This window comes from Andrographis paniculata, unplaced genomic scaffold, assembly GCF_009805555.1.
Source record: "Andrographis paniculata isolate CXL003 unplaced genomic scaffold, ASM980555v1 Contig37END, whole genome shotgun sequence".
NCBI lineage: Eukaryota > Viridiplantae > Streptophyta > Magnoliopsida > Lamiales > Acanthaceae > Andrographis > Andrographis paniculata.
This window is the reverse complement of record NW_026137570.1, coordinates 4,429,462-4,484,711: the sequence shown is the minus strand read 5'-3', so window position 1 is coordinate 4,484,711 and position 55,250 is coordinate 4,429,462. Positions and strand designations below refer to the sequence as shown.

The window sequence follows — 55,250 nt, the reverse complement described above, 5'->3', positions numbered from 1 at the left end:
ATATATTAACACATTAAACTGTATGTATAAACATGTCATAAATCATTTGAAGTGTATATTTGCCAACTTATACACCACGAGTATGTACATTCGGACATGTACTACGATACATGATATTTGACCCATTAATTAGGCACCAAACTACGCTACTTTCTAATTTTCAATGTGTTTGCAACTCGAACTATAAACCAGCCATCCACCAATAAAACCTACGTAAAGCAGCAGATCATGTACAATATTAAAATAATAATCTCAATTATTAATAAATTCTTATGGTTACCCCCAAATAGGACTGCTCTATGTATGTGTTGTAGTATCATGCCATTGGAGATTAATTATAATTTATGCACTAAATATGAGCAGACCCCCGCAGATGAGTTCAAGTTCAGAGTACTACCACTGATAAATCAAAATATATGTTAGTGATCCTCATCACTTAAAAAACTATTGTGTGCAGGTTGGGACTACACAAATACTCAATAATAAAGCAACCATTAAGCGGTTTTGGAAGCCATATGTGAAAGTTGTGAAAGTAGATCCATACATCCTTATAGTTCCACTCAATAGGATCTTCACCGACCACCTCGTGAAAGGTAGTCGCCCCAGCACTTGTCGAAAAAATAAGGGATATTTCGGGAACTGAGACGGATGTAACGAAGACCGTGACAAGGGAAAGTGTGTCACCTACAACATTCACAAGTGCTGTTTTTTAGTATATAGTTCACTGTATTTATCAACACACGATCAAACTGTATGTATAACATGCCATAACACATTTGAAGTGTAAACTTCCCAACTCATACAACACGAGTACATACATTCGGACATGTACTACAATACATGGTATTTGACCCATGAATTAGGCACCAAAACACACTACTTTCTAATTTTCTATGTGATTGTAACTCGAACTATAAACCAGTCATCTACCAATAAAAACCTAAGTACAACCGTAGATTATGTACAACATTAAAATAATAATTTCAATAAGTAGAGCAGCAACCTAATATTAATGAATGCAACATCAATGAATACAGAGTTTTTTCATTTTGTATTGCAGAAGATCACAGTCTGCTCTATTGTAAGGGTACACAAAGAGTGTCGAACTTCCATTCCTCTCTTTCCACTGTAACAAAAAAGTGCTTGATGCTCTGTCACGGAAAAATAAGTGAGAATTCACAAAATGCAAGAACTATATGGTGTACCATCCGGTGAAATTAGATATCAATTTGCCAACCTTTCTACCAAAGAGGAAACTATTCACACTATGATTCATGAAATATAAGAACTATATGGTGTACACTATGACTCAATCACTCGCTTCTTCCTCCTTGGCGGATACTATATTATTATTTTATTATTTTGATAGCTATGGTAAGTAAGTTTTCTTTTGAACCAAAGATATTACAATAAAAATTACAAGGCAGCACATTAATATAATTTAAATTTACTGAATATCAATGTATTGAAACCATATAAAGCTATATCAAAAAAGCAGTACATGTTGCTTGCAATTAGATCCCAAATATTGATTAAAAATAATACAAACACAACTACAAAACATGCTTGTGTGAGCCATGGGGAACAACAAAGGTAAAAGATATATACTATCAAATTCACATTCCAGACCTTAAATCTTAGAATATTATAAATTAAGATATCCATTAGGGATAGTAAATAAGTAAGCATACCAAAAAAAGGAATAAATATAGGACATTGGATACGATGAGTTAATTTCTATTACGTGAAAAGCAAACAAATACAAGTAAATGCAGTACTGTAGTAGAGACTTGATAGAGTATTAAGGAAACAAGTAAATGCATCTTAATCCAATTTGGACAATTCTCACTTACGTAAACTAACCATCGTAATAAAAGAGCAACAAATAAAATAACTAATAAGTTTAGGAAAAAAAATCCTTAAAAAAAAAAAGAGCTTACTAAAACGAGTTGCAAATTTCCTTTTGACAAGACCACCCCTTGAATCAAGAATGTAAACATAACAAACATAGTTCCTACTTTTGAAGAAAATGATAAACATAACAAACATAGTGATGTGGCCGACGAAAAATGGAATGAGGAAGATAAAAACAACAATAAATTACAATTAGGCATAGAAAGTCAAATTAAATGAAATCATACACCTTCCGTGTTTATATTGAACCTGAAACAATTATGTGACTAATAACGAAAGATAAATATAACAAAAGGATATGCAAATATTCATTCTCCCGTATGAATTGAGTTTTGGTTTTGTAAAGACCTCATGCGGCATTCACAAAAGAAGAAGTCAATCAATTTAACATATATCATGTATTCATGTAACACAACAATCATTTCAATGTATAGTATGTCAACGTATACAAGAAAAAAAGCATCAAACTGCATGGCTAGATGTTGAAATGGAACATAACAAAAACGTTCACTGACTTTCTAGTTTCTCCCTACTTCCAGTCTATAGCAGGTCATAACTTTAGATTTGGTCACTTACATTTCATTTGGTACACCATTCTCCACTCCTAGATTTCCCCAACAATGCAAATGCAATCAAAACATTCATGCAATATCACATAAGCTAAGGAAAAAGATTAAAGACAGCCATCACGTGACACCCAAAGAATAAATCATTATTATGTTTGAAAACATTGGAGTAGCAGTTTGGTGCTCGCAATTACTTGAACGTTCTCCTTGACATGACTATAACACAATTCACGTAAATGGAAAGAACGCAATTGCCAAATATAATCTTTGAAACTTCTTTTTAACACTAAACTATGGACTAACCTTTTTCTGCAAATTCAAAGCCCCCTTCCCCAACTTTCAATTTTGTTTTCCTGTCACAACAAACAACTCCTAGTAAAAGCATTTGTGATTGATCCTAAAAGTGTGGTCAAATAATTCTAAACTACTAAAGTTAATCACATTAAAACTTACTCAAATTTGAAAGACTTGGTCACTAGTCAGAGTCTTCTTTGCAGCATCCTCACTTTTTCACCAACTGAACACTAAAAAAAAACATTAAAAAGAGAAAGAGAGAACGAGTGAAAAGAGAGAGAGCTAAGATCTCCACTTTAATCTTTGCCAAGAATTCAAGCAATTCCTCACAAAATTCATAATTCATAATTTCACAAATCAAAGCATCTAATCAATCTCAAACCAAGAAATTTAGTTATGTGAAACCTAGATGCTGAACTCTGATGTCTTTATACACGTTATAGATAGATCGAAAGCGATTGGGGTCACTCACAAAACAAATCAATCAAAATCGAGGGTTTTCAAAAAATGAAACCAAGAAAATACCATGTTGCCGAAACCAGTTCGTTTTGGCTGCAAAACTCACCGGCGCGGCTGAAGAATGGTTGCGAAAGACGTCATTCTTTGATTTCATCCATGGGTATATAGGGCTTCAAAATCGTATTTGAGAGGGAAAAGAGTGGAAATAAAAATTTTGAAGTGTGGAATCAAATATACAAGAATGGGTCTTGAAAGTGTTTTGATTTTTTTTAATGTATTTATTTTTCTTTTTTTAATTAAAAAATTATGTATATTTGATATTAATATTTTATTTTAAAAATATCATCATATTTTACTAGTTGTTACAGAACGTTTGGGTTATAAATATTTTTAGGATGATATTTCATTCAAATCGTAATAGTTACAAATATATTACCGTATCAAATAAAATATTAAGGTTGACTAAACTGAATATTATTTGTCACAATATTTATCGTAACTAAAAATACCATTTGTTACAAACATATTGTTACGATGGCTTAGTCCATGACAAAAGCCTATTTTTTTTTTTGTAGTGTACCCTACTTGATTTTGCATGCATGAGTGCCTAATAAATTCTCCAATATATTTATGTTGATTGGGATATTCTTGGTATTATTGGAGAATGAAAATAATTTGAAAAGATTTTTTTGAAAAATCCAAAAAGAAGAAGCGTTGCGAAGAGACTTTTATTGAGTAATGGCAAGAGTCAGATTTGATGCCATGGTTGATGTTTTGGTTATGGATTAATTCGACGTGGAGGACATTTGAGTTCTACACTGGATTTTGAAGAATTTCCAGGCCTTGTGATGTTGCACAAATCATTGTTGATGTTGCGAAGTTGTTACTGCAACAAATATGATGTCGAATCAACCGAAGTTGCTGTTGTTGTTCATGTTGGTGTTGCTGCCTATGTTGATATGGATATTGCTGTTGCGACCATTTCTCAGCAAAGTGAGGATGTTTTTTAAGGTCTATATTCTTTTTTTCACTGATCCCACGAAGGGGGAGTAATATAGGAAAAAGGGAGATCATATTTTCAGGGGGAGTTGCCCAAGTTATGTTGCTGTCTGTTTTGCTGATTGTTGATTTTATCTACTGTTACTATTTTTGTTGGAAGTCCGAAGTGATTACAACCATATCAATGTGAAGGCTGTCTGTAGCTTTTTTATGCTTGTTAGCATGTAATAGTTGGACTCACTCTTGGATGATTAAGTGCATGAGTAGGTTAATTCCTGCACTTTTATTCGTGGTTTCATATGCCAAAAATGGGGAGAATGTGAATGGAAATTCCCTAAGTTATTTTGGCATTTGAACTAATGGTTTCTTAATTTATGCAGCAAAGACTTTCCAAAAGACAAAAGACATATTTGAAGAAAGATCAAAACATGGAAACTCACTCCTTCCATTTCGGTGCAAAGGGAAATTAATGTGGAATCTTTTATTAAAGGAATGTGAGTGATTTGGAAATCATACTTTAGAGAGAAGAATATTGAGTGAAGCTCTCATTCATCTATCTATATCGATTCTTCTTAGTTTCGAATGAGTTTTTGACAAAAAAATTTGCCGGAGAGGTCGACGTGATCGGAGTTAAAGGAGTTCCAACCGGAGAGGAAGATCAAACTCTGAGCGGCTCTGCTATATGGTCGTGGTCAGTACACGTTTGTGACAATGTGAACCTGTGGAGGTATTTTCCAAGGTAGACCATGATAGGAGTTTGAGTTGAAGGAGTTGTGATTGTTTATGCTCTATAATCAGCACTGATTAGTAGAATGTCTCCTGGATTGGAATCCCCCGGATGTAGATTGGTTGATAATCGAACCGGGTCAACAAACACCTTGTCTTATTGTTGTTTTATGTTCTGCATTATTTTTCGTTGTTGAAATGTACTTATAACTGTGAACTGCCCACGCTTCGGGAGTTGGCCCTTTAAAGTGTTCGAATGTGTTTTGTTCGATAAATCACTTTCCCAACACCTATTCTCGTAAGTATTGCTTGCTCTCTTTTTTAGGATGTATTGGAATTCCGATTTCAGACGGCAATAATCCGTGGAATTTAAGCTCCATTTACATTATTGAGAGTCGTCGTCAGTTTCCGTGTGTGTGTTTTCTGATCTATGTTTTTGTCGGCAGCAAGAAAAGGCAAAGGAAAAGGAAAAAGAAAAATATAGGAAGAGCAGTTGGGGATCGATCGGGAAAATGCCTTAGCCCATGGGTAAAATTAATGAATTGTTTGGTTTGGTTCGGAAGGAAAATCAATTAAGGTCTGTTTGGTTTGAGGGTTTAAGAGGAATGGGGAAGGGAGATGAGACAATTGTAAAATTTTCTATGTTTAGTTCAATTTTTTTTTGAAGGGATAGGAGGGGAGGCAATCTGTTTAATTTTTTCCCTCCAATTTGAGGGAATTTGGAGAGAGATTTTATTAAAATTTTCTTTATCTAATTATCTATTATACATTTTAAATATTTTATTAAAAATTTGATAACATCTTCAAATTTTCAATATTTATTTATTTTATCTTTAATTATATTAAATAATATTAACATATACATTATACATAGATTTAAATTATAATATTATATATTTTGAAATATTTTTTATTAAATATTGTAATCATGTTTAATTATAATATTTTTTAACAAATCATATAAATTAGTATATAATTATATCTATAATAATAATAATATTTTAATAAATAATTTTAAAATAATTTAGTTTTGAATGAATATTATTTTTTTAAAAACAAATAATTTATTATCTTTCAAAAATAATTTCCATGCAAGTGCAATATTCGGTCTCAACTTAAATTTCAATACAATCTTGCACTAAAGAAATAAGCAAAATGCTTAAAATTTTGTTGTATCGTATTGGACAAATACATTTTGTATGACATTTTATGAATAAATTGATCAAATTTTATTAAATATTTTTATTTTTCTTTATTTATACAATACAGGGTTAAATAGTAAAAAATTTCTATTTTTCCTTTACTCTCTTACCTAACCAAATATAAAAATATTATTTTCCCTACCTTCTTCTCCCTTCCTTTGATAGGAACAAAAAACACTATTACAATTTTAATATTCTCTCCCCTCTCTTCGCCTTCCCTCCCTTTTATTAAAATCTCTCCCCTTCCCTCCCCTCTTTTGAACCAAACAGACCCAATACATTTTGATATGGGTAGAGCCATTGGCTGGGGTGGGGGAGCACAGATAAAGTTTAAATATAACGGAAATTCAAATATCGAATATTGAATATAATAAAAAATCAAAAAAGATTGTACAAGGATAAAATAAAAATATATAATATTAATTTTAAAATAATCAATTTAAGCTTAATTGAGTAGGAGGAAGTTTCAGCATCAACCCAAAACATTCTTGGGCCTGTCTGGGTTAAAAAATTTAAAGCTCGTAAACAGTCCCGGGTATAAAATATTTGATATGAACAAATTTGGCCATGACGGATCCCGGATGAAATTTTTTGGATGCGAACCTGTCCTATAACAGTTGGGCCAGGACGGGCCCGGAATAGAACTTGCCCCCGACTGCCATCCCTAGTGTGAATATGTTGGGTTTCAAACAAATTTTTATAAGGTTTCACTTTCTCTGTCTTTGGCTTGGAGGAAAATGAATAATTTGAAAGGGGTGGGCCGTGACGTGGGGGAGTGTGTCGGGCCTCCAACAATACTTTTTTTTGGGAGTGTGTCGGGCCTCCAACAATATTTTTTTTAAGGTTTCAATGGTTCATAATATAAATTGGACATTTTATCTATTTTTCCTATGGTAGCCATGCTTAACATTAACTTTATATGATTTTAGGTTGAAGATTTAAAAGATTTATATGATTTCTTTTCCATCGTATGATTAATGAGTTCCTATTTTATGGTTCAGGATTTGTGCTTTCTGCCTCCCCTTGTATAACAACTGATGATATTTCATTATTTTAAAAGTTTCTGATTTTAAGAATGAAAAACTAAGGTACTTTTTTTTGATATATTTCTTTTCTTCGTTTGGAGATAAAGTCACTAGTAAGTAGTTTAATAGATCATTTCTATCCATCTTTTTGTAGATATGCGGAAAGACTTTTTGTGAACCACTTTGCTAATCCAATGCATATATTGGTTAAATTAAATGAACTTGCCGGTTTTTATTTTCATCAAAGTATCAAACATTACGAAATATGTGATTCTAATTGGTAATATTTCTGTATGATGAATTTTTGTGTCACCTCATAGTTTCCATGAAAATTTAAATGGAACGAGTTAACAATTTGCTTTTTACTTGCTAGGCAAATCCTGATTCTACCAATGGGGCAAGGTGATAATTTTGTATCTTTGTACCTAAAAGTTGCCGGTGCTACTACCTTACCATTGAGTTGGCGCATTTATGCGCAGTTCAAATTGACCATTATTAATCAATTCGAAACAAGTTTGAACTTCCAAAAAGGTATAGAAACTCAATTTATCTTTTGATATTCAATCTTCTTACTGAAGAAAGTGTAGCATCATACTTCAAACCATGAGCAAACGTCTATTATCATTTTAAATTTGATTTTATTATTATTATTATTATTATTATTACTATTATTATTTCATGGATAAAACTTTTAACATTGCAGTATCATGCCATCACTTGAATGCCAAAGAAAGTGACCACAAGTTTCCATCTTTTATGCTGCTTGAAGTATTCCGCGGTCCATACTTTGGATATACAACTAGTGATGCATGCATTATAGAAGCGGAGATTATAAGCTACTAAGTGAAAAAACGTTGGCCAAACTCTCAAAAGAAGGAAATTGAATTTGTAGGATTAAAGAACCAAAGAGTGACATGCTACTTGAACACTCTCTTACAAGCATGGTATTATATATCATATTTTCAAAAGTTGAATGATAAATGCATGTGTATATATATCATATATGCATCTCACTTTATATATTTCAAATTTTGAGAAGTGAGACTGATAGTTTTGATTTTTGTTAGGTAGTATATCAAATGTTTTCAAATCATAATGAGGAGCAAACGGAAAATATTCCCCTACCTCTCTAGAGATTATTTTATAAGCTTCAATATAGCTGTTGAGTAAGGAAAACCAATTAGTAGGGTTTTTCGAGAATGGGGTTATTGATTAAATTATAGGTTTGGATATATGCCCAATGGTCAAGGCGTTGTTAAGAAAATGGGTTTTCTTGGGAGAACTTGTGGATAGGTGATCGGGGAGACAGAGGTCGGATAATGAGAGGTCGGACGAAGGAAATTAGGGGTAAGTAGACATTTAGGTCGGTTGGCATGGAGGTCGGACAAAGAGAAGTCGGGTAAGGAAAAGGGGGCCGACGCGTAGGTCGGGCAAATGGAAGACGGGCAAAGGGAGATGAAGCAGTGGACACGCAGGTCGGGCGAAAAGCAGTTCTGAGGCGGTTGGAAGAAGTTACAACTGGCGATCGGATATGAAGGCATGCCCTGATAACGACATCGGAGCGGTTGACGTAGGTTTTCCTTTTCCTTTTTAATAGGTCTTTTCGCGACCTTAAAGGCATCTTCAATCGACATCAAAATGAGTGTATTTCTTTTGGGGATCGTCCATTTACTTTTACAGCCTGTAGTATTTATTTTTTCTATTTTTGCTTATGTATCGTACGGTGCTTAGGAATTCTTAATCTCAAGCATTTATTTTATCAAATTCGAAGATAATTTCTATTTTCGGGTTTTACTTTTTATTGTTGAAAATCGGCATCAACAAATTGGCGACCACAATGGGAGATGGGCAAGATTGCTGATCCTACATCAAGAGAGAATTTCATACAACTGAGATCCGGCCGGATCATCAGAAGGATCCATATGGCAGGCTCACAGCCCCAAGTATCTTCAACACCGGTGGGAGAAACAATTTCACCACCTGCCATGCCAAATGCAGGGGAAGCACCACAAGCACCTACCGATTGGGTGTCTTATGTTCAACATTTGAACAATCAGCAAACTTTAGCTATCCAGAATATGTTGCGTGAGCAACAAAACCTTATGCAAAATATGTTAGATCAAGCTTTATCAAGGGTTACTCTTCAACCCACTCAGTCTCCCTTAGCGATGTCACCATCCAGGTTACAAGCAAATTTTGCGGGGCCTTCATATGTAGGCAGCACTCTTCCAAGTGCCACTACTAGGGCTGACAGGGGAAAGGCTCCTCTAACATACCCAAATAATGTTCCACTGGGTGTCAGAGTCGAACCAACCTTCCCCAGAGAAGAGATATTGGGAGGTTAGGCTCATAATCCCATTCCTGTGTTGGACCCTATTCCACCCAGAGTGGATCCGGAAGACATCGCTCAAGTTCTACGTGTGCATTTCGAAATAAACCCTCAAACGGTGAACAGGCTGGGATATCAGAGGCCATTCCCAGAGAGAATCATCAATGAGAATCCTCTCCCGAGAAATTATAGGCCACCAGATTTTCACTCTTTTTCGGGGGAAGATGGAGCCTCAACCACTGAGCACGTAGGACGTTTCATGGCTCAATTGGGGAAAGTGGACAATAATCCGTTTCACAAATTATAGCTGTTTGGATTATCTCTCACAAGAACAAATTTTTTCTTGGTTTGCAAATCTTCCGCCAGGGCAGTTGCAAACTTGGGAAGGTTTTGAAGCGGCTTTTCACGCAAGGTTTTTTAATCCTCTTCCAACGGTTTCACTCATAAATCTCTTGGAGATTAGACAAATGCCAGAGGAGACCGCCTACCAATTCATAGAGTCGATATGACTTATGAAAGGACGTTGCCCAACGATCATCGAAGAGAGCGTAATGACCAACTTGGTGGTTAGGAATATGCATACACTACTACGGGAAGCTTTAACAGCCCACGATGTTCAAGATCTGGCCAGTTTAGCATCCAAGGCAAGGAGGTTGGAATCCCTCTTTAGAGACAAGGATCACAACTTTCGGCATAATAAGGTCCAACAGATGGCCAGCATCGATACAGAGATGTACGCACCAGATGGTGAACAAGGGAAAGGTGCTGAAGAAATGGCTGCTGAAATTGTAAAAGGCAAGCCTAATGTATGTTCCAAAACTGAAGCCCCTTCCAGGGGTAGAAGAGCGAGAACAACCGACTTTTGACGCATCCAAAGCAGATAAAATCTTCGATATTCTGCTAACGGATGGTCAAATTCGCATCCTAAAGGGACAACGGTTAGCAATGGAGGAGGAAATAAAGGGAAGGCCATATTGCAAGTGGCACAACTCTTTTACGCATTACACTAACCAGTGTACGCACTTCCGAAAGAAAATATAGAGTGCTATCAAAGCAGGAAGATTCAAATACGTGACGATGGGAATAGAGCAGCAGCCCTTCCCAAAAGTGACTATTGTTGTAATCTCTGTGCGTTCTTCACAGAGCACACAAGAAACGATGAAAGAGAAGGAAAATCCAAATGGAGGGAGCGTAAGCCAAAAGAGCGAGAGCTTGATCAGGATGATAAGTTCAAGACCTGCGAGATCAGGGTGGCTGAGAGGTGGGATAAAAAAGATGGATCATTCGAAGTAGAGTTGCAAGACAAAGTGGTAGTGCGAGATCGACCAACGCGCAAGACACAACCAGTCCATGGCAAATGGAGTTGGAACAGAAAGCCTTTACCCATAAACATAGATCCCCAATTTCCAGGTATGAATCGACACGGGAGGCGAGTAGACAAATGGAAGGAGAAGAGGGAGATGTCACCCAAAAGGAAAAACTCGAGCGACTGATTACAGGAGCACGGGGAGATCGAAAGGCCTATCAAGAAGGCTAGGTGTTTCCGGTGTCAATTCTGTAGGCGAATCAACATTGATCCTGAGATAGAAGCGGCTGAAGGAGAGACGCCTGAGATAATCTTTGGGTCGTTTGCTCCAGAGAAGACGAGGGCTTTATGTAGCGAGATAGTGAAGACCGACAAAACCGGGTTCGAAATCAGGATGACTGGTATGTGGTGATTCGAGGAAGAAGATGAGCCTATATGGGCAAGGCTAAAGGAAGAGGAACCAGAATGGGTGGCAATGGCTAGTAGTCCCGGACATTCACGCAACAGTCCCCCATCTATGGTTTTTTCACCTATACCAGAAGGAGCAATTCCAAACCTGAAACCATTATATGTTAACGCTCACATATGTGCTAAGCCAGTTAACAAGGTTTTTATCGATAATGGGGTTGTCTTCAACGTTATGCCTCTCAAGACATTGAAGAAATTAGGAAAAGGAATTGGTGATCTGTCTCCAGTAGATATCGAGATGACAAGTTTCACGGGGCAACCAACAAAACCAGAAGGGATGATGGTAGCCCCTATTGAAGTCGGACCAAAGGTGATTTCAACGGTGTTCTTTGTGGTAGATGCTAACACTACTTACTCGGTCCTGGTAGGGCGAGACTAGATTCATGCTTCCAAATGCGTGCCCTCTTCTCTCCATCAGCAGATCATGTTTTGAGAAGGAGATCAAGTGTTCAGAATGGATGCCAGCACTAATCCGTTCGGTTCTACAGAAGTTATGGAAGAGTCTGTACTTTATTCCGAGTATGTGCCTCCAATCTCACAAACAGTTGTGGTAGATGAGTATCCCTGGAAGAGCTGTAGCCTCACTGCGCAGGGGTATGTGTTTCATTAGAAAAAATTTATTTCTTGTGGCTCCGTTGTTCGCCAATGTTAAAATTATTAAACTTTAATTATGGAAATGATAAGTGAATGCGTTTTGTGGATTAAGTAGTTTTATTTAGACCAATTAATGGTCAGACTTCATAGTAAGGGAGGTTCCAACAATAGTGTTTGTGAGGGAGAAGGCTTTTGCTGGCCTGACCTTCTGGAAAGAATAGAACCTTGTCAACGCAGGATCCGCTTATTGAATACAATGTGGCAACCAAACAGATACCCAAGATGGTCAGGGTTAGTGGTTTATTGTCTAAAAACCAGCAGAAGCAAATGGTAACGGTAATTCGGGACCATATGGAGTGTTTGGCATGGGATTATTCTGAAATGCCTGGATTGGCACGGGATTTAATAGAACATAGGTTGCCAATTAAGAAGGAGCTCAAGCCGTATAAGCAAACACCAAGAAGGATTAGTCCAGAACTGCTCCCGAAGATCAAACAAGAAATTGAGAAATTGTTGAAAGTAGGATTCATTCGACCTTGTCGATATGCAGAATGGTTAGCCAATGTTGTCCCAGTAACCAAGAAGAATGGGAAGATTCGGATATGCATTGATTTCAGAGATCTCAATCTAGAAACTCCTAAAGATGAGTATGTAATGCCCATACCTGATATGCTGATCGATTCAGCGGCAGGACATCGAATCTTAAGCTTGATGGACGGTTATGCGGGTTATAACCAGATTTCATTGGCGGAAGAAAATATACCAAAAACCGCATTCAGGTGCCCAGGAGCCTTGGGGATCTACGAATGGACGGTTATGCCGTTCGGGTTAAAGAATGCCGGAGCAACTTATCAACGGGCAATGAATACTATCTTTCATTATTTGATTGGGCAGTCCATGGAGGTGTATATTGATGATGTGATCATTAAGTCCACTGATTTTGATACACATCTGGTCGACTTGGAAAATGCTTTCCTACGGATGAAGCAGTACAACTTGAAAATGAACCCAACGAAATGCGCCTTTGGGGTTTCGGCAGGAAATTTCTTGGTTTTTTAGTGCATGAAAAGGGAATAGAGGTTGATGCAAACAAAATTAAAGCTGTTTTGGCAATGCGACCTCCTCGGTCGGTCAAAGAAGTACAAAGTTTTTTGGGTAAAGTGAATTACCTGAGGAGGTTCATATAAAATGCCGTAGGGAAATTAAAATCCATCACAAAGTTGCTCAAGAATAAAGCAACTGATTTTTCTTGGGGACCGGAGCAGCAGTAGGCACTAGAAGAAATTAAGCAAGCATTAACAAAACCACCTGTGTTGATGCCTCCAAGAAGAGACCGACCTCTTAGATTGTATGTGGCAAATAGTTTCGATGTGGTGAGTAGTCTGCTGGCGCAAGAATGGGAAGACGGTAATGAAAGGGCTATTTACTACTTAAGCAAAACTCTGGCCGGGCCGGAGTTGAATTATACTATGCCCAAAAAATGTTATTCTTTAGTCTTCGCACGTACTCGATTGGAGCACTATATTCTGCCGAGAGAAACCGAGGTGGTTTCTAAAGTGGATCTGATCAGATTAATTCTGCACAGACCAACTATGCAGGGAAGGTTAGTGAAATGGGCGATCAGATTGGCTCCTTTTGCGTTGCGACATCGGCCTATCAAGGCAGTAAAACGGCAGGTAGTGGCTGATTTCTTAGCTGAATTTTCAAATAGCGAACCAACAGAAAGCAGAATGGAACCCTATATAGGTACTAGTCCCTGGAAAATGTTTTTTGATGGTTCTCGTTCAAAAGGGAGATCAGGAGCATGAGTTATATTGGAAGGATCAGGAGCCAGGAAGATTAGTTTGCAACTTCAAATGGAAGAGATGACTCACAACTCTGCAAAATATGAAGCATTGATCTTAGGTCTGGAGGCACTCATAGCTAAAGGGGCACAGACGGTCATGATTTGAGGAGATTCTCAATTGGTCATCAATCAAGTGTTAAGACGGTACGCTTATAATTATCCTCATTTACGTCAATATAGAGATTTGGTATATCGCCTGTTAGATAGAATTGCAGAGGTGGTTATTGAGCATGTACCGAGAATAGAGAATTGACAAGCCGATAGTTTGGCTCAGAATGCGTGTCAACAAATAATTGTTGGTAACATTGATACGATTACCGATTGGAGGACATAAATTATGGTTTATCTGGAATCACCAAATTCTGCGACTCCTGTGGGTATTAGATTGAAAGCATTACGCTTTCAACTTATAGAAGGGGTTTTGTACAAGAGAACCTTCAAAGGAGTGTTATTAAGATGTTTGGGACCAGACGAATCCATCAAAGTGATGGAAGAAGTTCATGGTGGAATTTGTGGAGCACACCGAGCAGGTTTGAACATACGATGGGCTATTCACCGTTTGGGGTTTTACTGGCCAAAAATATTTGATGATTGTATCAAATTTGCTAAAGGGTGTCAGAAGTGCCAGAGACATGGCCCGTTAAACCATCTGCCAGCAATGGAACTCCAGGCGATGATTAAACCATGGTCATTTCAAACCTGGGCGTCGGATGTAATAGGGAAAATTCATCCGGCGTCATCAAAGCAACATTCGTTCAATGGGCGGACAAGTGTGATGAGGCGTTCCAATGCCTCTAGTAAAGATTATTATCCTCACCAATTGTCCAAGCACCAGATTGGAGTAAACCTTTTGAACTTATGTGTGATGCAAGTGATGGACCAGTAAGAGCTGTGTTGTTTCATAAGCTAGACCAAAAGCACCATGTCATTCATTATGCAAGTAAGACTCTTGGCGGTGCTCAGTCTAATTACATTACAATAGAGAAAGAAATTTTGGCAATTATTTTCACATTCGAAAAATCTAGACCTTAGTTGGTTTGATCTAAGACAATTGTTTACAATTAGCATACTGCATTGCGATATCTAATGGATAAGAAGGATTCTAAATTGTGCTTGATTCGATTGGTATTATTTTTACAAGAATATGATATTGTGATTAAAGATAGAAAGAGAAGTGAAAATTTAGTAGCCAACCATCTTAGTAGGCTACCATCAAAATTGCCACCCATCAGGTATAAATTAATTTTTTTTTTTGTTTTTCAGATGAGAAGTTGAATTTCTTGCAAGGTACTATACCCTGGTTCACAGAGTATGCTAATTTTCATGCCAGTGGTATTATCCTTTTTTATTTAAACTATAAAGGAATGAAGTGATTTCTGTGCCTTGTCAATCACTATTTGTGGGAGGAACCATATATGATTCATTTTGGCAAAGATGGAATCATTAGACGATGGGTATCCGAATATGAGATACCACATATTCTTCATAAGGGCCACGGTTCATATGTTGGTGAACATTTCGTGAACCAATGAAGTGCTGAAAAAGTAACTCAATCCAGATTCTATTGGCAAACAATACATTTGGATGCTCAGACGTTTGTCAAGCAATACGATACATGCCAGAGAATGGGTATTAACACAAAGCGTGATGAAATGCCACATAAAGGAGTTATAGAAGTAGATATGGTTGATGTATGGGAGATTGATTTTATGGGACCCTTTCCCCAACTCTCATAGAAATGTTTACATCCTAGTCTCAGTCAATTAAGTCAGCAAATGGGTCGAGGCCGTTGATCTCCCTACCAATGATAGGATTCAGGTAACCAAATTCATAAAAAAATATATTTTCTCATAATTTGGTGTTCTGAGGACTTTCATTAATGAAAAAGTACACATTTTGTCAACAAGAGATTCGCTACACTTCTTGTCAAGTACAATGTTCGCCACAGTCTCACTACCCCGTGCCACCCGCAATCCAATGGCTAGGTCAAAGATGTCTGCCTTTTGAAAATCAGTCTCAATGTGCTGCAATTTGCACACTTCAAGTTCCACAAGTTCTCGGATAAAATGATATCAAATTTCTTTGTGCTTCGTTCGACCATGTTGAACTCGTTTCATCATGTTGAACTGGATTTTTTGATATGTTGATTGCACTGGTGTTGTCACACCACAGTATAAACGACTCATTCTCAATACCATAATCCTCCAACATTTTCTTATTCCATAACAATTGTGCATTACAACTTCCAGCAGCTACATACTCCACTTCTGCAGTAGATAAAGCAATCAAACTTTGTTTCTTCGAGCTCCAGCTTCTCAAATTCTTATCAATGCAAAATCATTCTCCAGTCTTACTCTTCTGATCATCACGGCATCCGGCCCAATTGGAATCAGTGAATCCAATTACATCAAGTGATGATCTCTTAGAATACCACAATCCAAGTTCGGAAGTTCCATGAATATACCTCAAAATTCTCTTTGCGGCTTTCAAGTGATCTTATTTCGAGGGTGATTGGAATTGAGCACAAACACCAACACTAAATGTGATATCGGGTCTGTTAGCAGTAAGATACAAAAGACTTCCGATAATACTCATATACAATTTCTGATCGACATCCTTTCCTTCAGCATTCGTAGACAGCTTGTCTTGTTGTCCCAACGGTGTTCTAACAGTCTTAGAACTCTTCATACCAAACTTCTTAACCATATTCTTTGCATTATTCATTTGGTTCAGAAATATCCCATCAGTACATTGCTTGATTTTCAATCCAAGGAAGTATGTCAGCTCCCCTACCATACTCATCTCGAATTTTGAATGCATGAACTCCACAAATTCATTCTTTAACTTATTTGTCGTAGATCCAAAGACAATATCATCGGCATAAACTTGAGCAATCATAACATCAGTACCTTTATGTTTGATGAATAATGTCTTATCAATGGATCCTTTAGTATTCTTTTCCAATCAAGAACGTCGACAGTCGATCGTACCAAGCACGGGGTGTTTGCTTCAATCTATACAAAGCTTTCCTCAATCGGTAGACATGATTCGAAAAGAATGGATCTTCAAATCCTTTAGGCTACTCCATATATATTTCCTGTTTGATCCATCCATTAAAAAATGCAATTTTGACATCCATTTAAAATAGAAAAATCCAAGCGAACATGAGATTGAGAGTAATAACATCATGGCTTCAATTCTTGCAATAGGGACAAACGTTTCATCATAATCAACTACTTCAATTTGAGTGTATCCCTGAGAAACTAGTCGAGCTTTGTTCCTTGTGATATTCTATTTCTCATCATATTTTTTCTTGAATATCCATTTCCTTCCAATGACATTGATGTCATCTGGTCGTTCTACCAACGTCCAGACTCTGTTCCTTCCAAACTGATTTAGCTCATCTTGCATAGCACTGATCTAGTACTCATCTTTCAGCGCTTCTTCAATATTCTTTGGCTCAATGGTAGACACAAAGCAATTCATACTAGAAAATTCCCTAAAATCGGTTTGCTTTCCTATGGTTTGACGACCTTCTTGTGGATCTCCAATGAAAACATCAATACGATGGTTCTTAGGAATTATTGAACCAAATTTCCTAACTTCAGCATCAGACTGGTATTCTCCAAGTTGTTCTGCAGCAGTTGTAACTTCAATAGATTCATCTGCTTCACTCCAATCAAATTGCATCGAACTCTCATCGTGAGTTGGTTCTGGAATATGAGGTAGAGGGTTCTGAACCTCAGGTAAAGTATTCTACTTCTGAACAGTTGGAAGAAGTCTTCATCATCCTCTTGATTGATTAATCTTCTTTCCACATGTGAGTCATCGAAAGTCACATTAATCAATTCCATAACTTTCATCATCCTTTTCTTATAAACACGATAAGCTCTGTTGTTATGAGAATAACCAATGAATATTCCTTCATCTGATCTTGCATCAAATTTCTGAAAATAGCTCTTATCCTTCAAAATGTAGCATCGACATCCAAATGTGTGAAAGTATGGCATATTCGGCTTCCTTCATTTCCATAGCTCGTAAGGTGTGATCTCAGTGTGCGGTCTCAGATATACTCTGTTGATCATATAAAATGCGGTATTGATAGCCTTAGCCCATAAGTACTTTGCAACACCTTTGGCTTGCATCATTGATCGAGCCATTTCTTGAAGTGTTCGATTTTTCCTATCCACAACTCCATTTTGTTGTGGGGTCTTCAGGGCTGAATACTCACGAAGTATTCCAAGATCAATAAAAAAACAATCATACTTGTTGATCTAAAACTCCTTACCATGATCGGTACGAATTCGATTCACCTTTGATCTCTTCTCATTCATCAATGTTTTGCACAATTTCTCAAAGATGACAAATGTATCTCCTTTCTTCTTAATAAAATCAACCCGTTTGTATCTTGAGTAATCATCAATGCAGACAAGTATGTATCTTTTACCTCCAAGACTGGGTGTATCCACCGGACCCATCAAATCCATGTGCAGCAAATCAAGACAAGTGTTGCTGCTTTGATGTTCCGACTGCGGATGAGAGACACGTTTCTGTTTTTCTCGAGCATAATCACCACAAACAAAGTTAGGTAACTTCGAAAAATTTGGAAGTCCTCTAATAATTCCTTACTTGCTCAACTTCATCAAGTTTTGCTGGTTGACATGGCCAAGTCTTGTATGCCATAGAAGGGTTTCATCATCCTTTAAGATCAATGCAACATCCATGGGTTTGTCAAGTAAGTACCAGTTGTTCCTTGACCTTTTTCTAGTCATCACGCACTCCTTCTTATTTTTGTACAGCTCACAAACATCCTTAGTAAACTTCACTTGCAGTTTATCATTACATAACTGACTGATACTAATGAGATTAGTACTCAAGCCTTCAACAAAATATACCTTCGACAACTTCGGTATATCTTTGGCTTCAAGAGAACCATAGCCCACAATTTTTCCTTTGGCTCCATCTCGAAATATCACTTCTCCACAAGTGCTACCTACATAATTCTTCAATAGCATCCACTATCAAAATACCATCGGGATGAATTAGTTGCTTCTTGACTACATAGGATGACATTGCACATCATTTGAGATTGATTCTTCTTAGGTCTCCATTCCATTTTGAAATTCACCCTATGTTTCAGCTCATCTGAAGGCCAATTAACCTTCTTTCCAGACATCAAGTCTCTATCCATCTTGAAACAGCGAGATTCAGCATGAGCAAATAAAAAACAGTACTTACAGTTACTTTTCTTTTGTAACGACGAATTGATACATCTGTTCCTTCTGCGATTTTGATTTCGCCTCTTCTTTCTGTTTTCTTTAGAACCTTCAGTGTTCTTCCCCTTGGAGGTTTATCTGGAATCTTCACATCAGTAAGAAAACCACCTTTTACAAAGGTAGTTGGCTTCATGTTCATGGATTCTTGATAACCTATCCCACGATGATCTCCAAATGGCTTCCCAATCGATATAACTTCATTGAGTTTGTCTTTTCCTTTTCTGAGCCCATCATTTTCTTTCCTCAGATAATCACACTTCATTATCAGTTGCTTGACTTCCCTCTGAAGTCCTTCATTGATTTCAAAAATTTTTTGATTCACTTTCTCAACTTTTTCAACTCGAGCTTCCAAATGGTAAACTGTGTTGATCAAACCCTTGTTTCTCTTGACACAAATGTTTTGTTCGCCTACAACTTCCTCATAAGCTTTCATCAGATCATAGATGTCTATCTTTATTGTGTCGTTGTTGTTACATTCTTCTTCTGGAGCATTTTCTTTTCCTTTTCTAGATTCTCCTTCTTTGATGACAAAAGCATCTACACTTTCATTATCACTTTCCTCTTCAGATTCTTGACTGTCTTCCTCATCACTCTAGGTAGCTTGAAATTCATGCTTTCCTTTCTTCTTGAACGTTCCACATTCAACTTTCACATGGCCAACTCCACCACATGCAAAGAATTTCGGATCACTTGAGTTTTCTGGTCTAGAAACAGTGTTGAACTTCTTCTCGTAGCTTTTATCATAAGCTCCCTTTCATTTGTTGTAACCAGCACTTTTCTGTTTTCGATACTTTCGTTGTTCACCAGTTGTTTTACCACCATAGTGACTTCTGTTTCAAGAATTGTAGAATTTTTCAGCACGTTTTTCACTTATCATTCGAGACAACTTCTTGGACAATAGAGAAATTTCTTCATCAGATTCAACAATTTATGAAAATACCATTTAAGGTTTCAAGATTCATGTTCTTGGTTTTCTTCTTATCCTCGAGAGTAGAGACTTTGATTTTTAACTTTTTGTTCACACTTCTCAGCATCTTTCGAACCAGCCTTTCTTCATCATATTCCAAGCCAAGAGCATATGCTTGGTTCACCACATCCTTGAATCGAGTGTAGAACTCAGACATTGTTTCATCATCAGTCATTTTCAAAACTTTGAACATGCTTTCCACCCTTTGGAGTTTTCTGTCTTTAACTTCAGCAATCCCTTCGAATGCATTTTTCAAGGCTCTTCATGTATCATTTGCTTTCTTGCAGTTTGAGATGACATGAAACTGAACTTCATCAACTGAGGCAAATATGGCATTTATAGCTTTAGCATTTCCACCAGCAGCAATTTTTTCTTCAAATGTCCACTCATTTCCGGCTTCAAAATAATAGTTGGGGGTTGTTCTAAGTTTCTCCAGGCATAACTTTGGTTGAAGGAGTCCAACCAAGCTCTAGAGCTTCCCAAGTTTCTTCACCAAGAGTTAGCAGGTACGTCTCCATGATGTTTTTCCAGAAGGTGTACTTGTTCTCATCGAACACAGGTGGATGAATGGACGAGATTACTTCACGACTCATCTTGAACCATGGACAGATCTACTTGGTGCATTGAGCATGCTGAACTGATACTAGATGTTGGAAATTGTCGGTAGATGATCGAATAAGAGGTCCAACACCTCCAAGTAACTTGCACAGTGGAACTGTGAAACGTTCGACGTAACCACAGCTTTACAACATAGTTGTCTCACAGTTATAACAACAGTGTGTGTTTGTACAAAAATCGATGGCTGAATAAGTGCAGAAAGAAAAACAACACACCAAGTTTGTTTACTCAATTCGGTTTTCCAACCTACGTCTGAGGGATCCCAATCCAAGAGTCTTAACTAAACCAAAAACTTGGTTTACACCAAATAAGACACCAACCAAACTACCCAACCTATCTTCTACCAAAGCTCCATTCAGTTTATACAAACTCTCATGGGTTGGCTGTTACTACACCGCAACAACTTCAGCAGACCAACGACCAAGCTAAGAACAAGTTGTTTACCCGACTAACATCTTGTTTGGCTTCGACTCCAAGAATCCTTCTTCTCATTTTCAATCCTCCATTGATGAGTTCTCTCAACACTCTAACAGGTGGAATGAATACTAATTCAAAGTGTTGTGTATCTCTCCACTGATACAAACACAACCAACACAAAATACAAACACTACATACAAGAGACAAAGTTGATTGTGGGTCAACTTTGGGGCAGTGTATCAGGGCAATAAATGTCATGCAGTACAAGAGGACAAAACATACAGTCTCTAATGCATTTTCTCTGTCCAACACACATACATTTGTCCTATTCCATCGAGTGTGGGATACGCAAGATACATCCAAAACCAGCACCTCGGTCAACTCTATGCATTTGACAGATTTCCGGAAATGCTATCGACCGAAAGCTCAAACAACATCCTGCATATTTTTTCATATTCTAAAAGTAGAAATAAAAAGGGTTTGACATTTTTTAATATGCAAACACAGTGGATGCTTTACCCGTAATGTCTATAAGTAGCGGCCTGATTTGTGTCATTTGTAATTTAAGTTCAGTCATCCTAGTAGTCAAGTGTAAAATTTTATGCAGAGTTTAAACTATATTGAGTTTGATCTAGTAGATAATAGTGACGTTTAGAGGCCATATATGGTAGAGACTCCACCATAGATTTCCAATTCCTTAGTCCAAATTCTTTAATGACATATTACTACTTTATAATTTAATATAGTTGTTAATTTTTAAGTTTCTTAGAAATAAAATATTTTTTTAAATCCCCCATATCATTAGTTATCACAAATTCCACACCTACGCTTATGCTATTTAATTATGTTTGTTGTTTATGTTGCGGAAGAGCTAAATTGTCAATCCATGTCTTGTAATGTGCCAAAAATAATGTATAAATTGTCACTAGTGAACAAGCAAGCGATGAAACCTTCTCAAACTCGTAGGCATAATTTAACGTAAAATAAAGAAAAGTAGCAAAAACAAAGATAATTAACGAGATATATGCAAAGTGTGCAAGATCGCAGCTATGTCCCACGATAGAGGATTTGCTAGCTAATAACGTCTTAGTTATGAACTCAATTGTCCACGTGCCCTTTAGGTCAAGTACTAATAGATCCAGTAGTTTTCACTTAAATGACAATTGTGACTACAATCATTCTTTTGCTTACTCCATCCTTAGAACTACAATCCCATTGAATTCATATCTTCAAGTCATTTCAAGTCATTATCACTTCTACTAGGCAGGATCCTAAACCAACATTTAATCATTTTTTTTCTCATCATTTACATCAAAATTATATCACATTATAACATTATCTCTAACATCCATAAGCTCCATACAACAACACTAAGCTTATATATATATATATATATATTCTTGATATTTCACAATCCATTATCATTTCATTCCTTGGTCATAATACTATAAACTTCACCAGGCTAATGCATTTCTACTTTTCCCACTAAATGATGTAGCATTAACCTCAATTAGACCTACTTTGTTGTTATCCTAGTTTATTCTCAAGAAGATCTAAATTATGTTGCCTAGAATAACCAATCTTAATGCATGTTTATATTCATCAGACTCAAACATAAATGAGAAATATACTACAACTTAAAATCCGGTAAAAAATAGAATAAGCACATTATTTGGGAACCAATAAATTGAGCTACGACAATGATATTATTTATTTCATATCTAATCCAATTAATAATCAATAATTTCTTGATTTTATGTACAATTCAACCATATTACTCCAGCCTTTTCAATCATGTGTGTGTGCGCACGCGCGTGTATGTTTATGTGCATGTATGATGTTAGGTATGTTTGGATGTATGTATGTATGGATGTATGTATGTATGTATCGTATATATGTATATTTGACATGGATGGTTAGCTACGTGTAATTTTTTTTTTTCATTATTTTTATTATTATTATTCAATGAATGAGCTAATATAAATTTATGTTTCTAACGCTCATCTTCGGAACTAGAAAATTCAATTGTGTTTATCAGTCGAATACAGGTGGAAAGTAGGATACGCACCGCACCGCCTCACCGCCAGAGGCCCACCGCCTAATCACCCTACTACGCCACCACTGGAAAGATTATATAAGAGATACCTACGGATTCCCAAATCATCCTTGTGTTGCCACGCTACTTTCTTTTTTCTTTCTTACCGCGCCATGGCTTCCTTCTCTCGCTCCCAACCCAGCCCCAGCTCCAGCCCCCGGGTGAGTCTCCTCCTCCAATTTCTTATAGTTAAATCACTAGATGTGTTCTCTAAGGATCTTTTTATTAGATCATAGTTTTATGATATTTGTCGGTGGGATCTTTATGGGTATTTAGAATCACAATGTTTTTAATTTTCAATAAAATTTAAATTTTTTTCATAGTCGATTGAAGCACAATTGCATTTGTATGTCTATTTTACTATAAATTAGCGTAATTTGAAGATTAGATTATCAATTTTGAGCGCCGTTGATTTTTATTTTTTTTATATGCTATTATATACTTATATGTTATTTTAGATTTAGTTGTTCCACCTGTTTGGTAGCTTATCTACAATAAATTTCGGATAATTTGTAGATTAGGCACTCAAATTTTCCTTCTTGCATAGGCATCGCATTTATGGCATCTGCTTATATTATATTTTTATTTAATTTTGTTTTTCAGCTCCATGATCTAGTTCTTGACTAGATTTTGATGTCCTTTTGGGTCTTGCTAATAGTTGTTCATGGTGCTGTAATTTCAGAAAGGCTCCGAGATATGTCCATAGCCTATAGCTGAAGAATGATGGAACACATGTAGACCAATTTCATTGCCCTTCACAACCAAAGGTATTAAGATAATGATTTTATAGCAAAAAGGCTTTTGCAACGAAATAAATTTTGTTGCCTATACCACATTGGTAAATGTCTTTGGCAACAAATTTGACTTTTGTAATGCAAGATAAGTTTTTGCGATGAAAGTATAGAAGCGAGATATAACTACGAAAATATGATTTCGTAGCTAAAGTTTTTTTTGCTATAAAAATAATTTTTTATTGAAAAAAATAATAAGAATTTTAGCAACAAAATATACATGATTTTTGTAGTCAGATGATTTTAGCTATGAAATATAATTTTGTAGTTAAAATCCTTGTGCTATGAAAATAAGATATTTGTAGAAAAAGAATTTTAGGGACATAATTAATTTTATAGTACATAAATATTTTTAGCGACAAAATTAATTTTTGCAGTTGAATGATACTTTTTAACTATGAAAAATATTCGGTAGTTAAATATATTGTAGCTAATTAAGTATTATTTTAGTGATCTTATAGTTACAAAATTCACAGTAAAGAAGAAAGATCCAAGCACACGAGGGCAAAGGTAATAGTTTCTCATGGTTGCTTCATGATTCTCATTATTCCTTCCAATTCCATGTATGGGTAAATACAAACATAATACATTACATTTACCTCACTACGAAATAGGATCTCAGTTATGGATGCTGCTTTAGTACTATTTGTAGAAAAACATACAAGAATTTTAAAAATGGTTGGCCACAAGTGAATGTCAATAATTAAATCATCAATGATCATTGTGTCTGCAACAAGTCTTCTTGTAAAAATTTCATCGACTTGGTTGAAACTTTTCAGAGCCTGTTGAAAGGTGGAATAATTAAAAATCCTGCCTCAAATGCTAGCAATGACTAATTTAAAATGTTTCTCCAGTTGAACTTATCTTTGAGAAGATCTCATCTCAATAGCTCTTTGAATCAAGTATATGATGAAGACAAGAGTCTAAATCATTCTCTACTGCACTTACCTTTTCTAGGTAAGTTTTCTTTTTATTACTTCTTTTCTTTTTATAATCATCAAGTCTCATAAGAAAATTTCTAAATACTTCACAGGGTAAACTGTTTTTTAGTTCCAACCCCTTATTATTTTAGTTCCGTAAGTGAAGGCTGTCGCAAACTAGTCCCATAAGTGGAAAATTTTTATTGTTTTAGTCCTCCAGCACCGAAGATGTCCGCGTGGCTCGCTGGAAGTTACGTGTCAGCCAGGTGTCCCGCCAGGTTAGCGACACCTGGCGGACACGTGGATTTTACTTCTTTTTATATTTTTTAAATTTTTTTCAATTGGACCAAATAAAAAAATTTAAAAAGGCAAATAAAATTAAAAATAAATTTTTAAAAAAATTTAAAAAAATTAAAAAATAAAATAAAATCCACGTGTTGCCAGGTGTTGCTGACCTGGCGGACACGTGGCCTCTGGCGAGCCACGTGGGCGTTTCCAGCGCCGGAGGACTAAAACGTGAAAATTTTTCACTTTTGGGACTATTTTGCGACAGGCTCTACTTACGGGACTAAAACAATAAGGGGGTCCAGTTACGGGACTAAAAAACAGTTTACCCATACTTCACAATATCTATTCTTTTTATTCCTTGAAAAGATATTATTGTTGACCACAAAATCTTTAGGCTTTTCCATTATTCACTATCCTCAATATATTTAATTGAAAGTGAAGATGGGTGTAATTTACATTTCAAAATTGAAGGATTATGAAAGCCAGCCCAAACAGTGATCTTTGTATTGTGGAGTTAGAATTTCCCCAGATTGACGCCTAAAATGAGACTTTGTTGTTAGATAACTTTTAAAGCAAATTTAACAAAGATTCTACAGCTTGTGATCTGATAAAAGATGAATAATATATATAGGTACATAGGCAAGCCACTGCAATCTCGCAACTCTATGTTACCAATAAATTGTAATCAACACAAAAATCAAGGATCATGAAATTAGTTCTACCAGATAGGTATGCAATGGAGACTCTTTAATTGAGTTTTTTCTCATTTTAGTGAATAGTTCATGCAGATGACATAGCAGTGTTTCGTGTGTGCTTCTAATTTTTTGCTTTGGACTTTTTCCATGTTGTTGATTTATTTTTGGTTTAGATTTTTTAAGTTTCACCTTGTGCGGTGGTGGGATGATACTCTACTCTACTTTATTTTGGTTTTGGTAAATTTGTATAAAATTTATTTTCTGGAGTATTGTTTTTTAAGCTTGATTGTGGTGAAATGTGTTAATTGTGGTGTAATCAATTTCTTTAAACATATAACTATGTATAAATATGGAAGCTTGATGGAAAGTTGGGGTCAACAGTTTGCGTAAATGTTTTGGGAAGTAATGGTTTTCCTATACATGTGATCGAAATATTTATCTACAAGGTGCATATTTAATGCAGTATGCCTAAACTTCATACATGTTCATGTTGTTTCAATAATTTTTATTATTTTGTTAACTTTGTTCAAATGTGATCCCAATACTATATGTATATTTTTGTTGACTTGGTTTGAATTTGATTATTGTTGGTTTTTTCTAGGTTGCATTCAGAGATGGAGTATTCAAAGTCTACTAAGATTGTGTTTAAGAAAATTTAGAAAATCAGACCCTGAATTCATGCTCATTGGTTATATCTCCTATTTAAGGGTTAGGGTGAGCTTGAAATGATAAGGCCTGAATCATATGATCTATACACTAATTAAATTTAACCATGAGCTCGGAATGGCCCTCAAGTCAATGGCCTTTATTCATGCTTCGTATTCAAAAGGCACACGTCCTATCTTGAACATTTCTACTAAGTTCATTCTTTTTGTACCTATTTCATCTCTAATGGTTAGCATTTAATGCCTAATGATCAATATTTGTCTCTATCAGGCTATATAAATTCAGCAGCAATAATAATAGAGCCTTAACTTTTTTTGGCTTTGCTCAAATATGATTTTGGTTGCGTTTTAGTAGATGATGGCTATATATAACACAACTAAAATCACATTTGAGCAAAGCCAAAAAGATTATAAAATGCTATTATTGTGGCTGCTAAATGATTTTACATAGCCTGATGGAGAAAAATATTGAGCAATAGGCATTATATTGGCCATTAAGGATGAAATAGGTATAAAAAGAATGAACTTAGAAGAAATATTCAAGATAGGACGCATGCCTTATGAATATGAAGCATGAGTAGAGGCAATTTACTTGAGGGTCATTCTAAGCTTATGGTTAAATTTGATCAGTGTCTAGATCATATAATTCAGGCCTTATCATTTCTAGCTCTCCTTGATCCTTAAACACAAGATAATAAACCATGAGCATGAATTCAGGGTCCGAGTCTCTAAAGTTTCATAAAAAAAATGATATATTGTTAGAATCACGTTCAAACAAAATTAACAAAAAAACAAAATTCTTTGAAAAACTCCAAAAACACAATAAGAAGGAACATGATGGAGTTTAGGAAGGTTGCATTAACTATACACCGTGTAGAATATTTAGGTAGCGTGTATAGGAAAATTAATACTTCCATATAAACATTTACGCACAGCCTTGTCCCCAACTTTCCATCAAGCTTCCATATTTATATATAGTAATATTTTTTTAAGATATTCATTTCACCACAATCGAGCTTAAAAACAATACTCTAGAAAGTAAATTTTACACAAATTCACCAAACCAACAAATGTACAATAGAGCATCATCCAATTATCGCACAAGGTGAAACTCAAAGAATCAAAACCAAGGATAAATTGACAACACGGAAAAAAGTCCAAAGCACAAAATTAAAAGCATACAAAAAATATTGATATCTCATATACAAGAACTATTCATCGAAATAAAATCAAACAAACAACTACAAGGGCTTGATTTCATACTTGCCAGTTAGAATTGATTTCATAACCCTTGATTCTTGGGTTGATTACAGATTCTTGGATGTTGAGTTGTAGGACTACGGTGACTTGCCTATGTACCTGCATGAATTATTTATTATTCATCACATCACAAGTTGTAGAATGTTTGTTAGACTTTCTTTGTAACTCATCCAAAAAACTAAAAACAAACTATAATTTTAGGCCCCAATCTAGGAAATTTTATCTCCAAAGTACAAAGCTCATAGTTTGGGTTGGCTCTTCATATTCCTTATTTGAAATGTAAATTACACCCCTCTTCAATTTTATTTTAAAATATTAAGGATAATAAGTTATGGAAAATCCTAAAGCTTTTGTCGTAAAAATAATATCTTTTCAAGGTACACAGAGGTTAGATTTTGCAAAGTATTTGGAAATTTTCCTATGAAATATGACGATCATAAAAAAAGAAAAGAAGTAAGAAAAAATTAGTAAAGAAAAATTTATTAGAGAATGATTTAGCTACTCGTCTTGTCCATCTACTTGGTTCAGAGAGCTACTGGGATGAGATCACCCCAAAGATAAGTCCAACTGGGGAAATATATTAAACTTGTTAGGGCTAGCATATGAGGCAAACTTTTCAATTGTTCCACCTTTCAACTAGCTCTCAAATGTTCCAACCAAGTCCATGCCATTTTTTGAAAAAGACTTTGCAAACACGATGGTCATTAATGCTTTAATTATTGGCATTCACTTCTGGCTAACCATCATTAAATTTCTTGTATGTTGTTTCACGACAAGTATTTATAGCAGCAACCACAGCTGGGGATCCTAATTCATAATGAACAAAATGTAGTGTAGTACCTATGTACGTACCCTTACATGGCACTAGAAGGAATAATGAGAATCATGAAGGCAACAATGAGAAATTATTACCTCCACCATCGTGTGCTTGGATTCCTTTTCGTTAGTGTGACTTTTGTAACTATAAGATCACTATAAAAAAAATATTTAATTAGCTACAATATTTTTAACTATGAAATATATTCATTGTTAAAAAGTGTCATTCAACTACAAAATTTAATTTTCTTGCTAAAAATAAATTATGTACTAAAAAATTAATTTTTTTCGCTAAAATTGTTTTTCTAAGAAATTTTATTTTCATTGCACAAGGGTTTTTAACTATAAAATCATATTTTCATAGTTAAAACCATTTGGCTAAAAAAATCAGTCATTATTGTTGTTAATTTCTTTTTTATTATTATAGCAAAAGAGTTTTTGCTAAGAAATCACATTTTCGTAACTATATCTCATTTTCATACTTTCATCACAAAAAAAAAAAAGATTATCTTGCATTACAAAAGTCAAAGTTGTTGCCAAAGACATTTACCAACATGGTATAGGAAATTAAACTCATTTCCTCGCAAAAGGCTTTTTTTTTCTAAAAAATCATTATCTTTTGCTACAATTTTTTTTTTTTTTAGTTGAATTTCAACTTTTTTGTAGTGGATAGACATCTTGATGCCCTCGTGTGAATTGATTTCATAACCCTTGATTCTTGGGTTGATTACAGTTTCTTGGATGTTAGAGTTGTAGGACTACGGTGACTTGCCTATGTACCTGCATGATATATTTATTATTCATCACATCACAAGATAAATTTCAACAAAACACAGCCTTCAAGATAAATTTGCTAAAAAAAAAAAAAAAAAAACTGATATAGGTCACCGAACAATTAAAAGTCAAAATACCAGGCAATCTACCCAGTATTGTGGACAAAAATCTAAATGAGTCAAAGGAAATTGAGACAAGAAGTGGAAAACAGTTCCCGATTCCATATCAAGGTAAAGATCTTCCTGAACTCCTATTAAAATAATGTATTCTCCCACTAAGGGATGAATTGTGAACACACAAAGGAGAAAAAAATCTGAGAATGAAAAAGATGAGGTTGGAAATTCACAAGCATCCTCAAAGATATTCTCGTGAATTTCGTACCCCTAGCCGCTCAAGCAAAAATAAAGAGATAAGAAATTCATTAAATTTGCTTACATATTTCAATAATTACACATCAGTAATCCTTTTGCCGATGCATTATTACACATTCCATTATACTCTAAATTTCTAAAAGGCATTTTGGCTAAAAGATGAGCATTTCTAGAGATGGAGGTGCAATTCTATTAAGAAAGACATGCACACGATTTTTAAAGGAGGACTACCAACAAAACTGGGAGAGTCGGGACTTTTATAATTGTATGTACATTAGGAAATCTAGAATCTAAAAAGACATTATGTGACTTAGGAGCAAGTATCAATTTAATGTCATATGCAATGTACAAGCAATTGGGCTTGTATAATTGATGCTTTGTAGAACTGTGATACAAGTTCCTCATAGAACTGTTAGAATTCCGAATGGAGTTATGTTTGATGTTTTAATACTAGTGAATGAGTTTATTTTTTTAGTAGGTTTTATCATCATGGAGATAACGAGGATAAGGACACTTCTATTATATTAGGAAAATCTTTTCTCACCATTGCACAAGCATATATTAATATTGCCAAAGGCGGACTGACATTATAGCTTGGTGAGGACAAAGTCACTTTTGTAATAAAAGAAACTATGTTACATCCTCATGATGGAAAAAATGACTTTGATCCAGTAAAAATAAATTGTATAACTAAATTTGACTATGATTTGATAAATAATTCATTCTAGGAACTCAAATACTATTAACCTCAACTAATGGAAATATTTGAGGTTTCTGACAAGGACTGTGATTTATATCCTCGTGAGAAAACCCCAGAAAAATCAAAGGATGCGAATGAGAAACCAAAATCCGAGTTCAAAAAGTTACCTGATCATCTTAAGTATGCCTTTCTAGGAAAAAAGAACACATACCCAGTATTTATCTCTAGTTCTCTATACAATGATTTGGAGGAACAACTGCTCACAATTTTGAGGAAATATGAGGAGGCTATCGCTTGTTTAATCAACTACATCAAGGGAAAAGCCCTGCGGTTTGCATGCACAAAATTTATTTGGATGAGAATGTGAATCCATGCTTCTAACCACAACGTCGTCTCAATGAAAATATTCTAGAGGCCATCAAGAAAGAGGTCAAAAAAATCGTTTCATACAAGAATTATTATGGTGACATCTGATAGTGAATGGGTGAACCCCACTCAAGTTGTTCCGAAAAAAGAAGGATTTGTAGAAAAAATCAAAGAAAAATAAGAACTATTTATGACAAGGTTGGCGAGTATGTATAGATTATAGGAAGCTGAATGTGGTTACTCACAAGGATCACTTCCCATTACCAATTCAAGATTAGTGTTGAGAAAGCTAAGTGGTCATGAGTTCTACTGTTTCTTGGATGGTTATTCTGGATACCATCATATCCCAATCAATCATATTGATGTTGGAAAAACTACTTTCACATGCCTTTATTGAACCTTTGTGTATCGAAGAATCTAATTTGAGTTATATAAGACACATACAACTTTTCAAATGTATAAGTATCACATCTTCAATGATTTATTAGATTATGTGTTGAGGTTTTTATGGATGACCTTTCTATCTATGGCAAGACATTCTCCACATGCCTCGCGAATTTAGAACATATTTTAATTCGTTGTGCAAAGTCAAACTTGGTCTTGAATTTGGGAAAATTTCATTTTATGGTCAATGAAGGCATCATCTTAAGCCATAAAGTCTCCATAGTTGGAATAGAAGTAGATAAACCCAAAGCAAGTGTTATTGCGACTATGCCAACTCCAAATTGTGAAAATGATGCAAGAAGCTTTCTAGGACATGCTGGATTTTGTTGAAGATTTACTAAATAGTTCAGCAAAATTTTGTTGCCTATTACTGCTCTATCATGCAATGATGTTCCTTTTATATGGACGGACAAGTGTGAGGAGGCGTTCCAATGGCTCAAGGAAAGATTACTATCCTCACCAATTGTCCAAGCACCAGATTGGAGTAAACATTTTAAACTTATGTGCGATGCAAGTGATGGAGCAGTAGGAGTTGTGTTGTTTCACAAGCTAGATCAGAAGCACCATGTCATTCATTATGTGAGTAAGACTCTGAAGGGTGCTCAGTGCAATTACATTATAATAGAGAAAGAAATTTTAGAAATTATTTTCATATTCGAAAAATCTAGACCTTACTTGGTTGGATCTAAGACAATTGTTTACAATTGCCATACTTGATTGCGATATCTAATGGAAAAGAACGATTCTAGATTGTGCCTGATTCGATTAGTATTATTTTTACAAGAATATGATATTGTGATTAAAGATAGAAAGAGAAGTGATAGTCGAGTAGCCAACCATCTTAGTAGGCTACCATCAGAATCGCCACCATCACGTATAAATTAATTTTTTTTTTCGGATGAGAAGTTGAATTTCTTGCAACGTACTATACCCTGATTCACAGAGTATGCTAATTTTCATGCCAGTGGTATTATCCCTTCTTATTTAAACTATAAAGGAATGAAGTGATTTATGAGCCTTGTCAATCACTATTTTTGGGATGAAGCATATATGAATCATTTTGGCAAAGATGGAATCATTAGACCATGTGTATCCGAATCGAGATACCATATATTCTTCATAAGGGCCACGGCTCATTTGTTGGTGGACATTTCGTGAGCCAAGGAAGTGCTGCAAAAGTAATTCAACCCATATTCTACTGGCTAATAATACATTTGGATGCTTAGACCTTTGTCAAGAAATACCATACGTGCCAGAGAATGGGTACTACTAACACAAAACGTGATGAAATGTCACATACAGGAATTATAGAAGTAGATATGTTTGATGTCTGGGAGATTGATTTTATGGAACCCTTTCCCAAATCTCATAGAAATTTTTACATCCTACTCTCAGCCAGTTATGTTAGCAAATGGGTCGAGGCCATTGATCTCCCTAACAATGATGGGGATTCAGGTAACCAAATTCATACAAAAATATATTATCTCATAATTTTGTGTTCTGAGGACTTTCATTAATGATAAAGGTACATATTTTGTCAACAAGAGATACGCTACACTTATCGTCAAGTACAATGTTCGTCATTGTCTCACTACCCCGTACCATCCGCAATCCAATGGCTAGGTCAAAGAAAGTAATAGCAAGCTAAAATATATATTATAGACAATTGTTAGAAAAAATAGAATGGATTGGTCTCTGATGTTGGATGATGCATTTATGGTATACAAAACAACAGTTAAAACTCCGATAGGGATGTCGCCATATATGTTGGTTTATGGAAAGGTTTCTCACCTACCTCTAGAAATAGAACATCTACATATGGGCAATCCGGTTACTTGGATGAGTTCCGCTTCCTTGCATGTGAGAATGGCAAGTTATAAAGAGCGAGTTCAACTATACCACAATAAGGTGATTCATCACCAGTACTTCGAAGAATGAGAGAAAGTGTTACTATACAACTCTCGCTACATCATTTTCCTAGGAAGCTTAAGTTGCGATGGACTGACCCTTATATTGTCAAAGAAATCTTCGTCAAAAGTCTAGTGCAAATCTACAATCCAAATTCTATAGATAATAATGACGTTTTCTACTTAATGGGATGCATTTGAAAAAGTTTAATGCACATTTCAAATACATATTGTGAAAGTATGCACAATGATTCAGTATGAGGAGGGAATTTCAACACCAAAACAAAATGCATTTGTATACTTTCAAATATCCTTTGCTGAGGCTAGATTAAAGCTAGTGCAATTCACAAGGCTATCCTCGCGATCACATTATACTAGGGCAAAAATTTTGAAACTTACAATTTGACCTATTTAATTCTACAAAACTTAGAAATTGTTGCCAAAAACCTTAAAACTCTAAAACCCTTTATTTTCCCTCCACTACCGATATGAAAACATCTAAACTTCTCTCTTAAACTTCTTTAGTATGTTCCCCAAATCTTTCATAATTGAATGATTCTACTATACCCATCCAAAAATTGAAAGTTTTTTCTGCAAATCAAAGTACACACACTCGATTTCATAGATATATTCAGATTAGACTGCCAGCATTTGATCCTAGGAGCTTTCACATTAATCATAACAAATATTCTCTATTTGTTTTGAGCACGTGTTAACTTTTTATTATTGTCTTTTAAAATTCAAACCAGTAAAGGCTTATTTGTTTTGTCCAGAGCAACTTCGTTCAATTTGGAAGGGATTTCGATTCTCATATTTGTCAATCTCTAAAGTTCCGATAGGATCACATTTGAATATGCAAACTATCCTCAATATGTGGAGGCTTTTTTTTAACTTGTTCTGTAACACCCCGGCCGGCTCAAACCGGAGTGTCACCACCATGCCACACCGGAAAGCTCATTCATCACCAACGAGTCCTATGTTGTGGCGCTAAGGCTAAAACAATAAATACAAACAACTAAATAGGGATTTAAAATTAAAGCGCACCAGTTTATCATTTAAATAAATAAGGTTCGAGTCAAAAGCATACGTTGGAAATAGTTCAAAAGAAATTAGTTCTTAAACATTAATAATGGATTTCAAAAATATTTTAGAAGATAAAGTAGTTATAGTTCCCCCCCGATGGATCATATGACGTGGATGCATCATTTAGGTATAACAGAAATATGATCACCTACAAAAAGGTTGTAAGAAGAGGGTCAACACAACGGTTGAGTAAGCGCAATTAATCGAACATAAATTAATAGGGTATAATGTCAAAAAATCATTTGAAGAAGATAATTTTAAAAAGATGAGACATATCACACAAGGGGAAATCAGACACACGAGTCTTTTAGCGCCTCCCTTATATCTCATTTTATTCTCAAATAATAGTGATTAGCACATCACAAAGTAAACTCCACTAGGCCTTAATCAGGGCCGGCTCGACCCGGTTTTCCAACCTTATTACTTCGTATGACACGTCACATAGTTTCACATAGCAAACATAGGGTCACAACCCACAAAGAAAACTCCACAATGTGTACATAAGGGTTCGAAACCCAAAATACACGTAAATCAATTTATTATTAGTTTGCGAGGGGCGTTATACGGCCCACAACCCTCTAGTCGCCAATATAACATACCAAGAGGGGATTGTACGCAATCCAACCCTCCATCACGGATGACGGTCCAAAGACCTTTTTCATCGTGAATGACGGGCACATCAGAATCACCCAAAAAGGGAACCCGCCATCTCGATCCCTCGACCTAGCCCATTCGGGATCTAGTTCAAGGTTAGCTAGTTATCCTAAAATACCGGTATACGCTCACGTATTTGCAAGGTACAGAGGTGGAAGGCTATGCCTTATCATCGAAACAATCGACGAGTTGATCGGACTCGACAGGTAGTTTCAATTACCAATTTGACCAAATACTCAACATGCTCTTAGGCAAATTTCAAAAAGAGTGTTTTAAACTCAAAATATTCCAATTGTCAACATTTAACCAAGCAAAAGTAGGATATTAGACCTAACAAGTTCGCTATAATCTCTTTATTTCACCAAATAAACATTTGAATAAGATCTCAATCACAATAGGCATAGTCTAACTACAAAAAAATCATAATATTTAAATATAATCGTAAATTTTTTTCCAAAAACCATAACTACGTTAGGGCAAAACTAGGGTTTTAAACCCATTCCACAAATTCTGCGATTTTCAATTTAGAATACAATAATAATCTTCACATAAGCCTTAAATGACATTATAATCAACTTTTTAGAAGAAATTGGCAAAACCTAACACTTTTAGGGCGAACCCATTTGACAATAATTTTGAAATATATCAATAGAAGGGGTCTAGGGTTTAGAACATATCATCTATCTAAGATTAATCCCACTTACCTTAGAAGAAGGGACCGAAAGGAAGAGTTTTGGAGAAAAAAAACTCCAAGGAAGAAGAGGGGAGGGGCTGGACGGCGTCTCTGCTGGCTGGCTGTTTCTTTTTATTTTATTTTATTTTATTTCATTTTATGATTTATTAAACATAAAAGACTTGGACTCATCCTATATATATATATATAGGCACTCTAACCCGGATACACTATATCTTAACAAACTATGCATACGCTATATCTTATCAAATCCACACTCGGATATGATATATCTTAACAAACTACGGATAAAGATATCTAAATCAAGAGATATGGATAAACTAAATCTATTTTATTATTTATTTTACCCCAAACTCAATTTTACTCATAATTTAAAGATAATTCCTTAATTTCTTACACCAAAAGCCCGAAGTAAATTAGGCCAAAAATAATATTGTCTGACTCTGGCGTCGAACTTCGGCAAGTTCCGGCGAACTTCCGGTGAGTATTTTTACAGGGTATTACATGTTCTTTGTGTTAAGAAGATGCGAGCATTGTTGTCCTTAGAGAAGTAGAACAAAAATCTTTGACCTAAATATTCTTTTGCAACCTTAAAGTTTTAGTGCCACCCCCTTAGAATCAATTTATAACATTGAGATATTTTGTTGCGATTACTTTGTAGGGGTATACACCAAAGTTTATGATTATAGAAAAAATAAAATCTAAAGGCAACTAGGTTACTTAGAAGACTAACCAACTTTCGCATTCACAGACATGCGATCTGATGTCCAGAACCTTAGACAAGTTATTGTCATTCTTGAGGAGGAGAATAGGAAAAAAACACCATAAAGAGTTTTCGAAGATTGACTCAATCTTTGAAAGAAGAGTTGAAAAGTTAGCTGACCTTGCATGGAGGAAAAGGCTCAATCACCTATCTGGTGCTATATTTTTTGATTCATTGCCACCCACTTCATATTACATATAAAGGAACTTTCTAGTTGTGACTCAGAATTGGTCAGCATTAAAGAGGTTTTCCAGTGACACATACCACATGGAAAAAAAGTTGATTCCCCAAGGACTACTATCACCGGGTCTGATTCATAGAAGGTTGTTAGATTGGTGACATAGGTCAACACATTTGACCAAATGCAATTTGTGAACATGGCTGCGTTTATTCAACATGAGTTATACAGGACGAAGAGCCATATCATCGAGAAGAGATTCGAAGCGCAGCATTTCAGTAATGAGCTTATTGGATGGACGTCTGAAAAAGGATTTCCACAGCTACATGCGAATCCAATGAAGTGTGCGAACATTGCAATTGTGAGGGAATTTTATGCAAACCTCCATGCTGAGAAATGGATGGACAGTGTTTGTGTCTGAGACATCATGGTGGATGCCATTCCAAGGGCCATCACAAAAAAACTTGTTCCTAAAATAGGAATTCTCATACAAGAAATCTCTGCATTCTCGCAAACCCTTGGACAATGCGACCGATGACCACTTGACAAGACTATTTTCATTGTTCACGGAGAACCCCATTGTTGGTTGGAACAAAAAATTATCATGGAACGCTATAAAGGAATAATACAAGCCACGAGAATCTACTACACCACATATTTCACTGATATTAGTGCGAAGAATTTGTTTGCGGTGGCCAAAATCTTGTGCAATCAGCCCATAAACATAGGTGAGCTAATCAACAATGACATTACTACTCGCATGTACTCATTTATGGTTTCCCTGGGACATGGCCATATGATAACTATACTCTACCATGCAGCAGGCGTGGAGATCCCAATTGACCAACCATTGGCTGATCTGCCTCCACAAACACTACTTGAATTTCATTGATGTTGGTTGGTATCAATGAAGGTTTCTCCAATGCCAAAGTCCAAGACATCAACCTCGTCAAATCACCCAACCAAATAAACAAATGACAAAGTGAGATTAATCGCCACTTATCCTACCTTCTCATTCGCTAAAGCTGAGTAGCGAGAAAATGGGTAATAGTTGTGACACCCCGACCTGCAAGTCATGCAAAGCCGGGCCTGTCAGGATAATAGACTGACCCCACAGATCAACACGAGTCCTTCCAATGCACTTTTGTCCCCGCCCACTCGCATCCTTGGAGACTTACCAAAGGGTCACCTATCCTCAAATAACTCTAGGGCAAGCACCTTAACTCTAAAGTTCTCTCAGTAGGGCTCCAAAGAGGAATGTGCACATTGTTGACATGGGTAGTCTACTCAATCCATTAATTTACTATTTAACCTCGGATGGCCTGACACCAGCTCATCCACCGGAGTTGGCCTAGCACCGGCCCAACTCCGGGGGTATTACATCCTCCCCTATTTAAGAATGCAACGTTTATATTGCACCCCAAGGATCGTCAATTTCTAAACCTATCATCAGTCCGGTCAACAACTATGGGCTGTCGCATGTCGACTCTGATACCAACTATGACACCCCGACCCGCAAGTCATCCAAAGCCGGGCGTATCAGGATCGTAGACTGGCACCACATGTCAACGCGAGTCCTTCCAGTGTGCTTCTGTCCTCACTCACGCGCTCCCTGGGAGACTTCTCAGGGGGTCACCTATTTTCAAATTACTCTAGAGCAAACACACTTAACTCTAGAGTTCTTTTAGTAGGGCTCCCGAAAAAGAATGTACACATTGTTGATATGGATAGTCTATTCAATCCATTAATTTACTATTCAACCTCGGATGGTCTGGCACCGGCTCATCCACGGAAGTTGGCCTAACACCGACCCAACTCCAGGGGTATTACAATAGCTCTGATATAGAATTTGATAAAGTAGCAATGGTTAAGCAACCATCCACTTCAGTGGAAAAAGACAAAGGAAAAATGGCAGAGAAGAACTGCAAGAAAAATTGTAGAACTTGCCACAATCGCGCCACTCGAAGGAGAAAGGGATAGTGCTGAGGGTACCAGCAGCCCGATTGTCTCCACCATCTTCACGACTACATCTATCCTCACAAAATCTACAAGTATAGCAACAACAATCATCCCAGGAAGAGGATGATCTTTTGACTTATGAGCAAATGGGACTGTAAGATAATGATCTCCAGTTGCCATCAGAAAAGAAACCACCCCATCTGCCAGCCTCACTAAATTCTACTGCAACTAGCTTAAACAAGGAATAATCAATTTAACTGCCGATAGAGATATTCAATCACCAGTGGACCAAGAAGACTCCTCCAATGACCCTGAATTTGAAGTACACAAACTAAAAAAAGAGGCCAAATGATTGGAAGCTGAGCAGGTAGAAGCTAGAATTGCGGAAATCAAAGAAATGTAGAATTGGAAGCAAAGTAGTAGTTAGTTATGTTATCCATAGAAAATATGAGGCTAATGAAAGAAGAAAGCGTAGGGAAGAGAAGAAGAGGAAAACTGAAGAAAATAGAATAAGGGATATTAGGTGGTGGTTGAAGTAGCATCCAACCTCACGAGGCTTGATGAAGTGCACATTTTTAGTCAAGGAAGAAAGATTAGTAGATGCATACGATGAATGTTTTACGCCAAAAAGAGGAGGAAGATTTCACAATCATTTCAAAAGCTCTCACTAGTTCTCCCACTGATGGGACTCAACAAACACAACAACTACTCTTTCTTATTCGCAACTTAACTAGGGAACAAATGTTGATATCCCCGGATCACAACCTAAGACCGCAACTCTTGCACTAATGCATATAGATATATCTTTGCAAATCCAACTGGAGGGACTCAAGAGCGGGGTAACTGAGCTAAGGAATAATATGAATTCCAGGTTGGGAAGGATGGAGATAGACCATTATGTTCTAGTTCAATATTTCCGAACTTGGCCTGGGTATCCACAATAAAGAGAATCGTAAAATGTGACTAAGTGCTTTGTGAATGCATGTTTTTTGTGGAAAACATGATATTTTGACTGTGTACTTAATATTTGCATCTAAACTTTGTGTCTATATTTTCAACCTCATTAGATACTTATGTATTATTTCTTGAGCATGTTTAAATATTAGTTCTTGATAACTTGCAAATGCAAACTAAGTTATTCGGAACTACAGTTGGTCAATAATTATGAAGAAATTCAACGTAGGTAATGATTTGAGTGCTTAAATAGGTGACAGTCTCATTATTTTATATAATCCACACTTAGTTCAAATGTGTAAGACCTTTTTTTTTGCATCTGCTAAGCTATATTGAGAAAACATCGCATCTTTACTCTTTAAAAATGAGACTGAGAAGCAAGGAATGCGATAAGAGTTTTGTCTTATGTGGCAAAAATTTGAAGAAAGCAATCAGATTGTGAGAAATATACAATGTCGCACTTCAATCAATTACAAAGTATAATGTTGCGATTTGAAATGAAAAGAAAAAAAAATAGATACCTACACTGAAAAGAAAATATTATCATTTGAAATGGTATATGAAAGTTGTCACTGCTTGGCCAAAAATATTTGTAAAAAGTCTCCATGGCGAACCAAGTCTTAATGGCTCGAGAGTATTTTGTAAACAGCTTGATCAATTTAGTGAAGTAGAAGTTTTAAATATTGTGTTGATTTACTAAGATTCTTTATGAGCACCATAGCAGCAATTTTCTAGGAAATCCCTTATTGGCATGAATATTTTATTGATTATACTTTTGATTAACTGTGATCAGGGACAAAAAAAGACTAGTATAAGGAGGTTTGATAATACTAATTTTGGATATATTTTCCGAGTAATTTTTATAAGCATAATTTAGACTAAACTTGACATAATTTATGCCAAAATGCCTTGGTAAATGTGTTTTACGTCATGCTTATATGATTTGATACGCCTTGGTAATTTTGAAGTGTTTTAAATGCAAGATGAGGAAAAATATGATAAAATAAGGAATGTGTTCTGAAAGAAAGCTTGAATGCGTGAGAAAGATTGCGAGCCAAGTTGTCTAATACTTGGTTGCAGTTTAGAAGTTAATTGAGATGTGAAATTTTGCGAGGCAAGTTGTCTGTTAGAAGAAATTGGGCTGAATTGATAAAGATTCACGTCTCAATCCTTGTCAAAAGCCATCCTGGCCATCAATTAGAACTCAACATCTGCAGGATTGGACAATAGAGAATCACTTTGCCAACTGTGAATGGCAACTACCGCCTTCTAGAAGTTTAGCCGGCACCTATAAATAGAGCTCAGTTCGGAGCTCATTAATCAAGATTTCACAATCTGAAATTTGCATATACTTGGAGAAGAGCTCAAGCTGTAAGAAGCTTTGATACTTAAATATTTTATTGCAATTTATCGCAAGTGTACAATATCGTATCAAGTAATAAATCGGTAAGTATACCAAGTCGAATTCACAGGGAATTGAATATATTCATTCACATTCGGGAAATTTTATGTCATTTAAAGATTAATTCAATTGAGTTAAAATGAATAAATTTCTATTTGAAAATTTTAATTCCTAAATTACAGAAATTTAATAAAAGCAACTAAATTCTATTGATCAAAGATTGTATAACCTACTAGATTATAATGAAATATATGATTTAATGATTCAGATTCAATAAATGGTAATGTCCTTATGAAACTTCATATTCAACATATTTTATGCATTCTCATCTCCCAACATGAAAGCAATTCAAGTCAAACGCTATAAGTTTGCAACATTCCCATAAATGGTACTAGTTATAAGATAATTAATAGTTCATTTAACTTGAGAATAAAACCATTAAAACTTATGAATTACATCCAACCAATTCATCATTCTATCCGGAGTAAAATTAAACATATTTAGGAATTTAATACAGATTAGGAATATTAAAGAAAATTCAGCAACCTGGATTAAAAATTAACAAGATCATGAGAAACACTATTAAGAATAACAAATGGAAATAGTCTCCCTTAATATTTGCATATAAAACCGAATACGTTCCCAAATTGGTACTCATATCCTTAAATATGTTGTGTTTCCAAACAATCAACACATTAATTAAATGTATGCATAAATTTTAATTTTAATTCAAGAACAAAATAAATATTAAGCTTTCATAAATTAATATCGCTACTTCCTGACGTGAATAACAATTTCATACTTCAAGATCCAATCAACTCCCGTCTTTGATTGCAGGATGAAATATATATATAGATTGAATCTTGTCGCCAAAATTTAATTCCTAAACTAAAACCAATGTAGCGCTCTTCGAACTGAACTTCCTAATCTAGGGCAAGAAAAAACACTATGTACAAGGATGAAGAGAAGTACCGCGTGCGTCCAGACGAGAGATTCTCTGAATTCAAATTTTAATCCTTTTTCTTTTCCATCAAATCGACCTTCTCACAACGGTTTCTCTGAAGAATTGCGTCTTTAATTTTCCAAATTCTTCACCAAGACTGTGCGCAGAGACTATCCACACCAAATCCCTAATTATTATTATTATTATTATTATTATTATTATTATTATTATTATTATTATTATGTCCTACCTGTCTGCACATTGCTTATCTTCTTTAACTCTTACACTCCCATCCCATCACGTTATCTCCGTCTTTGTTATTTTTTCAACTTGAAACATATGCCCAAAACCTCATAAATTTTCTATACATAAATGGAGACATAGCGATGGTTTTAATATAAACGACATCCATGGTCAAATATATGCATAATTAACTAAATATTCTACAAAGTATGATATTAAACTTGAATTAAAAAAAAAAGCTAAAAATATAACATATTTACATAAAATAAAAGAAATTAAGTCTAAATAGACATACTTTGCAATGTAGACGACTAAAAAATAGCGTCCAATGGATGCTATCAAACATCGTCATTCTTAAATGTTGCTAATCCCTTGAGCAACAAAAATAAATATAGACCCAACACTCAAATTTCATATCTCCATTAAGAGAAGAATATATGTCTTCACAGTATAGAAACAAGTGGTTTTATGTAACATAAATGACTAAAGGCTGAAATTTCATAAACTTGATGACTTGAATATCGCATACTCAGTCACACAAAATCCATATGTGAGAAATTAACATCAAGACATTTATCTATACATGAGAAAGGTATGCTATAATTTTTCATTCCTTTCATCAAGTGACTGATAATTCGGTTTCACAATTCAAGGGAACCCCGCTATCCTTATCATGGACGAGACTTCAACCTTTTTGTTCATGACACTTTAATTGAGTCGCGACGGTTGAATTCCAAAAAGCTACTTGTGTCAGTGGAACAACGTGCCAATCATCATAGCCAAATTTAATCATTCTATATATTCTTTTTGATTTTTTTTTGGCTTTAAGATAATCACTCATAATTAAGATGATTTTTTTTTTTTTTTTTTGCATACCTTTATGATATTCCACTCTAGAAATAATTCACGTAGATTACAATCCCGATGCAACTTCTAACTAAGATTATATACAACTTCCTATGCATAAAATTACTCGATTTTAGTCATGTTAGCAACATAAAACATTACTCGATTCATTGTTGTGAAGGCTGAAATTTTAATTCATTAAGTAATGGTACAGAGAGTTGAATCTTGGAAAAGTTATTTTTCAACAACATTGAATGAGATGTTCAGCCGTAATCTACACCAAAATATATGTCAATTCGACCCAAATATTCTTCAAACTACACCACAGTGGAAACAACAGTACATCTCAATATAGTAGGATAATGAAATCCTTATTATCAGTTAATCTAAGCATGCATTTCTATGAACCTTCCTAAACCTTTACTAAATGTACATGACTAACATAAATAAATTAACAACATCCTTACCAGAACTTAAGAAATAGACCATGAATAGATGTCACCTGATACATTGCTAGCGCCTTGCTACAAGTCGAAAATTGAACAATTGTCGGTGCATAATGAATCTGACCATAGTTTTCCAAACCGACCATTGCCAAGGGTGTACGGAGACTTCTACTTTGCATGCACATATCAACAACACTAAAACCTACAAAATAAATAAATAATAAATTTACAGCATGTACAATATTTACAACAAAAACAGCGCGAAATGCGATATTTAGCAATGTCATTAAATCAAACTGATCAATCGATGGGTGGTCTCATCGATATTAGGTTGATCCTCTGAACTTCATCACCAAAATAGTGCTAAACTCGTTGTCCATTTACTGTAAACTCCCTTCCATCATCATCTTGGAGGACAATTGCTCCTGATTCAAGTACCTGCGATACTTTAAATGTCCCCGACCACTTGGTTTTTAATTTCCCCGGAAAAATCTTGAAATGAGAATTAAATAATAATACCTTCTGTCCAGGTTCAAAACTCCTTCGTTTAATCAATTTATCATGATATTTCTTAGTTCTCTCCTTATAAATTTTTGCATTTTCGTAAGCACTAAGGCGAATCTCATCTAGCTCATTCAAATCCAATCTTCTCTTTTCTTGAGCATCTTTAAAATCAAAATTTAAATTTTTTAGTGCCCAAAAAGATTTATGCTCAAGCTCGAGAGGTAAATGACATGCCTTACCATAAACTAATTTAAAAGGAGACATACCGATAGGAGTTTTAAAGGCAGTCCAATAAGCCCACAAAGCTTCATCCAATTTTACAGCCCACTCTTTCCTAGACTCACCAACAATGGCTTCAAGAATCTTTTTCAATTCTCTATTTGATACCTCGACTTGACCGTTGGCTTGCGGATGATAAGGTGTCGTGACCCTGTGATGCACATTAAATCTTGCAAGCAACTGGTTAAGTGATCGATTATAGAATGGGAACCACCATCAGTAATAATGGCTCGGGGCACACCAAAACGAGTAAAAATATTCTTTTTCAAGAATTTTATTACTTGTTTTGAGTCATTGGAAGAACATGCATTTGCCTCAACCTATTTTGATACATACTCAATAGCAACCAAAATATATTTCTTGCCATTTGATGGTGGAAAAGGTCCCATGAAATCAATGCCCCAAAGATCGAATTATTCAACCTCAAGTATGCCTTTTAGGGGCATCTCATCTCTACAAGAATTATTTCCCGTACTTCGGCAAACATCACACTTTTGCACGAAGTTACGAGCATTTTTATAAATCAAAGGCCAATAAAATCCACACTCAAGTACCTTATGAGTTGTTCGGTTCGGTCCCACGTGGCCTCCTCCAAGTCCTTCGTGGCATGCTTGTAGCACCTTCAAAACCTCATGATCCGGGATGCATCACCTAATTACTTTGTCTGCACATATTCTAAAAAGAAACGGTTCATCCCAAATATAGTACTTAGCATCATGTTTAAATTTTTTATTTTGGCTATTCCATTTCAAATGTGTAGGCATTATGTCACATGCTAAGTAATTAACTAAATCAGCATACCATGGGTCCGGTTTCAAATATTCTATAGAATACAACCTTTCATCCAGAAAAAAATCTGAAATTTCTGATCCATCATCACGGGCTGCTGTCAATCTTGAAAGATAGTCTGCTACGGGGTTGCCAACTCCTTTCGGGTCCCTAATCTCCAGGTTGAACTCCTGTAATAATAACACCCAATGAATTAAATGTTGTTTAGCATCTTTCTTTGAAAACAAATACCTCACAGCAGCATGATCAGTGAAAATTATTGTTTTCGAACCAATTAAATAAGGTCGAAATTTTTCACATGCAAAAACAATTGAAAGGAGTTCCTTCTAATTTTTATGGGCTTGATTAAGTGCTTGACTGGCATAATAAATAACATGCTTTCTTTTGTCCTTCCGCTGCCCAAGCACTGCTCCAACAGCCGAGCCACTTGCGTCGCACATAATTTCAAATGGTAAACTCCAATCCGGGGGCTGCATTATAGGAGTTGTAATCAAAGCCTCTTTCAGCTTATTGAACACCTGCATACATTGATCTGAAAAATCAAACACAACATCTTTATAAAGTAATTTAAACAAAGAAAGAGCCATTTTAGAAAAATCCTTAATGAACCGCCTATAGAAGCAAGCATGTCCAAGGAAACTCCGCAAAGCTCTAACATCCTTCGGTGGTGGTAGCTTTTCGATCACCTCAACCTTGGCTCGATCTACCTGCATGCCCTCTTTGGAAATTTTATGGCCTAGCACAATCCCTTCGGTCACCATAACGTGACATTTTTCCCAATTGAGGACAATATTTGATTCTTCACAACGTAGTAGTACTTTGTCTAAATATTCTAAACAATTCTCAAGATCAGATCCAAAAACAGAAAAATCATCCATAAATACCTCAATACATGACTCAATAAGGTTTGAAAATATTGACATCATGCAACGCTGAAAAGTATCTGGTGCATTGCACAACCCAAAAGGCATGCGCCTATATGCAAACGTACCGTATGGGCAGGTGGAGGTGGTCTTGTCTTGATCGTCGGGTGCTATGAGACTTTGGTTATATCCTGAATATCCATCTAAGAAACAATAGTATTGATGGGCTGCTAGACGTTCCAACATCTGGTCAATAAAAGAACGTGGAAAATGGTCTTTCCTCGTTTTTTCATTCAACCGTCGGTAGTCAATGCAAACTCTCCAACCCGTCACTGGCCTTGTTGGCACAAGCTCGCCATCCTCATTCTGAATGACTGTCATCCCACCTTTTTTAGGAACTACCTGCATGGGACTTATCAACTCACTAACAGAAATTGGATAAATAATACCTGCATCGAGTAGTTTAATGACTTCCGCCTTTACAGCCTCTTGCAAGTGAGGATTTAATCTTCTTTGTGGCTGCCGAATGGGCTTGTAGTTATCTTCCATGTAAATACAAGAGTGCAGAGGGAAGGACTCAATCATTTTAAGTCAGCGATTGTCCAACCTATGGCCTTCACATGTTTTCTCAAAACAGCAATTAGTGCACTTAATTCATGTTCATTAATTCACAATTACAGGCAAAGTATTATTTTCACCTAGAAATGAATATTTAAGATGTATAGGAAGTTTTTTCAATTGAAGATCAGGGGGGTTTTCAACCGATGGGACCAGCTTAGGAATATCCCTATGTTGAAGTAAAATTAATCCAAATCTATCCTTATTTCTGAAGTTTGGATTTTCCTTTGAATTAACTTCCATAACATCTTCTTGGGCAACTTTTAAATGAAAGGAAAAATCATGTAAAGCATTAAATTCTTGTGAGATTACCTATTTTTCTAGATATGCATCTGTGATTTGGTTGCAAGCGTAAACATCATCGCATCCTTCGTGCATTTGAATTGTCTTGGCCACATCAAAAGAAACTTGCTCCTCACCAACCTTTAAAGCGATATTTTCATCATCCATGTCCACCATTGCACGCCAGTTTGTAAGAATGGTCTTCCTAAAATAAGAGGCATGTCTGGATCTTTATTCATATCTAATACGACAAAATCCACCGGGAAGATGAAATCTTCAACTTGGACAGGAACAACTTAACAATTTCCAATGGTGTTCGTATGGAGCGGTCCGCTAATTGGAGTTGCATTCGTGTTGACTTCACCACTCCAACTCCCAGTTCCCTGAAAATTAATACGGCATTAAGTTTATGCTTGAACCTAAGTCACATAAAGCATGACTAAATTCACAAGTGCCAATAACACAAGGAATTGTGTAGCTCCCTGGATCTTTTTGTTTGATGGGTAATTTTCTTTGTAAAATAGCGCTGCACTCCCCTGTTAGTGCCACTCGTTCATCATCGATTGACCTCTTCTTTGACAAAATTTCCTTCAAAAATTTGGCATATACAGGCATCTGCGAAATATATCAATGTGCAACTTCTTAAAAACTTCAAGAAATTTAGAGAAATTCTTATCCTCTTGTGCTGTTCTGAGACGACTCGGATACGAAACAGGTGGTTGATACGCCTTAACTGCCTCTCCTTTTTCCTCTATTGATTTTTCCTCCAATTTTTTCATGCCTTTTTCTATGATCTTTTGTAAATGCAGTTCATCATTTTTATCCTTCATTAACTTTTCAGCCATCTCACCTTCGCGAGCAGCCCATTTTTTGTCCTCATTCGTAGATTCATTGACAAAATCTCTAAATTCTTTCAAATTCGGATAAGGATCAGGTAATTGCTTCTTATTCATTAGTGTTAATGCTTTACAATGCCCTTTTGGATTCGAGTCAGGCATACTTGGCAATGTCCCTTGCTGCCTATACGAAGTGTCACGAGAAATCTGCCCTACTTGCACCTCCAGATTTCGCATCGAAGCTTACAATTGGTGAATGGTCTGTTGTTGTGCCAAAACTAAGTCCTTCAAGCTCAAATCATCCTGTCCTCTTCCATTGTGCTGCTGTTGAAGGTGATATGGTCGATTTGGTATTTGTTGCAGATGTTGGTAGGTGGTTTGGTTACGGTTTTGGTTATATTGCGGTTGGTGATGAGTTTGGTATTGTTGGTTATTTTGGAGTATGAATTTGGTTGAAAGTGTTGTGGTTGAGGCTGGTAGTATGAAGATGAAGCACCGTCAAAGTTCCTCCGCTGATTTTTGATAGAATTTATATCCCCGATTTGTTGCTCGGTCATTTCACATTGCATTGTCTCTTGGATATTTCCATCCAATAAGCGTCAATTTGCTGTCTTATGGCAGCCATGGCACAATTCGCAATGAGATGAAACAGCTTGTCGCTTTTTCAACAAATTTACTTCCCTCATCAATGCATCAAGCTTAGACTCCACTGCTACTTCTTTATCGACTTCGTACAGCCCCCTAACCTTTCCCCGAGCAGCCTTTTTTCCAGGAAATTTCTTCATATTTTCTATCTTCTTCTCGATGATTTCCTTGGCTCGAGTAGGTCCAACAGATAGGAACATGTCACCAGCGGCAACATCAAGTAAATTTCTCCATTGCTCGGGTAGTCCATTGTAAAACAAGTGGACCTGCTGTCAATCAACAAAACCATGATTAGGACAACGAGATAACAATGAATTGTACCTCTCCCATGCATCTTGTAAGCTCTCATCCTCCTCTTGGATAAATTCTTTAATTCGCTCTTGCAATTCTAATACTTTTGCCGGTGGAAAAAATCTGTCCAAGAATACACGCAGCATTTCCTCCCAAGTACTAATCTCACGAAGTGCCAAGGTGTTATACCATGCCTTTGCTTTATCTCTCAAAGAAAATGGGAATAAACGAACCTTAACAGCATCTTCTGAAACTCCATTCAGTTTCACCGTGTCGCATAAATCAAGAAATGTGGTGATATGATCAACAGGATCATTCGATGGAGATGCATTGTATTGGTTGGACTGCACCGTGGTGATGAGTGCGGGCTGAATCTGAAACTGATCAGCGTTAATAGTAGGCCTCGAAGTTCGATTCAACCTTGTGTTGTTTCCTCATTGTAAATGATACTTGTTATATATTAAAATATTTTAGGGTTTTTATTGGGCCTATAAGTGGATTCAAACGTTTGGGCCCACAGACAAACTCAAAAAGAAAGTAGGCCTTCGGACGCCCATTGAAGAAACAGGTCGGTTGATCAATCGCCTGATTGGTTGGACGATCAGTCGCTTGATTGGTCGGTTGATCAGTCGCTTGATTAGTTGGTCGATCAGTCGCTTTATTGGTCGGTTGGCCGGTAGCGTGGTTGGTTGGTTGATCAGTCGCTAGATTGGTCGGTTGATCAGTCGTCTGGTCTGGTCGGTTGGTCGTTTGGTAGCACGAAACATAACCGAAGACGGTTCTTGAGGCGGTTGCAACCACGAGGGGATTTTCCGTCAGTTACAACCGACCGCGCACATAATCTGATAACTGATTTCAAGAACATATAACAAGCGATTCGCATCCGGCAGAAGCCATCTTCAATCAACATCAATTTCAGTGAAAATTCGCTTTGGGGATTATTGTTATTTTCCTTTCAGTATTAGTTTGCTTTTATTTTTCTTACATTTCGTACAATATTTAGGAATCTTTGATTCCAGATATTATTGTAGTCAAGTTCGAATTCATTTTTGGATTTTACTTTTTATTGTTGTTTGAAAATAACATCAACAATTTGGCGACCACAATGGGAGGAAAGGAAAGATTGCTGATCCTACGTCAGACAAAAATTTCATACGGTTGAGGTCCGTCCGAATCATCGAAAGGATCCATATGGCAGGTTCACAGCCTCAAGTCTCTTCCACCACAGCGGGGGAAACAACATTACCTTCCGTGGTTAACACGGGGGAATTCTCCGAAGCACCCGCGGACTGGGTGACATATGTTCAGCAATTGAACAATCAACAAACGCAGGTCGTGCAGGCAATGTTGCGAGAGCAACAGACTTTAATGCAGAATATGTTGGATCAAACATTGGCAAGGGTGACTCTTCAACCCACCCAAACACCACCAGCAGCGTCACCATCAAGGTTACAGACGAATTTTGCTGGGCCATCTTACGTGGACAGTACTATCCCAAGTGCTGCTCCTAGGGGGGATAGAGGGAAAACGTCCCTGACGTACCCAAACACAATCCCACTGGGTGGTAGGTGGATTGATCAAGTAATGTTTGATGAGAGGTTGGGAGGTCAGGTTCACAACCCCATTCCGGTGTTTGAACATAATCCACCCAGGGCGGATCCAGAAAACATCGCCCAAGTACTACGAGTGCATTTTGGCAGGAACCCTCAAACGGTAAATAGACCAATGTATCAAAGACCTTTTCCCGAGAGAGTTATCAACAAACACCCTCTCCCGAGAAATTATAGGCCACCGGATTTCCATACTTTCTCGGGAGAAGATGGTTCATCGACCATTGAGCATGTGGGTCGTTTCACGGCCCAATTGAGGGAAGTCAGTAACAATCATTTTTATAAGTTACAATTTTTTGGGTTGCCCCTAACTAGAACAATATTTTCTTGGTTCGCTAACCTTCCGGCCGGACAAATCCAAACCTAGGAGGGGTTGGAAGTAGCATTTCATGCTAGATTCTTTAATCCTCTTTCGATGGTATCACTCACGGATTTGTTAAAAATCAAGCAGATGCCGGAAGAAACAGTGTATCAGTTCATCGAGCGAATCCGTTTGATGAAAGATCGGTGTCCGACCGTGATTGAAGAAAGTGAGATGACCAATTTGGTGGTCCGAAATATGCATTCACGGCTACGGGAAGCATTAACAGCATATAATGTTGGGGATTTAGCCAGTCTGGCGGCTAAAGCTGGTCGTTTGGAATCGTTGTTCAGGGAGAAGGATCAGAATTATCGGCGACATAAAGCGCAGCAAATGGCCAGTGTCGAAACAGAAGTCTATTTATCAGATGGCGAACAGGCCAGGAACACGGAGGAGATGGCGGCTGAGATTGTACATGGGAAACCATATGTATGTCCCAATTTGAAACCGATTCCGGGGACGGAAGAGAAGGATCAACCTACCTTCGACGCATCTAAAGCATATGAGATATTCGACATTCTCTTGGCTGACGGGCAAATTCGAATCCCGAAGGGACAACGTTTGGTAACCAAAGAAGAAATAAAATGGAGGCCATATTGCAAATGGCATAACTCTTTTACTCACTACACTCGTTAGTGCACGCATTTTCGAAAGAAAATCCAAAGAGCCATTAAAACCGGACGTTTCAAATATGTCACCATGGGAGTGGAACAACAACCCTTTCCAAAGGTAACCACTGCTATGACTTTTGTTTGTCTTTCACAGGACCATTGGAAGGAAGGCGATGAAGACACAAAGAGAAGGGAACGAAAGCCCAAGGAAAGGGTGGAAGAATCGGGAGATAAGTTCAAAGTTTGCGAGGGTCGGGTTGCAGAGAAATGGGATAAGATGGATGGCACTTTTGAAGTCGAAGTGAAGGATCAGGCAGTAGTTCGTGATCAACCGACCCGTAAACCTAGGCAGGTGCATGAAGGATGGAACAGGAATCGGAAGCCACTTTCGATTGATATAGATCCGCGTTTCCAGGTATGAATCGGACTCAAATTCGTAATGCCAAATATAGGTATACCGCAAGACACGGGAAATATTCGTGGAAGAGTCGACAGAAACCACCAGAAAGGTCACCCAAATGAAGAAGTCAAGAAGGCTATCTACTCAGGCAGAGAGAGGGAGAGAGACCAATTAAGAAGGCTCGGTGTTTTTGTTGTCAAGTGTGTAGACGAATTAATATCGATCCGGTGATGGAAGAAGTTAAAGAGGAACCATCTAATGTGGTTTACAGATCATTTTCTCAAGATGAGATGGAAAGATTACGTAAAGGGGTCTGAAACACGGGAGGAACAGACAGTACGCCATGTCAAGTTAGGATGACTGGCATGCGTCGGTTTGAAGAGGAAGAATGGGCAAGTTTGAACGATGGTTATATGGAAGAACCAGAATGGGCACAGATAGTGATAGGTCCCAATCTGGTGCCAGAATTACCCCCGCCAATGATCTTCCCACTTTTGCCCGAATGTGTGATTCCTCATTTAAAGCCATTATATGTAAGTGCTCATATTTGTGGAAAGCCAGTTAATATGGTTTTTATTGATAATAGAGCTATTTTTAACGTCATGCCTCTGAGATCCCTCAAGAGGCTTGGAAAAGGAGTTAGAGATCTGTCTTCAGTAGACACTGAAATGACTAGTTTCACAGGACAACCGACCAAGCCAAAAGGCATATTGGTCGCTCCTATTGAGGTGGGGGCAAAGGTAATTTCTACAGTATTCTTTGTGGTGGATGCAAAGACTACTTATTCAGAATTTCAAGGAAGGGACTTGATTCACGCTTCTAAATGTGTTCTCTCGTCACTCCATCAGCAAATAATGTTCTGTGAAGGAGATCAAGTCTACAAGTTGGATGCGAGCCAAAACCCCTTTGATGCCTCAGAAAGCATGGAAGAATCAGTGATGTATTCTGAGTATGTTCCCCCTATCTCTCAAATAGCATTGTTTGATCAGGAAAACCTATGGAAGAGATGTAAGCTTACCACTCGAGGTTATATGTTTCAATAAGAAACATTTGTTGTGTTTTAGTGGCTCTGACGTTAGCTAGACTTCTGAAATTTTTATTTTTACTTCTATGGGAGAACTTAATACGTGTGATGTTTTAATTAAACAATTTTATTTAAACCAAATAATGGTTAAATTACATAGCGATGGGGGTTGGGATAATTGTGTTGTTAAAGGTGAACGTTTTCGTTGGCCAGATCTTCTGGAGAAAACAGAATATTCCCTATCTTTACAAGACCCTTTTATTGAATACAACCTAGGAACCGACCAGGTATCTAGAGTGGTTCGGGTAAGTGGCTTATTATCCAAAGAATAATAGGAATAGATGATAGCGCTAATCCGGAGGAATATGAAATGTTTGGCATGGGATTATGCCCGGGTTAGCACGGAGGTTGATTGAGCATCGGTTGCCCGTCAAAAATGGTTTTACGCCACACAAGCAACCACTCAGGAAAATCAGTCCTGAACTGCTCCCTGAGATCAAAGAGGAGATCGAGAAGTTATTGAAAGCGGGCTTCATCCGACCTTGTCGGTACGCAGAACGGTTGGCAAATAGAGTTCCCATAACCAAAAAGAATGGAAAGATCAGGATATGCATCGATTTCAGAGATCTTAATTTGGCAACTCCTAAAGACGAGTATGTCATGCCTGTGACATACATGCTGATCGATTCGGCTGCCGGATATAAGATTTTAAGTTTACTGGATTGATATGCTGGGTATAACCAGATTTTTTTGGCAAAAAAAGATATTCCAAAGACTGCGTTCAGATGCCTAGGGGCGTTAGGAATTTACGAATGGACGGTGATGCCTTTCAGGTTCAAAAATGCATGAGCTACATATCAGCGAGCTATGAATACCATTTTCAATGATCTTATTGGACAATCAATGGAGGTATATATTGATGATGTGATAATGAAATCTCGAGAAGGCCTTTGCTCGGATGAAGAAGTACAACCTTAAGATGAATCCAACTAAGTGTGCGTTCGGGGTATCAGGTGGAAATGTTTTAGGTATACTGGTGCACGAAAAGGGAATATAAGTGGATGCCAACAAGGCCATACCAGTCCAGGCAGTTCGGCCATCCCGAACCATCAAGGAGGTTCAAAGTTTCTTGGGAAAGGTAAATTATTTAAGGCGGTTTATATCAAATACTGCAGGGAAACTAAGACTCATTACCAAGTTGTTAAAAAACAAAACAGCCATTTTGGTTTGGGGTTTTGAGCAACAAGAAGCATTTGAAGCAATCAAGCAGGAGCTAACAGAACCTCCTGTATTGGTCCCTCGAAAAGGTAACTGACCTTTAAAATTATATGTGGCAAACAATTTGGATATGGTGAGTAGTATCCTGGTTCAAGAATGGGGTGATGGAAAAGAGAGGGCTATTTACTATTTGAGCAAGACCTTGGTAGGGCCTGAATTAAATTATACCATGTCAGAAAAAATGTGTTATTCTCTAGTGTTGACTTGTACTCGATTGGAGCATTATATCCTGCCAAGGGAAACTGAAGTGGTCTCCAAGGTGGATTTGGTTAAGTTGCTCCTGCACAAACCTACTATGCAAGGGAGATTGATGAAATGGGCTATCAAATTGGCCCATTTTTCTTTCAAATACAGACCTCTCAAAGTAGTGAAAGGTCAAGTGGTAGCTGACCTATTGGAAGAATTTACTAGAGATGAGTCCAAGGCCAAGGAGAATGAACTAGTGCTTTATATAGGAACTAACCCCTGGCAAATATTTTTTGATGGATCTCGGGCAAACAGAAGATCAGGGGCAGAACTAATTCTGAAAAGGCCGGACACATAAAAGATTTTGTTACAGCTCCAGATGGAAGAAGTAACCCACAATTCGGTTGAGTAGAAGGCATTGATTTTGGGGCTAGAGATGCTGGTGGCAAAAAACATTCATTCGGTCGTCATTTACGGGGATTCACAGTTGATCATCAACCAAGTCTTGAGGCGGTACGTATGCAATTACCCTCATTTACGTCAATACATAGACGCAATGCATCATCTGTTGTCTAGAATTTTAGAAGTAACCGTCAAGCACATCCCAAGAGCAGAAAATCAGCAGGCAGACAGTCTGGCCCAGGCTGCATGCAGGGAGATTGATATTGGAAATATTAATATGTCTACAGATAGGAGAACCGAGATTATTGCTTATTTGCAAGCACCAAACCGGTTAAAAGCTTTGTGTTTTCAGTTAGTAGAGGGAGTGTTATGTAAGAGAACCATAGATGAGGTTTTGCTGAGATGTTTGGGTCCGAAGGAAGCCTTGGAGGTGATGCAGGAGGTTCATGGTGGAATATGTGGAGCACATCGAGCATGTCTTAACATGAGATGGGCTATTCATCGCATGGGTTTTTATTGGCCAAAAATATTTGAGGATTGCATCAAATTTGCAAGGGGATACCAAGAATGCCAGAGACATGGTCCATTGAACCATCTTCCATCGGTGGAGTTGCAGACAATGGTAAAACCATGGCCTTTTAAAGCCTGGGCACTTGATTTTATCGGTAAAATCCATTCGTCTTCATCTAAACATCATTCGTTTATTTTAGTGGCTACCAATTATTTTACCAAATGGGTCAAAGCAATTCTTTTGAAGAATGTGACGTAAAAGAAAGTGATTGAGTTCGTGCTCAATCATATCACTTACCGGTTTGGCATTCCACATACCCTCATCACTGATCAAGGTCTGGTGTTCACGGGCGAGAATTTTATTGAATTTTTGGCAAGTTTTCACATAAAGCTTCACCATTCATCACCTTACTACCCACAAGCCAATGGGCAGGCTGAGGCAGCAAACAAGATCATTATTAATATCATTTGGAAAATAATAGAAAGAAATCCCAAGAA

The 55,250-nt window shown here is 36.6% G+C and overlaps 2 protein-coding genes and 1 long non-coding RNA gene across 7 annotated transcripts; 1 reads left to right on the top strand and 2 right to left on the bottom strand.

Moving 5' to 3' along the window:
• Positions 1-15,483: 15,483 nt before the first annotated feature.
• LOC127250150 (uncharacterized mitochondrial protein AtMg00810-like) lies at positions 15,484-16,626 on the bottom strand. The gene is made up of 5 exons (XM_051273314.1): positions 16,320-16,626; positions 16,083-16,223; positions 15,856-15,995; positions 15,622-15,752; positions 15,484-15,526 (listed from the first exon to the last, which is right to left on the bottom strand). The coding sequence occupies exons 1-5, from the start codon at positions 16,624-16,626 to the stop codon at positions 15,484-15,486; spliced, it is 762 nt and encodes a 253-aa protein (XP_051129271.1).
• A 1,727-nt stretch (positions 16,627-18,353) lies between these two features.
• LOC127250149 (uncharacterized) lies at positions 18,354-20,146 on the bottom strand. Its single transcript, XM_051273313.1, has 5 exons — positions 19,945-20,146; positions 19,695-19,834; positions 18,967-19,596; positions 18,790-18,919; positions 18,354-18,721 (listed from the first exon to the last, which is right to left on the bottom strand). The coding sequence occupies exons 1-5, from the start codon at positions 20,144-20,146 to the stop codon at positions 18,354-18,356; spliced, it is 1,470 nt and encodes a 489-aa protein (XP_051129270.1).
• Positions 20,147-23,034: 2,888 nt separating this feature from the next.
• On the top strand, positions 23,035-29,252 carry LOC127250643 (uncharacterized). Of its 5 annotated transcripts, XR_007838716.1 has the most exons (6): positions 23,035-23,262; positions 23,784-23,868; positions 24,343-24,402; positions 24,747-24,849; positions 25,732-25,829; positions 26,397-29,252. It is a non-coding gene; the product is annotated as an uncharacterized LOC127250643 (long non-coding RNA). The 5 variants fall into 5 exon arrangements; XR_007838717.1 differs by lacking the exon at positions 25,732-25,829; XR_007838714.1 differs by having other exon boundaries at positions 24,747-25,829.
• The last annotated feature ends 25,998 nt before the right edge of the window (positions 29,253-55,250 follow it).

Excerpts from the sequence above, each read along its gene's own strand:
- LOC127250150 (XM_051273314.1), bottom strand. The coding sequence starts at position 16,626 with ATGATTGCTCAAGTTTATGCCGATGATATTGTCTTTGGATCTACGACA. Across the intron at positions 16,224-16,319 it reads CGATCAGAAATTGTATATGA|ATCACTTGAAAGCCGCAAAG; the intron begins GTATTATCGGAA and ends CCTCGAAATAAG. Across the intron at positions 15,527-15,621 it reads GAATCTCTTGTTGACAAAAT|GGAGATCAACGGCCTCGACC; the intron begins GTGTACTTTTTC and ends TATCATTGGTAG.
- LOC127250149 (XM_051273313.1), bottom strand. The coding sequence starts at position 20,146 with ATGACTGATGATGAAACAATGTCTGAGTTCTACACTCGATTCAAGGAT. Across the intron at positions 19,835-19,944 it reads GAATCTTGAAACCTTAAATG|AAGTCACTATGGTGGTAAAA; the intron begins GTATTTTCATAA and ends TTCTTGAAACAG. Across the intron at positions 19,597-19,694 it reads TTCTAGACCAGAAAACTCAA|AGTGATGAGGAAGACAGTCA; the intron begins GTGATCCGAAAT and ends CAAGCTACCTAG.